Genomic DNA, 59,338 nt, shown 5'->3' with positions numbered 1-59,338 from the left:
CATTGATACTCCGCGATAGCACACCGTGAACCGCGCGAATGCGATAGCGCCATGATTAGTATTAAAGATGTTACTACCATGATCTGAATGATCATCATTCAGATAAGTATTTGATAATTGCGAAAAATAAATAAAACAAAGTGTGATGTGGTAAGGATCCTGCCATCTCAATTCTATGAGTTGCAAAATTCTATCACATGCAATACTTGAAACATCACCCCTACAACCAGAAACACACATCCTATCCCTCCATTGGCTGAACACTTTTTCTTCGAAAATGCCAATGTTTGGTTTGGCTGTTGTAACTGTAACTTCAGCACAATAGCCCTACTAACACAACTGTGTTGATCTTGCATCTGATGCGGCAAAGGAAAACAACCTGCCCACAGTCAACGTAATATTCACATCACCTGTGTCGATGACGGGTTTGACAGGTCTAATTATTATTTTTTCATTTTTATAATTATATAGCAATATATACAGTATTGTTTATCTTTATACACATATGATAGCACCTAAGGATAAAAATCTGCAACTACAGGCACTGCTGATCAATACGGAAGACATACCACTAATTTATTACATGCAGAAGATCAACTTAATTTACTTGATTATAGTCGGTGGATAGATGACTTTGGAATATCCTTTACACTATACTTATAAAGGTTAGGACGCAAATATAGAATTGTGCGAAGAATTCGGATTAAGGTTAAGTTTGGATCAGACCTAGACGAAAAAATATCACATATTGCAAAATTTGACTGAAAGATTTTGCATCAGCATTTACGATTTTTTGATATGTTACGTTGTACACATGTAACCAACAGCAAATGTGTGATAATTAAAGTTAATTTTTTATTATTTCTGTGTACGCGCTGTTGATTGGTGCTGTTGTCAAGACCGTTGATCAGCCAATCAGTGTGATTGTTTATCACTTCTGCATTTACTCTTGTGGACGCACTGCGCATGGTACAGACCACAGAAATTATAAAAAAATCTTAAATCTTAAACAGATTCTTGTGACATATATATTGATGAGAATCTTAATTCTTATCACTGCTTTACATATGTGACCCGATTTAGTCCACTTGGGCTAATGTCAGCATACGAAACTGATAATAAACTGAAATATAGCCAGAAATAGGTAAAGGTTATGATTATATAAACATGGACTGATAGAAAGGGAATATTTTAACTTCATATTAACCTGATAAATATGATTTTAGCCTGAGTGGACTGGATCATGTCGCCTATGTCCTCAATGTTTACACCATAGAAACATTGGTATGGAAATGGAAATGTCAATAAATAGAGATTTAAAAATATTCTATTGTATTACCTCCACTATACAATATTCAAAATTGTGCATCGTGAATTGTCCAAATGCGTCACATGAGTCAATCCACGAGCATTTATATTTAAGAGTCTGGACGTATGTGAAAATCACAGAAATGCAGTAAATAGTAATTTGTATATAATGCTGATTACAGAAAGCCTGTTTGCAACTGCTAAAAGTATAGGTTTAAAGCAATTTATTTTACTGTAACATACACACACACACAACAAACATGTGTGAGCACTTACGGTGTACAGTATTCAAAGGATTTACCTTCCCTGCAAGATTTTGATAACAACTTTGGTGGAACTAGCATAGAAACTAACTTAAAACTTCAACAAGTACAATAGCCCATAAAAAAGAAGGAGCAAACAGGGAGCGGCTAAAATGGGACCCAGTTCTGATCATGGAGCTTCATACTAGTATATAGCTCCATGGTTCTGACTCAATTAAACCAGTGCATAATCCTGTACTGTACTATCCCATATTTAAGGGATGGGATAGCAACATTTGCAGGGTATTTTTGGGGGGGACATGAGAGAACATCAGACACATCACATTGCATTCTGAATACAAGGAATGTCCTTCAATTCAATACTCATTTTTGTTCAAATTTTCAGTTGGTTTCATGATATTTGGCACATGTAAAGTTTGTTTCACAATCACTAATATATTGATTACTTGAGTTATCGTCAACATACAGTGCTCTAGGAGCACTATAACAACGTTGTTGGGGTAAGGGTTACAATTACATTTAGAGCTCCAGGAACACTTTGTGTTGACACTAATTCAATTTTGCCTGATGCAGCTGAAAATGTTATCTAGGCATTCTTTCTAGCTACATAGTGAACACTTTCCAGTTTTTATGAGAACAGACTCCCTTATGAGAACTGATTACTTGTTCTCACAAAGAATGAGAACTTATTCTCACCGACTCAGCTGCCATTTACAGTAAAAGTGGACATTTTCATGGTACATTTATTTTCACATTTGAGGCAGCTACCAAGAAAACAACAACACACAAAAATATTCCTTTTGTGTATAGTTCAATGTATGGAAACTTAAAGGCCCATTCAGTGATTTGCTCATCCGCACGATTATAAAAATCATCGAAATTCAGATTTTGGTACTTATGTCATTATCATAGATGTGCTAACATAGTCTGCTAGTGGTTCTGCCGAAAGCTGTGTATTTAAGACAAAATAAGGCATTTACATGAATCTGTAATTTATATACTGAAAGTATATAAATTAGTTACATGTATTTGAATGGGGCTTCAACTTCCTCAATACTGCTGTTTTCTTCGTTTTTTGCCAAATTTTTCATTTCAAAATACCAAATGACAATTTGATTGACTTATACTTCACTTTAAAGCAACTTATAAACAATTTGTGACATGATCTGGTCCATGGGGGTCAAAGGAGGCATTTTTGAAAATTGAGTTACTATAATTATTACATTATACATTATACATATAATACGCTATCATTTACTGAAAACACCAAAGGTCTAGCATAATTGGTTCTAAAGTTATGAAGATTTTTGATGTTTATTTTCTTATGTATTTTATTGTTTTTTTACTCCACACATTTTTACCTTTATCTCAGTTTTAAATTTGTCGCCTTTGGCCCTCATGGACCAGATCGTGTCACATTTTAATTTTTTTACACTTGCGCTGGGATCACTGAATGGGACTTTAAGAATCACAAATTTAAAAACGAGTTCAAGTGCGAAAAATTACATAGACAAAAATGTCCACTTTTACGGTACTTTATAAAATATACTTTGATACCTTGCGGCTTAAATAGATACTCATTAAAGAGGAAGCCCCGTAATGGTAGTTCTTTTGGAGTGAACCAAACCTGCCTGGTTATCAAATTAATCAGTGACAAGGTTATCTCTGAATATGACAGGTGCTAATTGATGTTTTAATCTTATTCCATTAATTAGCACCTGTCAAATTTAGAGGTAACCTTGTCACTGATTAATTTGATAACCAGGCAGGTTTGGTTCACCCCAGAAGAACTGCTCGGTCAGGGCTTTCTCTTTAAGTTGAAACAGTGCTTCAAGCAGTGCTTCATATTTTCTCCATATTTACAGGTTAGAAACAAATAATCTTTTCAACCTTTGGTGCACCCATCCAGGCTTAAAATCCTTTAGGGTTCATCGCTTGCCATCGCCATAAATCTTCACCTGAAGAAAGAAAGAAATGGGGAGGAGTATGTGAGTGTGTAGCAGGGAATATGATGAGATTTCACTAGGTTTACATTTTCAAACACTCTGGACATATCTGCCTGTGCAGGGGCGGATTTAGAGGGGGCGCACCCGGCGCGCGCCCCCTCTAATTTTTGCAGAGCAGCGCTTGACTTAATGTATTTTTGCAGAGCGGCGCCTGGCTTTATGTCGCGCTCGGCGCCCTCTCTATTGAAAATTCCTGGATCCGCCCTTGCTGTGCAGGAAGTTGAACCCCAGACCTCTCTTGAGTAAAGGACAATTTACTCAAACACTTGGCTTGATTGCATCACACTTATATTAACCCCATGAGAACTACCTGCCGATTGGCCAAAAAGAAGTTTTCATTGGACCAATCAGCAACATTGTTAGAATAATTTCACCATGCAAAAAAATTGGGGTGAATTATTTGCAAAGCTCCATTCTGATTGGTGGTTAAAGTAAAGATACCATGTCATTGACCAATCAGAGGCAATGTTAGATCGGCAGGTAGTGCCATTTTCAACTTACACATTTCCTCAAGGCCTCGGTGGGCTTTCCAATTGAGTTCCTTTTCAGCTAACGACGCATCTCCATATACGGTGGCTACATCTCCTTCACGGCGAGGCTCAATACTATAAGGCACCTAGAAACAAGAAAAAGCATAACGTATGTAAAGAATCTGATCTAGTTAAGCCAGGGAAATTTGACAAATTGATTCCAGTAAACATGCATGCTATTGCTGAAATTCTTACATCCTTTGTCTACTTGATTATAAAAACTATATGTTTTGAATGTCAAATTTCTGATGTGATAAATCTACAATATCTGCGGCATAGAATTATTGATTCAATACACACAAGAAAATAACAGCTTAGATGATCCCAACAGTGTTCTTTTCAAAAAAACTACTTCTGCAATGTTTAACCATTGTTAACATGAAGCCTCTGAAACAAAAAATCATGACTTGCTGTGATAATTTACTTTTTGTCACAACTGAAATTCAATACTTAGAAGCAAAGCTTGAAAATTGGTAATTGTGATATTTTTAACCTATTTTTTCATGTCAACTTGTAGTATTTAGCCAAATATTTTACTTTTATGATCACTTGTGTTGTTAACTGAAGCCTCCGAAACACAAATCGCTTGAATTGCCAATTCTAAAAAAGAACTCCAATTTCTATGAAACTTGGCTGGGAGGTTCCTTTTATCAAGTAGTATTTGAACATGAAGTTAGACATTCAAATTATTTCATGAACCCAATTTTAAACTTTAAATGTGTTTAAGGTTGGGAAATTTCCATTGTAAATTACACTTGATGTTAAAGATTTTCAAAACTGCAATTACAAACATAGCAAAACATGGTATAAAATTAAAACTTATATCTGTTGACTTACTTTGGAATGGAATTTCACATGTATTCCAGCTTTCATTTTATAATTTTCTGAGCTTATGTAAAATACATTTTTTCTTAGATTTTAACCAAAATGTTATGGAAATGTCAATTTTTTTATTATAAATCAAAAGGTTTAAGCCTTGAAACATTATTTTACTGGAATTTAAGTTGCTTCTATGCACGATTTCAGTAAACAGAAACATATTTAAGGGATCTGGAATGAGAGCGTTTTGAGCATTTCGACAGTATTTTTGTGAGACATGAGAGCACATCAGACATATCGAATTGCATTCTGAATACGAAGAATGTCTTTCTGATATTAAATAATTATTATTTTTTGAAATTCACGATATAATACAAATTTTTACGACACTTTATTAAAATTTGATATTTTTCACATTTTTGATATATAACAGTCCTCGAAGTAAATTTTATAAATCTAATGATGTATTCTTAAAGTGTATGTAGCTGGGAGGAAAAGCCGACGATCAATTGAAAATTTTGACCTTTCATATTGAAGATATGGATTTTTTCCCAAAAAGACCTACTTTTTTTGTGTGTTTGGGGGAAAAAAATCCACATTTTCAATACGAAAGGTCAAATTTTAATCATATGCCATAAAATGTGTATTACATTGCGAATTTCAAAAAATCAAAATTATTTGATATCCGAAGGACATTCTTTGTATTCAGAATGCAATTCGATATGTCTGATGTGCTCTAATGTCCCACAATAAATACTGTCCAAACGTTCATACCCCATCCCTTAAGTGGTTTGAAATTCTGACCCTAAAAATCAAAAGTTACACCCTTTACTGTGAAAATGACCATATATGTAAAAAAAAAAGATGGTATGCGATCTGGTTTGGCAACAAACATAAATACACATACAAAGCAAACAAACACTGATCACCTAATTTGCACTTACTTTTTTCCCTGAAGCTTTCTCCAATGCATTCACCATATCTAGCACAGAATTCCCTTTGCCTGTACCTAAATTGTAGATTTTGAGACCTGCATTTTCAGATAACTTCTTAAGGGCTGCTAGATGACCTAATGCTAGATCCACAACATGAATGTAATCACGCACACCTAAACACAGGAACAAACAAAATAATTTTAGCATAACAACATAATGATGGCTGAGCGGCACAAAGACATAAGTCCATTAGCTGCTGTGAATAATAGCCAGCTCACTAGTTCACTCAATGTAAAGTACATGTCCTGCATAAGAGTGCAGAACTCCAGCTTATCTACATATAGCAGCTAATGGACATACATCTGTTTTTGATGTGACATTCTACATTCTCTATTGTCTCGGTCCCAGCTGGTTTGTGTTCCTCTGTCACTAAACAAACCATCTGGTGACAACCCGTGAAATGACGATCACTGATTGGTTAATGAATTTCCAAATAAAACTGTTTTCAATTGGCTAGGACGTGACTTGTGTGAGTGACACTAAACAACATAGGCCCCCTACTATTTGTAGATACCGCATAAACGCATAAAATATACGCTAGCTTAGCGCCACTGAGGCGCCAATCATCTGATATCGCCTTTCGTGTCAGCGACTCAAGCGCATACTCACGCACGTTGTGCGGATTTCTGTAACCACATAGCTGTCTATCAACCGCTGCATGCGCTGAAGCCCATCGCTGATTGACAGCAATTTCTCAGTCTTAACATTTTATGACGACAATGATTGGCCAATCAGAAAAGACACACTATCAGGTGGTCGCCAGACGCTTTGTTTAGTGACGAAGTGAGCACAAATCGGCTGGGACCAAGACTACCTTCTCTAGAGCATATAGCATTGACACAACACTAACACAATGACTGGAAAGTAGCTTTAGCATGCGCCTTGTTGGGCATTGAAAAGAGAGAACTGACACAGTACTTACTACTTACCAGTGTAATGTGGTTTGGTTTTTATCAACATTGGGAATTATTAACTCCCAACAACGTATCATAGTCATTGCTGTAGACTTTGAGAGAAATGACACAGTACTTACCAGTGCCATCAGGCGTATCATAGTCATTGCCGTAGACTTTGAGTTCTTTCCTTCTACCCACTGCTACCTGTGCTACAAAAGGCATGAGGTTATTAGGTGGTCCCTGTGGATCTTCTCCTATCTGACCTGATTTATGCGCTCCTACTGGGTTGAAGTAGCGTAGAATGATTATGTTCCATTGCTAGATTTGGTAAGGAAAGCAAGGATACAAATGAAAATTGTGAACAATCAATTGATCGATCAATCAATCAATCGATCCACCGATCGATAAATCAATAAATAATCAATCAAACCCATAGCAAATCTGTCACCAAATCACACACGAAACCATTTGCTATTCCAGTCAAAATCCATACACCCCCTATGGAAGACATAACCATAATCTCCCACACAGGGTAGTGTGAATTCCAAATGGGGTTACCTGAATAGGGACTCCATTTGAAATCTACACCCCTTCTGTGGGAGATTAAGGTCATGTCTTCCACAGAGGTGCATGGATTTCAACTGGGATAGCTAATTCTCTCACGCCCACCATTTTACTCACCCATCTGCACACCTACTCACACACCCATCAGTCGCTTGCATGAAAACTCACTCCCTAACTTAATCACTCACTCATTTGCTAACTCACTCATTTCCAACTACAATTAAATTATCTATCACCATGATAGTGTATCATATTTTACTGCCCAAAAATGAGTCCATATCATTTTTCACCTGGCTCAGTCATTTACATCAAGGAGTTGAGACGGCTGTTTCACCCCCAAGTCAATGCGGCATCTTTGAAAGTGCATGTGTGTATGACAGAACTTTTGAGTGAATGGCTGAATGCTCATGATTTGCAGCTGTGTGCAGTGAAACTCCCTTTGATGTGACTGACAAGAGCAGGTGAAAAATGGCATGGTATAAAATTTGATTCAAACAAAAAGTTTGATCTATGACTCTCTGCAATAACTGTAATATAAAAAAGTTTTTATAATATTTTACAAATTAAACGTACTGCTAACCATTCAGCGTGTATTATTTTCCACAAGGTGCTATGCACACACTTGACGTTGTGTGTGTTCATATGTATATGCAATGGTTAACACATAAAATGAACCTTGCCACAGATTATACCCAAGTTATTTCCAACTCTCCCCCTCCACACATGTACAACTTACAGGTTCAGCCTTGCACAGGTCCTTCATAATTTCTTCATTAAAGTATTTGGTCCTGCCATATGGATTGGTAATGCCTACTCCTGTAGCATGTTTCTCATCTATAGGTAGATACTGTGGTGTGCCATATACTGTAGCAGAACTTGAGAATACTATGTTGTACACTTTATATTCTCTCATAACCTACATGAAAAAGGAATAGGAAATAATTAAAGTAATAATAATGTGTGATTTGCATTTAGAATAGATTCCTAATAAATGTTAGTTTTCACTCATCACATTGTTCCTTTTAATTTCGAGCCAATCAAATGAGGTAAAATGAATAAAATTGCTATACTAGCACCCATAATGATTGTATTAGCTCACTGATGAGCTGACATTCACAAGACGTGTTAGCAAGCACTCGATCGGCGAACTCTGAATAAAACCGGAGATCTCTGGATTTAATATAAAAACTTAAATTTGGTAAAGCACTTCAGGCAAAGTCTTTCACATGATATTTTAGTACACCACTGGGAATTACAATCATGTACAAAGTAGAAAAAATGAGGGCGTCACTCTAGAGCAAATCACACATTATGACTTAAAGGGTAGACAAGGTATTGTTGGTCAAAGCAAAAAAAAAAAAAAAATAAAAAAAAATAAAATCAATTTTCATTATCTAAATCTAATTGTACCAACATCGCAGACCCAGCTCATGAGGGGTCAACGACTCAGCTGTATATTCCCACTTCAAGTTTACTAAACATACGTTTGAGAACAAGGTTTTAGTGCTCGACAAAGATCACAAGTGGTTTGAGCGAGGGGTCATGGAGGCCATATATGTCCGCCGTGAGGAGTCTTCACTCAACCGGGGAGGGGACTACGCCAGCACGCCACAACCTGTCAAGGGCCTACGATGCAGCCCTCAAAGCGGGTTCCTCAATGACTCTCCCGTGCCGTCACTCCAACCTAGTCACAGTTCAACACTTCAGCGTCAATGTCAATCAGCATTCATATCATGTTAAAGAGTGCATGAGTTTGTTCATTTCTTTGCAGGGTTAGAACTTTTGTTGAATAAGTTCATCAGGTTTGTTGATTAAATAAATGGAAAGACATTTTAGCTTGACAAAACCAAGTGAATTTTTACTCACTACAACATTTCGTCCTTCACATCGGAGGACTTCTTCAGGTTTGACTGATATGGTCATCTGATCCACTTTCCCGGGAAATGGGTTTCCGGTGATGTTTAGACTCATTTCCAGAAAATGAGTCTAAACATCACCGGAAACCCATCTGAGCGAGTTTAGACTCATTTCCAGAGTCTAAACAGTCTCAAAAGACTGCAAATGAGTCTAAACATCACCGGAAACCCATCTCCTGGGAAAGTGGATCAGATGACCATATCAGTCATACCTGATGAAGTCCTCCGATGTGAAGGAAAATATTGTAGTGAGTCAAAATTCACTTGGTTTTGTCAAGCTAAAATGTCTTTCCGTTTTGTTAGAACTTTAGGCTCGAATCTACAATGAGAATCTGAAGTGAATGAATACACTGAGCCAATTTAGATGTGCACATATTTATATGCACCCAGTAAGCTTCAGGTAACCTCTCTGTGGGCACATTGTCATGAATGAGTGGCAGCCGCCTGTGTTCATTCACATGACATTCTCACTGTAGCATAAATCAGAAGAGATTCTTATAAACTTTCCGTTTTAACATTCATTAGGCCAAATAAAACCTGGGTGTATTGAACATCCAGGTTATGTTTTGCTGACTTAGTACCTACTTATATTTTACTACTTACCTCAAGTAGATTAAGTGTTCCAACTGTATTGACTCTGTAGTAACTCAATGGTATTTGGATGGATTCCCCTACAGCTTTCAGGGCAGCAAAATGGATCACAGCTCTGATTTTGTACTGGATAAAAATAGAAGAGAGAAATAATTAGAGATGTGTAGCCCTCCATACCTGAGAGGTCCCTGGTTCAAAACCGGACTGGAGAAAACAAGTTTTCTCTTCATCTTCCTTCTTTCCTTGTCAAAAATCTTCCATGGTATTAGGGTTATGAATTGAACAAGTCACTAAAAGCCAATGGGAAGGTATGACATACTCGTTTGTGAAGAACTACAGTTTTTGTCAGAGAAGAACGGCTGTTGTTTACATTTTGAGAGTGCGCAGAGAGTAAATACAGAAGTGGGGTTCTGATTGGCTGAATCAATCGTCTGACAATCATAGCAACAGACTGATAATCTGATTTGTCGATTATGCGTCCAAGCGTTGGTCGGCGCAGATCAAGCGCCCTTGAAGGACACACAAAGCTCGCGTATGTCGCTCATTAACAGGGCGCCGCGTCCAATCTGAGCAAGGGACTGCCGTTCTTCTCTGAAACCCAGTGTAGCAACTCACCCATAGTGCAAACATAATATTTTACATGGCGAAGTCTAATCACTACATGTACTGATAGAGAAATGTGCAGTTATGCACTCCAGGATGCACTGAAAAGTATGACCACCCAAATTGCCCATACGTACCTGACTAAATAGTTGTCTAATTGCACCAATATCTTGTACATCAACCTCTTGGAAGATCACATCTCTGTTGGTGATGCTTTGAATCCGTCGTATACTCTCTGGTATCCCTGAATCACCTGTGAGCAGAGCAGAAAATTTTGGGGAAAATGGCATCAAAAAGTTATAACTGTGTATCCTCAAAAGGCAAAATTATACAATTTCAATATTGATCTGGTCCATGGGGGCCAAATGCGGCAAATTTGAAACTGAGAAAAAGGTAAAAATATGGAGTAAAAAAACAATAAAAAACATAAGAAAATAGACGTCAAAAAACTTCATAACTTTAGAACCAAGTATCCTAGACCTTTGGTGTTTTCAGTAAATGATAGCTTATTGTATGTATAATGAAGTAATTACAGTAACTCAATTTCAAAAATGCCTCCTTTGGCCCCCATGGACCAGATCGTGTCACAAATTCACAATTCACTTCTGCATCTATTGAAGAAATGGTAGGAATGTAAATCAAATGTAATGCTAACATCTCAATATATGAGCTGGAGTTTTACCGGTTTTCATTTTTTGAACACACAAAGTTTGTTGTTTTGTTTTCAAGACAAATCAAGGTGCAGTTTTCCCAAGGCCTACAACTTTAATGCAGTTAAAGCTATATATTGTAACATTCGCTGAGGAGGACGCCCTCAATGTATTTCAAAATTCAGTTTTTTACATTGATTAAATTAACATACCCAGCCAAATTCAAGACTTTAGGTGCTGTAGTTCTGTCAAAATCCTAGATTTTGAATAAAAGACAGGAAGCATCGGTTTTTTTTTATTACCATGGAACCATTAGTCGAACACGTATGTGATGTTCATAACGCAGTACGTAGTTACGTACATGTCGAGCGGGACGATCACACACTTCAAAGGGCCGTACTGTAGCATGACCGAGGGAGTAACACGCATTGGTGACATCGACGCTGGTTGCAAATGGCAATTTTATTTGCTTTAGCTCAGTTGTTCGGCTCAAAATTAAAAGGGGACATATCTGACAGTAAAAGCTAATATTTTAATAGTTAATACTAATCTATTTTTATGGAAATGTTTCAATATGGCTTTAAGAGTCAGTATACCTACCAGCCAGTGATAAAAATATGGAAGTTCAGCCATGTTGCTATGGTAACCACACATCGATCAATAATTAACCAGATTTTATAGCAGCTGTTCTTTGCCATTAAATGCTAACTAATAATTTTATGTGTCATTTTGCACATCATAAGTGGCAACAGATTGCAAATGTGTTTTGTTCAAACATATTTTCACATATTAAATTACATAATTTTTTGTGGGCTTGCATCATTTATTTTCCGATCCTCGCATATATTAATTGGGTCTTTGTTTTATGCCAGGCTAGAAGCATACATGTATAAGCCACCTTGTTTCTTCTTTTATAAAGTAATCCATACAACTGTTTTGTGTCCTCAATAGAGCATACACATCAATGTAGGCCTACTCTTTGCAGTGTTGCATCTGCTGAAAATATGGCCAATCCTCAACAAGACTTTAGACTGCAGACGACATGTTCCAAATTCAAAGTTCCCAGTTTAAAAAATGTCAGAATTTTATATTTTGATCACCATATTTGGAAACAGTATTCATGAAAAATGTATTAAAATGAGCACAAACAAGCCCGATATTGGTTCAGTGATTCTTGTGATAGCTCATTGAATTTTGAGAAAATATCTCAAAACTTGGCCTTTTTATTTTATGTTGATACAACTGCTGTGTAAACAGTAACAACCAAAGAGATTAAAACCAAGGAGAAAACACTCCACCATGTTTGTGTGTCAAAACCAATATGGTGGATTTACATTAAGAGTTACGTATGAGGCAATTCTGAGTTGATTCTCTTTTTGTATAATCTCTTTGATGACAACTCACCTTTGATAGCATTTGCATAGTTATCTGTGACGATGACATTGAATCCATCTGTCAGCATAGATATTAGACCCAAGGAGAACAGACTCTGCCAATATGTTGGATTTACATTACGCATGTGGCAATTCTGAGTTGATTCTCTTTTGGTATAATCTCTTTGATGACAACTCACCTTTGATAGCATTTGCATAGTTATCTGTGACGATGACATCGAATCCACCTGTCAGCATAGATATTAGACCCAAGGAGAACAGACTCTGCCAATATGTTGGATTTACATTACGCATGTGGCAATTCTGAGTTGATTCTCTTTTGGTATAATCTCTTTGATGACAACTTACCTTTGATAGCATTTGCATAGTTATCTGTGATGATGACATTGAATCCACCTGTCAGCAAAGATATTAAACCCAAGGAGAACAGACTCTGCCAATATGTTGGATTTACATTACGCATGTGGCAATTCTGAGTTGATTCTCTTTTGGTATAATCTCTTTGATGACAACTTACCTTTGATAGCATTTGCATCTTATCTGTGACGATGACATTGAATCCACCTGTCAGCAAAGATATTAACCTACAAGGAGAACAGACTCTGCCAATATGTTGGATTTACATTACGCATGTGGCAATTCTGAGTTGATTCTCTTTTGGTATAATCTCTTTGATGACAACTTACCTTCGACAGCATTTGCATAGTTATCTGTGACGATGACATTGAATCCACCTGTCAGCATAGATATAAGACCCAAGGAGAACAAACTCTGCCAATATGTTGGATTTACATTACGCATGTGGCAATTCTGAGTTGATTCTCTTTTGGTATAATCTCTTTGATGACAACTTACCTTTGATAGCATTTGCATAGTTATCTGTGATGATGACATTGAATCCACCTGTCAGCATAGATACAAGACCCAAGGACGACAGTCTCTGCCAATATGTTAGATTTACATTACGCATGTGGCAATTCTGAGTTGATTCTCTTTTGGTATAATCTCTTTGATGACAACTTACCTTTGATAGCATTTGCATAGTTATCTGTGACGATGACATCGAATCCTCCTGTCAGCATTTCTAATACTGTGTGACTTCCGATATAGCCAGCACCGCCAGTTACTAAAATGTATTCCTTATCAGCAGTTCCATTCATTGTGATAAGATATTATGGTTTCACACACTGGAATCAACAACAAAACAACAGTGTATACATACTGAAAACTAATGTAGTTAGTATTAAGATTATTATTCTTTTGAACTGCAATTTTAGCAATTTTTCTGGTGCGATCAACCAACATGATCTGCTGTTTACTTCCGAACTTCCATTTCTTTGCAAGACGTCTTATAATAAGACATTTATGATTAAAATATGAGTAGAACGCATATCCACAAATTCATGGTAATTGCTAATGCTTGAAAAATTCCCCCAAAGCCATCAAAATTGAATGATTTCTGGCGATGTTGTGTTTTGCAAAATACAAATTTCTTTCACAAATTTCCTCATGAAGCTGAACTTATACTCCCATCGCTGAGCGACGAGTGATTGGTTATTGACCAATGAGGTAGCGTGCTCTTCCCAATTTAACAAAAAGCACTCTACCTCATTGGCAAAAACCAATCGCTATCACTCAGTGATATAGTATAACTTCAGCTTAAGAATGGGCCCGTCACTTCATTAATATTAATAGTCTGCTCTACGTTGTGCCGAAAGTTCTTGCAGTACTTGAATAAAACGTTAGGCCTACAGAAAGTGCTTTTTACGAGAAAAACAATCAAGTGGAATTTCAACTACAGTGTATGGAATCCGTAAAGGCACATAGTATTGAGTATATAAATAACACATTTTATGGGCCAATGGAAGTTGCCAAATGAAACCTTCAATTAAAAATAATATCTACTAGCGTTGCATGCCAACTTGATCGACAAATCTATCTTACGATCCATGACGACCGATGGTTACTGTGCGGATCGTAAGATAGACAGGGGAACCAATATGGCCTCAGTCAGACACCCGTCGTCAATTTTCAAATGCATAAAACAAATTATTTTGACAATGCGTGAGATTTTACTCATTTTTCAGCTTTTTGCGTGAGATTTACTATCTAATTTCCAACGTTTGAGGACTTGTTCTCAAGTTGTAGCAAGTGCCATAGTGTTAATTGTTTTCATTATAAATGTGGCAAAATATTAATATTGACAATAATTAACAACCTGTTTGACCTCTCCATATCATACATTGCTCACCTGTGTTTTCATATCATATTTTCATATGTGTAATTTGAACTCATTTTTGGAGCAACAATTTCTTCGTACCGACGCCGCGGCTAAGTGTGTACCGGGTATGTGAATGCACATGATTAAACACATGCACACAGCACCTGTTGGAACTCCCGGTCGGAGCCGGTTTCAATTATTGGAACTGGTCTCATGCTGGTCTGCTGGCAGGTACATTGTACATGTAGGCTAATAGCATGTACATTATCATGATTATCATATAAAATCAGATTTATATTCATCATGTTTATCATGGCATGCATTTGCATGACATCACATGCATGCATGACGTCATGATCATGTCATTCATCATGATGATCATGATCTAGGTATGCTAGGTAAATTCAAATTTGCCATCAAACTGCACCATTTTACATATCAAATTAAAGCCCTTGAGTTAGTCCCAGTAACTGAGAACGTGACGACATTTACTTTTACATTGGGTATTATCTGATATGTCTGATATATCTGATTATCTGATATAGAACAGGCTCATTTTAACGTCCATATGCTAATGTCTGTGTTCGGTCTTCCTAGTTACTAGGACTACCCTTGAGTACACATGTAAAGAAAGCCAAAACTGAAAACATTTTTGTCATAGCACTTTCCGTAACAAAGTTACATCTTGTCAAAGATTGACTTTCATCAAAAAGATCTATAGCAAAATTCCCCAAAACGGCATTTAGGGGTGTTTCTAGATCTCAGTCTCATGGCGATAGCAGCTATTTTTAATGGAACTGCTATCAAAATCCCTCTAAAATTCCATGTGCAACTTGATTATCACCATAAAAAATCATATATTTGGGTCAAGTGAAGTATAGAAAACATATTTATGTAGGTTTCCTTCACCAACCTATTCTCGAAAAAAATTCAAATTTCTATGCAAATGCATATATATTGCATTGTGTTTGGGTCCCGGTCTCGGCGAATTTTGCTGACTAGCAAATGTGTTAACTAAGGTTTGCCTGGGATACCTACATGATCATGATGATGAATGATTATGATATTCTCAGTGGCGGCGCCGCGGGGGCAGTCTGAACTCTTGCCATGCCCCCCCTGTTGCCCCCCCCCAGAAAAAAACCCAAAATTACGAAAATTTCCACTTTTTACAGTAATTTGGCGCAAACTTTGTTGATTTTGCCCCCCCTGAAATTCACTTTGCCCCCCTAATGCCCCCCCGAAAAAAATTTCCTGGCGCCGCCGCCGCCACTGCTGGATATTCTGGACATATCATCATGTAGTCCGAGGTGCTCTGACGATAACACTCCGATCGCCAGGCAATCTACGTTATTAACGTTGGTAAGTTTGTTCGAAATGTTCTAACTTTCGTATGAACAACCGATAGCTTGTGATACGAAAGTTAGAACTTGCAAGGATGTTATTGTATGTAACGTACTTGTTTACATGTGCGTGTGATACATGTACGCAGTTGCCATACAGAGTACAATTTCATGCATATGAATAAAACTTCTTCCTCAAGTTAGTTGTTGTCTCCAAAATATCATGAAATAGTTCGTGACATATTACCGACACACTGTACTATAATATTTTCTTAAATTTTCATACATGTACTTACGAAAAACGTCAATATTCGTTCTCCGAACGGCTTCGATCAACGCCCTGTTTCTGCTGTATATGCACCCACTGACCTCCAGCAGTGTTGCCAAAAATGTTAGCCCAAATCGCGAGTCAAATAAATTAAAAGTCGATCGATTGTTTTTAAAATTCATACATTGGTATCTATGGGATAGCAAAATACCATAAATTGCCTACGCCAGATTTGAAAAGTTGCTCAATTACTTTCTTAACCATCAATTGGTGTCTATTGGACAGGAAACTGTAGTGTGGAAAATCTTCAAAAGTCATCCTTTTGGGCTACTAAGTCGCTGCTTTGCCAATCCTGAACTCCGCACGTGCTTATTCCACCAGCCGTCTACACTGCGCATGTACTGTGACCACTGATCAGTGACTGTGACTGATTATGACCCGGATGTACCCAATTGAAAAAGGTCGTTTCTAGCGTGTACAACGGTGACAGTAAATCGGCCATGATCATTGCTCGGAGCATCGCACTGCTGTGACCTAAAACATCTCCAGAATGTACTTCAAAGATGTTTTTTTTCTCTAAAAGTAAGCAACCTTGAATCCGAAGATACATTATGTTAGTCCAGGAAAATTGTAGCCAAAAGTGACATTCGGAAGAATGTTTTTTACTTTCGTTATAAAAAGTATCAACGCTATGCAGACGCGTTTTCAAATAGCCGTAAGTTCTATCTTATGCACACATAACTCTCGTGTCGTCGTGCATAAAAGATAGATTTTTCGATCAATGGTAAGTAGGCCAGTGGGACAACGAAACCGCTACGTGAACGAGCTAATCATCATGGGTATCTAGATCTTACCTTTAATTATTATAACAAGACTTTCAAACGTGTTCTCTGAAGCAAATTAATTGTACAGTTCAAGAATCAAACAGAATTCCCTCGTCCTCGATCAACAGGCAGCGGAGAATACCAGAATTCCACACCGGTCATGCCGGTACAAACGAACGAACGTCAACGTGGACAAAAAATGGTCAGGAACTGTTTGCTTTAGTACTTACTTTAGACCGGTGAGTTGACGCATCAAGCTATAATTATTGGACTGATATTATATCATTATAGGCTTTTATTATTTTGTCAATAACTAAAAATAGTTAAAATTTAATAATTTAAATAATTTTGCGTATTACTAAAGGTAATTTTTTAAATATTTGATACTTGTACTGTAAGTAAAATAATATTTACACTTGCTTACGTTTAAACTAAATTTCATTAACAGTACGTACAAATAGTCATTACCCGGTAACGAAAGCTCGTAGGCAATTTAAGGGAAACGTGAAAAATCTGATCTGGATGGGATGGATGGAGAATCAACTTCTACCAATTACATTTTGCAATCATGTTATAGATGATGATCTAAGAATAAATAGCGAAATAAATGAGAATAAGCTTGTACGCGTATACTTGCTGCTTTTGCAAAAATATTAAAAAGGAGGCAAAAATTAGTTAAGCTTACCTACATGTACTAATACACGTACATGCGTAGGCCCTACTACGTACCGTACTTGACTTTAATTTTAAATCAGATGTTCATCAAGTTGTGATCCGATTCACGCTCATATTTAGTTCCTGACTAGAAGTAGAAATGGCATCCTCAAGTGTATCCATGGCTAAGCATTTGATGCAATTTCTTGCAAAAACCAAGACATTTGACAGGCTTACGCAAAAGGTGAGGAAAGATAGAGGTTGATTATGATATATTTCTGGTTCTGGTTTGGTACATTTCAACACTCCAAGTGGGGAAAAGTGAACTGGTTGCGGTGTGTGTGCTTTTTATAGATTTTTTGCTTGAACAGCTGCTGTAGCTGAGCTTTGAATGCCATTGGTCAGATATACATGTAGTTATTGTTGCTTGAGAAGTCCAGCCAAGAATTTGCTCACCGATAGCGGGACCGATAGCTTCACATTCTAGGCTAGAGACCATTGCATTCAAAATCTAGTCGGATTCGCTGAAGCATGACCAGGCATGTAAAGCAATGGAATATTGTGCAATATTTTGGGTTCGGGAGTTATTTATTTATTTATTTATTTGGTTCTGTTGCCTGATCTGCTTGTTTCCCCATTTTTTTTTCTTTAAGGACCCCAATGGAAATAAGCCTCAATTTTATTGAGGCTTTTTGGGCTATCCTTGGTACTAAATCTGGTGTTTACTCCATAATCCATATATTTCGTTGCTATATCTGGTATTTCATGCAATTGACCACATCTTGTATACGTATTTATAATGTATATTTTTTTATCATATGTGCTGTAATATTTTTTATGTGAGTACTGAATAAATATGAATGAATGAATGAATGAAGTGAAGTAGTAAACACAGCCGATCACGACAGGCAATCGCATCAAAAATGTTGTTAAAATTACACTTCAGTAAAATTTTAGACTGTCCAAAGTATACAAATTTTGCTCAAAAGATTGACTCATCGAAAGAACTTTCATTGAAATTTCAACATCAACAGAATGAATAACCTCCGGTGCAAAAAACTGCACCGCTGTCCGACCGAAAAACAATAGCAACGCGCTCTAGCATCGAATGCGTAACTATTGTGTGCAAATTCGAAGCTAGAGTTCTCGAGTAAAGTTATTGCGTCTTCTGGTAGTGAGTTGCTTGAGAAGTCTAGCCAAGAATTTGCTCACCGATAGCTTCACATTCTAGGCTAGAGACCATTGCATTCAAAATTTAGTCGGATTTGCTGAAGCATGACACCGTGTAAAGCAATGGACGTTCAGAAGTAAACACAGCCGATCACGACAGGCGATCGCATCAAAAATGTTGCTAAAATTACACTTCAGCAAAATTTGAGACTGTCCAAAATAGGCAAATCTTGCTCAAAAGATACAGTTGACTCATCGAAATAACTTTCATCCAAATTTCAACATTAACAGAATAACCTCCGGTGCAAAAAATTACACCGCTGTCTAACCGAAAAATAATAGCAACGTACTCTAGCATTGAATGCGTAACTATCGTATGCAAATTCGAAGCTAGAGTTTTCGAGTAAGTAGCGAGTTCCACTCCGTAACGGATTGTGGTATGAAGGAATATTTGTAGCAGTCCTTGGATGGTTGTGGTTGAATAAATGACTTGATGTGTGAATTGCGGGTGAAGCACGTTACCGGGAGCAGCAGGGTTCGAACTGGGACGACTAGGTGACCTTCGTGTGCTTTTGGAATAGACTTAGATTGGCTTATTCCTCTAGTAGAGGGGTAGCCAAGGGGGGGGGGGGCAGCTGATATGTTATCATTGCTTAAAAACAAGTGTACAAGAAGAGTCCAAAACAGACATGCTTCTTTATCAATACGCAGGGGGTGTCTGAAATAAAGGCCTAATTAAAACCATTTTGTGGACCATTTTGAAACTATTGTACAATTGTTTCTTTATCCATATGCAGGGGGTGACCGAGGAGGGATGTGCCCCCTCAGTATTTGGAAAAAATCCATTTCATGGACCATTTTGAAACTATTGTATGGTACTGTTCGCGTTCTTTATCATTACTTTTAAACAATAAATCTTGTTATCCATATGCAGGGGTGTGTGAGAGGGGATGTGCCCCCTCACTATAAAAGAAAAAAAAGTATATAACTTTTTTTTTTTTTTGACAGCCATGGTGTTACTGTCTATGGTTTATTCCTGTACTTGAGTCCGGTGGGGAAGAAAACATACAAAATAACCACCGGACCCTTCACAAAACTTTCCTAACAGCAAATACTATAATTGTCATATATTATTTATATATTTATACATATAGGCCTACTATAATTATTACACATATTTTACTTAAATAATTAACAAAAAAGATTAACAAAGGATTTTTATTTAACCAATTAACCAGTGCAGAGACTTTGCCATAGTTGCCATTTTTTGAAAACTTGTTAAGCTCTAAATTACATGCTGCTTGATATTTCAGGATATTATAATAATGTTTAATTTCTTGTTTAAAAGCTTTTAAATCTGGGTATTGTTCCATCATCTTTGCTCTATAGATATGGAATTTTGCCATTGTCATTGTAAGGGTTAAAGTCAAATCAAATTTAGAACCAAATAGAATTGTCAAAGTAGACATTTCCAATTCCACATTAGTTTGTTCTTTTATCCATAATTTAATGGTATTCCAAAATATTTGGGAGACCTGACAATTTACAAAAAGATGCTTAATTGTTTCCGGATTACTCTTACAAAATGTACATAAATCATCCTCCCTTACATTAAATTTCAGCAACAGACTATTTGTTCCTAAAATCCTTTGGTTAATTCTATCTTGGAACCATCTATACTTCGAATCAACAGAAAACTTGAAATTTAAAAGACATAATTGTTTCCACTCCTCATTTTCTATACCAACATCTATTTTCCACTTATTACCCGATTGTTTCATTCTCTTAGCCCCTACAAAGACATCATAGAATAACTTACAACCTTTACGATATTTGAACAATAAGTCCATATTACTAGATCTAAAAGGTGAAACTAATTTTGTCCTTTTAACTTGCTAATATTGAAATTTGTCTGAATTGCTCTTATAATACCATTGTATTCAAGGAAGTTTGTTTTCACCTTATACATTTCTTCAAAATCATCTTTTGACATAAAAGTCCCATTTTCTGACAGTAAATCATTTATAAAGAGAACCCCCTTTTCCTTCCAATGAACATAATGAATTGAATTACCCCCATTTCATGGACCATTTTGAAACTATTGTATGGTACTGTTCGCGTTCTTTATCATTACTTTTAAACAATAAATCTTGTTATCCATATGCAGGGGTGTGTGAGAGGGGATGTGCCCCCTCACTATAAAAGAAAAAAAAGTATATAACTTGGCATAAAAAGTGAAGAGTACTTTTGCTATCATAACTTATTACAGCTGACATATGTTTCAGATCTATAAAAGTTATGTTCTCACCTTGCTCATATCATAGTCACATGTCCTCCCATTCTATTATAAATTATAATTCCTGCTCCTTGCCCTTTTATAGGTTTGTGTTGTTGATGGCAGACCAGGTCATGTCAAGTGTGAAATGATGGTGGAAGAAGAACATTGCAACCAGCAAGGGACACTACATGGAGGCATGACAGCTACATTGGTAGATAATATTACCACATTGGCAATAATGTCATCAAATGAAGATGGATCAGTGGAACTCCCAGGGGTCAGTGTGGATCTAAACATGAGGTAGGCGTAGGGTAATATAACTAATGAACATTAAAATTATGTAGTTACATGGTAATTGTTGTGTGTTAAGAATTTGTTAGGCAAATTAAAAAAATTATGTTTCTGCTTATATTATTTTTAATAAAAAGAATGTTATTCAGATTACTTGTTTGTATCAGGGTTTTCTTTACGCTTAAAAGTGGGTTTTTGCCCCTTCAGCTACCCACTTTACCCCCTCAAATGCTCTTTATGTATATGATGAACATCATGAAAGGGTAAAAATTTTTAGATTTGGGTTTCTTTACCCCTTCAGGAAAAAGCTTAGAGAAAACCCTGGTTTGTATTCTTCTGCAAATGAAAAATTGGTAGTTAATTGAATTAAAACCTGTATGTAAAAAAACCCAAATCATTGAAGCACAATCAAGATCACATATACTGTTACTTCAGTGTAAACTGAAATTGTGCATTATAGCTACATTATAGTCATTATAGTTACCCAACTGTTTGAATAAGGCAAAAAAAACAAGTTTGTTTCCTGTAGCGCGCGCATTTCGTTTTTGACGGCTTATGTGCGCATTTGAATTTTTTTTTCACTTACAAAGAAAAGAAAAAGAAGAGAAACCCGGAAAAATCACAAAAAAATAATATGAAACACTACTGGAGTAAACATTTACACATTACATAACAAATAAACAATATAAATATTCTTGAATATGAAGAAATATGGGGTTTTTTTTGTGTCGGAGAAACCCACTGTAAATTCCCATTCCAATTTGCAGCGAAAAGGGTATTTTTTCCATTTCAAGACATGGATTAAAAAACAAGGAAAAACAAAAAATGCATTTTGCATTTGACTTTTTGGACCTGCTACAGGAAACAAACATGTTTTTTGTTGGCCTAATTAGGCAAACTTTTGCCTGGTAGCTAAGACATATATATTTGGTATTTGAAACATACTTATAATTGTTTGTTTATTTACACAGTTATCTCAAGGCTGCACCAATGGGCCAAACCATTACAATAACAGCAGATATTCTCAGGAAAGGCAAAACTCTGGTATTCACAACGGCTCAAGTGTCAAATTCAAAAGGGGATATATTGGCTGTAGGACATCATGTAAAGCATATGGGTGGCAAACCAAAAGTTGAGATTCTTCACAGGGTCATGTTATGTTACTCAGCAAACAAAATGAATGTTTTTAATCACATTTAAATGTTGTGTTCACCAAACTGTTTTAAAACATTTTGAATCAAAAACCGTTTTCAAGAAAACGGTTTGTAAACGATTTATAATTAATAACAATTGCAAACATTTTGTTGCAACATTTGAAAATAGAAATACTGTATTCATTCCAATAAGCGCCAACAAAGTCATTTTGGGTGGGCGCTTATTTTTTACATCATTTTAGTTATCAATCACCGTCTGAAAGTATTTAGTTACTCACAGTTAGTGCGCCCTCACAAAAATATGTCTATATATTATATTGACACAATTTTTTTGAGGGCGCACTAACTGTGAATAAAGATGGCGACCGCCTGCAAAAAATACAAATTTGATTTTGAGACAGAATTACCTCAAACTTGACCTTTTAAATGCATTTGCCGGTGGTTATTGTGAAGTATTTTTAATATCTATACATCTGCCCACTATGAAATAGCGTCATAATTTAATTTTGGTGCACATTTTGGATAGTTTTGATGCTCAATTTCCCACATGCATGCATGTAAAGTCACTCGACAGGTAAGCTTACTGGAAGTATTTTGACAACATTGGATGGGCGGTTAATAATTTCATATTGTGTTTGTTGCAAAGTCGCTGGGTGGGCACTTATAGGGGCATGGGCGGTTATTGGAACGAATACGGTAGTCTTAAATGTTTAAAAATCCTTATCACCCAACATTAAATGTTTCCTATATGCACTCATTTGAAAACATTTTGTGTTTGCTGGGTACAGGAGTGTAATTTATAACCTGCCTGTGATTTTTAAACTTTAAATCCTCTTGAAGTGAGAGATAAATCAACTAAAGTTAATTTTTTATTTCTTCTGTGGTCTGGGCACACGATGGTGATCGGCGTAGAAGTGGTGAGGTCTCCTCCCCTTGTAGGCTCCAGCGACCAATGGATCACCCATCTTGTTGTCAAGGTTGTTGATCAGCCGATCAGCATGATTGTTTATCACTTCTGTGTTTACGCTTGTGTACGTTTGGCGCACAACCCAGACCACGGAAGAAATAAAAAGTTAACTTTAATTGTTAGTGTGAATTTTGATCAAATGCCCTCCGCCCTACCTCATTGATGATGTACAATATGCATGGTGCTGCTTGACATTTTAAAAATAAGAAAAGTGAAGTGCTTGTTACATGGAATCAGCAATGAATTTAAGGTTGTACTACACCCCTTGATAAATTTGTGACTATTTTTGCATTTTTCTCAAAAAATTATAACACAGGTAACAAATTAAGTATATTATAGGGCAAGAAATCCAGTTACTACACTGGAATTTCAGTGACTCAAGACAATGCACGTTATTTATGATAAGAAAAGAGGTACCGCTAGAACGTACCTCATTTCTTAACATATATAATGAACCACTTGTCTTGAAACACTGAAATTTCAGTGAAGTAATTGGATTCCTTGCCCCTATAATATGCATATTTTTTGTTACCAGTGTGTAGTTATTTTTTGAGGAAAATGCAAAAATTAGTCACAACATTTATCAGGGGGTGAAGTACCACTTTAAGGATGTTTATATTAGTGTAAAATCAATGACAGTTTAGCAAAAACTGTGCTGAGTGAAGTTTTTCATTTTTCATGTTAATTATCAAAGTAGTATTTAATGTGTTTTGGGCCCCAAAATGATACATGTAAAGAAATTAAAATAAGGTATTAGTGCAAAATGATTTATGCCTCGTACTCAAATATATTAAGGCCCCAGAAACAAATATGTTCGATCTTTGGATCGACCGTTGATGCTGCTTCGATGCTTGTTATGAATGAACTATCAACTAATTAATCGGAATTAACGCTAAATTCATATTGGTCAATATCGCTACAAGCACAAATTACTATTTTATTACAATTAGCAATAGTAAATTAATTAATTTCATAAATAATAAGGATTGACCAAACATCGATGGTTGATCGAAAGATCGAACTAATTTGTTTCTATTGCCTAAGTGATCAAAGTTGCCAGGGAGGTTGCCATGTTTAAGGGGTGGGGTATGAGCATTTGGACAGTATTTATTGTGGGACATTAGAGCACATCAGACATATCGAATTGCATTCTGAATACGAAGAATGTCCTTCTGATATCAAATATTTTTTATTTTTGGAAATTCGCAATGTAATACACATTTTATGGCAAATGATTGAAAATTGATATTTTTGATATTTAACAGTTCTCGAAGTAAACTTTATAAATCTGATGATATGTACTTACAATGTAAATTGATGTGGGTGGGATGAAAAGCCGATGATCAATTGAAAATTTTGACCTTTCGTTTTGAAGATATGGATTTTTCCCCCAAAACACCAAAATAAAAAGGTCTTTTTGGAAAAACATCCATATCTTCAATATGAAAGGTCAAAATTTTCAATTGATCGTCGGCTTTTCCTCCCAGCTACATACACTTTAAGAATATATCATTAGATTTATAAAATTTACTTCGAGGATTGTTATATATCAAAAATTTGAAAAATATCAAATTTTTATAATTTGTCATAAAATTTGTGTTATATCGTGAATTTCAAAAAATGAAAATTATTTGATATCAGAAAGACATTCTTCGTATTCAGAATGCAATTCGATATGTCAGATGTGCTGTCCAAACGTTCATACCCCTTCCCTTAAGGCGACAAAAAAATACCATTCTACATGCCCAACCAACCCAGATTTTACATTTGGGGATTTTTTTCATAGGGGTATGAAATTAAAAACAGCCATATTTTGTTGCCAAAGTGGATTGTCATAAAATTTTCAAAATAAGTTTGCAAACAAGTTTCACATTTTACAAGCTGTCGGTTTTCTTTTTGGTTTTTTTTTTGGTTTTTTAGCCGGGTCTTTTAGCCTCTTTCAGGAAAAAAAAACCCATCTTGACTGACCAACCCTTGTGAGTCCTTGTCAAGTCCATCCATCAGTAGAACAGGTGTTTTTGTCGCCTAAGGGCGACTTACTTTTTGTGGCAATTATTGAATTCTAATCTTAAATAACAACAAGATGCTTGAATAATGCTGTTTTATGAATTCAAGCAGTGATATTACCTACTCAACATAAATAATATTTATTTGAATTACTTGCAAAATACAAAAGAACACAAATAACAGCACACTTGTGACATTCTTTAATATACATGACAAAAGCAGGTAATTCAGGATGAGAGAATGGGCTTTAAGTCCAAACACAGAAGTGGCCATTCATCCTGCATATATGAATGCATATTTAAATAAAAACTATATTGTAGCTCAAATTTCTCTTTCCAAAAATTGTCATTTAAAGAATTATTTCATGATTCTATCATCCTCTTTTGTGTTCAATTTGCTGTAGAAGTGACGTAATTAATCGGATTAACTACCATATCAATCGATGAATACAATCACCCTGCACTACACGTTCACGAGGTACCTATGCATTGAATCATAGATGTCAAAGAAAGGCTGATCACTCGCACCTGTAAGATTAGTGTTTTTGAAAAGAGCGGTATTGTATTCAATCTATGTTTGCAGACATATAGCCTACAGGTGATTAGTGCAATCTGCTTGTAGTGCAGGGCTATCTATTAAAAAATTGTATTCATCTATTGCTATGATAGTTAATCCGATTATTATGTCACTTCTACGGTGAATACATATCCACAAAAAAAGGTGCTCACTACCAAAATTTCATTTGATTCACACATTTTTTACATGCATTGCATTGACCCATTGGCCACTGCTGTAATTTCTGTCTGTCAAGACAGAAATACAAATTTAACGATGTCTTTGTGAAACAACCATGCAAGAAAGGTTATGCACACCAACATTATGTATTCCTTGGTTTTCTGATGGGTATAAATATCTCAACTTTTTGGGAGTAAGTGAGGGGATGAGGCTGTGGATCATGAAATGCCCCTTTAAGACTAGTTTTGACTCTTCCAGTCAATAGGTAAATCTCAATGTTCTTTAAAAAGAGGAAGCCCTGCCAGAGCAGTTCTTCTGGGTGAACCAAACCTGCCTGGTACTGCCTGGTAATCAAATTAATCAGTAACAAGGTTATCTCTGATTTGACAGGTGCTAATTGATGTTTTAGTATTATTGCATCAATTAGAACCAGTCAAATTCTGAGGTAAGCTTGTCCCTGATTAATTTGATAACCAGACAGGTTTGGTTCACCCTAGAAGAAGCGCTCTGACGGGGCATTCTGTTTAAAAATGCACAAAAAGAATGTCTTGGTACAATATACAAAAATCTTACACAAATTTACACATGTTAAAGCCATATTATAACATTTCTTTAAAAATAGATTCGTATTTATTTTCCATAAAATGTTAGCTTTTTTGTCAGTTAATTTTGAGCCGAACAAGTGAGAAGCAAAGAAAATTGGAATTTACTAATAGCGCCAATGAATGTTACTCCGGCGGTTGTAATACAGTACGATCCTCTGGCGTGTGTGTATGTCCCGCACGCCGTGTACGTAGTACTGTGTTATGAACAACGCATACGCGTTCGACACATATTTCTATCGTAATAATATAACACCGGTTCCATCGGTTTATTCAAAATCACAGATTTTGACAAAATTACAGCACCTAAAGTCTTGATTTTTGCCGAGAATTGTTTACTAAAGTACATTACAATCGTGTAAAAACCTGAATAAATTTTTTTAAGGGCGTTCTTCTCAGCAAATGTTATAATATGGCTTTAACCTGTTATAGTAGTGCTTCATCACAGTGGTATTTCATCACAGTGTTATAGTAGTACATGTACTTCATTACATACAAGTACAGTAGGTCATCATTAACAAAAAAATGTCAGGGCCTTGGATTTTAGTTTGTGTTAATAGGGTTTTGTGTTGCAGACTTGCAGCTCTATGGAGTTTCTACTGTACTATGTTTCAATCATTTAAATTAATTAAAAAAGAAATGGTATTGTATATATTGGGCTATTCCATTTAAAATCCACATTCCCCCTGTGGAAGATTTGGGAAATACTTTCTACAGTGGGAGTATGAATTTCAAATGGAAGTAGCACATTAGGCAGCTCTGTTTGAATTTTCATACACCCTCTAAGAAAGGGGCTGCCTAATGTGTTAATTCCATTTGAAATTCATACTCCCCCTGTTGAAGCTATTTCCAAAATCTTCAACAGGGGGAGTGTGGATTTTAAATGGAATAGCCCATTGATGATTTGTGAAAATAATTTTGATTTAAAATAATGAAAATGATGATAAAATGATGTAAATCTCTAAGTGCTGTAAACATATATTACTTGATGTGTGTATGAAATTACAATATAAAAAATAAAATGGTATAATTGTTTTCCAATTTCATCTGATTGTGTCATTTACATTCCCATTATAACTTAACTTCCTACTATCTACAGTAAGCAGCTGAGTCTTGAATGCTCTGTAGCTCTTGTTGCTATCTGCTGTTGTGCTATATAGTATATAGCATATATACAACACCAAGATTTGCTTTGACATAGTTCATATTTCCAGTAATTAACACACAACAAAATCAACAGTCCAAGAGGCAACGCATGTGCAAGTCACAGTGGCGTGCGCAGCACATTGAAAGTGGGGGGGTTGCTCAGTTCCCCCGAATGGAGTCTGATTAGGAGCAAATTTTGATGTTTTTAACATTTTCCCCCCGAATCCCCCTTTGCGCATGCCACTGGCAAATCACACGAGAAACTAATAATACTAATAATACTAATAATGGCTAGCATGGGTCATCACATTGGGGGCAACCGACCATAATGGGGCACAAGCCGTTTTGGGGCAATTTTCCTATGTGATTTTTTTAAAATTTGAGATCGATGGGGGCACATGTTTTCTGAGCCCCAATGACGCTATACGCCACTGATCATGCGTGCCACCTTAATCTTGTTGCTATCTACAGTAGATAGCATCTTGTTGCTATCTACAGTAGATAACATCTTGTTGCTATCTACAGTAGATAACATCTTGTTGCTATCTACAGTAGATAGCATCTGTGTTGCTATCTACAGTAGATAACATCTTGTTGCTATCTACAGTAGATAGCATCTTGTTGCTATCTACAGTAGATAACATCTTGTTGCTATCTAGAGTAGATAACATCTTGTTGCTATCTAGAGTAGATAACATCTTGTTGCTCTCTACAGTAGATAGCATGTTGTTGCTATCTACAGTGGATAACATCTTGATGCTCTCTACAGTAGATAGCATCTTGTTGCTATCTACAGTAGACAACATATTGGTGCTATCTACAGTAGACAACATTGGTGCTATCTACAGTAGATAGCATCTTGTTGCTATCTACAGTAGATAACATCTTGTTGCTATATACAGTAGATAACATCTTGTTGCTATCTACAGTAGACAGCATCTTGTTGCTATCTACAGTAGACAACATATTGGTGCTATATACAGTAGATAGCATCTTGTTGCTATCTACAGTAGATAACATCTTGTTGCTATCTACAGTAGATAACATCTTGTTGCTATCTACAGTAGACAGCATCTTGTTGCTATCTACAGTAGACAACATATTGGTGCTATCTACAGTAGATAGCATCTTGTTGCTATCTACAGTAGACAGCATCTTGTTGCTATCTACAGTAGATAACATCTTGCTGCTATCTACAGTAGATAGCATCTTGTTGCTATCTACAGTAGATATCATCTTGTTGCTATCTACAGTAGATATCATCTTGTTGCTATCTACCGTAGATAGCATCTTGCTGCTCTCTACAGTAGATAACATCTTGTTGCTATCTATAGTAGATAACATCTTGTTGTTATCTACAGTAGATAACATCTTGTTGCTATCTACAGTAGATAGCATCTTGTTGCTATCTCCAGTAGCATCTTGTTGCTATCTACAGTAGATACCATCTTGTTGCTATCTCCAGTAGATACCATCTTGTTGCTATCTACAGTAGATAGCACCTTGTTGCTATCTACAGTAGATAGCATCTTGTTGCTATCTACAGTAGATAACATCTTGTTGCTATCTACAGTAGATATCTACAGTAGACAGCATCTTGTTGCTATCTACAGTAGATACCATCTTGTTGTTATCTACAGTAGATAGCGTCTTGCTATCTACAGTAGATAGCATCTTGTTGTTATCTACAGTAGATAGCATCTTGTTGTTATCTACAGTAGATAGCATCTTGTTGTTATCTACAGTAGATAACCTCTTGCTGCTATCTACAGTAGATAACATCTTGCTGCTCTCTACAGTAGATAACATGTTGCTATCTACAGTAGATAACATCTTGTTGCTATCTACAGTAGATAACATCTTGTTGCTATCTACAGTAGATAACATCTTGTTGCTATCTACAGTAGATAGCATCTTGTTGCTATCTACAGTAGATAACATCTTGTTGCTATCTACTGTAGATAGCATCTTGATGTTATCTACTGTAGATAGCAAATATCACGTTGTTGCTATCTACAGTAGATAGCATCTTGGTGCTATCTACAGTAGATAGCACATTGCTGCTACAGTAGATAGCATCTTGGTGCTATCTACAGTAGATAGCACATTGCTGCTATCTACAGTAGATACATCTTGTTGCTATCTACAGTAGATAACATCTTTGCTATCTACAGTAGATAGCATCTTGTTGCTATCTACAGTAGATAGCAGCTTGATGCTATATCTACTGTAGATAGCAACAAGATGCTATCTACTGTAGATAACAACAAGATGCTATCTACTGTAGATAGCACCAAGATGCTATCTACTGTAGATAGCAACAACATGTTGTCTACTGTAGATAGCAACAACATGTTGTCTACTGTAGATAGCAGATACCTACTGTAGATAACAACAATATGTTATCTACTAGATAACAGTAGATAACATATTGTTGTTATCTACAGTAGATAGCATCTTGTTGCTATCTACAGTAGATAGCACGTTGTTGCTATCTACAGTAGATAGCATCTTGTTGCTATCTCCAGTAGATAGCATCTACAGTAGACAACATCTTGTTGCTATCTACAGTAGATAGCATCTTGGTGCTATCTACAGTAGATAGCATCTTGTTGCTATCTACAGTAGATAGCATCTTGTTGCTATCTACAGTAGATAGCACGTGGATAATATCTACAGTAGATAGCATCTTGCTGCTCTCTACAGTAGATGCCATCTTACTGCTATCTACAGTAGATAACATCTTGTTGCTATCTACAGTAGATAGCATCTTGTTGCTATCTACAGTAGATAACATCTTGTTGCTATCTACAGTAGATAACATCTTGTTGTTATCTCCAGTAGATAACCCTTGTTGCTCTCTACAGTAGATACCATCTTGTTGCTATCTCCAGTAGATAGCATCTTGTTGCTATCTACAGTAGACAGCATCTTGTTGCTATCTACAGTAGATAACATCTTGTTGCTATCTACAGAAGATAACATCTTGTTGCTATCTACAGTAGATAGCATCTTGTTGCTATCTGAAGTAGATATCATGTTGTTAATATCTACAGTACAGTAGATAACATATTGTTGCTATCTACAGTATATAGCATCTTGTTGCTATCTACAGTAGGTAGCACGTTGTTGCTATCTACAGTAGATAGCATCTTGTTGCTATCTACAGTAGATAGCATCTTGTTGCTCTCTACAGTAGACAACATCTTGTTGCTATCTACAGTAGATAGCATATTGGTGCTATCTACAGTAGATAGCACGTTGTTGCTATCTACAGTAGATAATATCTTGTTGCTATCTACAGTAGATACCATCTTGGTGCTATCCACAGTAGATAACATCTTGTTGCTATCTACAGTAGATATCACGTTGTTGCTATCTACAGTAGATAGCATCTTGGTGCTATCTACAGTAGATAGCACATTGCTGCTATCTACAGTAGATAACATCTTGTTGCTATCTACAGTAGATAACATCTTGGTGCTATCTACAGTAGATAGCATCTTGTTGCTATCTACTGTAGATAACATCTTGTTGCTATCTACAGTAGGTAACATCTTGCTGCTCTCTACAGTAGATAACATCTTGTTGCTATCTATAGTAGATAACATCTTGCTGCTCTCTACAGTAGATAGCATCTTGTTGCTATCTGAAGTAGATAGCATGTTGTTAATATCTACAGTACAGTAGATAACATATTGTTGTTATCTACAGTAGATAGCATCTTGTTGCTATCTCCAGTAGATAGCATCTTCTTGTTATCTCCAGTAGATAGCATATTCCTGCTATCTACAGTAGACAACATGTTGTTGCTATCTACAGTAGACAACATCCTGTTGCTACCTACAGTAGATAGCATCTTGGTGCTATCTACAGTAGATAGCATCTTGTTGTTATCTACAGTAGATAGCATCTTGTTGCTATCTACAGTAGATAGCATGTGGTTAATATCTACAGTAGATAGCATCTTGTTGCTATCTACAGTAGATAGCACGTTGTTAATATCTACAGTAGATAACATATTGTTGTTATCTACAGTAGATACCATCTTGTTACTATATACAGTAGATAGCATCTCGTTGCTATCTACAGTAGATAGCATGTTGCTGCTATCTACAGTAGATAGCATCTTGTTGCTATCTACAGTAGATAGCACGTTGTTAATATCTACAGTAGATAAAATATTGTTGTTATCTACAGTAGACACCATCTTGTTACTATATACAGTAGATAGCATTTTGTTGCTATCTACAGAAGAAAGCATCCATATCTACAGTAGATAGCATGTTGCTGCTATCTACAGTAGATAGCATCTTGTTGCTATATACAGTAGATAGCACGTTGTTAATATCTACAGTAGATAACATATTGTTGTTATCTACAGTAGATACCATCTTGTTACTATATATAGTAGATAGCATTTTGTTGCTATCTACAGAAGGAAGCATCCTGCTGCTATCTACAGTAGATAACATCTTGTTGCTATCTACAGTAGATAACATCTTGTTGCTATCTACAATAGATAGCATCTTGTTGCTATATACAGTAGATAACATATTGTTGCTATCTACAGTAGATAACATCTTGCTGCTATCTACAGTAGATGACATCTTGTTGCTATCTACAGTAGACAGCATCTTGTTGCTATCTACAGTAGACACCATATTGTTGCTATCTACAGTAGACAGCATCTTGTTGCTATCTACAGTAGACAGCATCTTGTTGCTATCTACAGTAGATAACATCTTGCTGCTATCTACAGTAGATAACATCTTGTTGCTATCTACAGTAGACAGCATCTTGTTGCTATCTACAGTAGATAACATCTTGTTGCTATTTACAGTAGATAGCAAGTGGTTGCTGTCAGCAGTAGATAGCATCTTATTGTTATCTATATACAGTAGATAGCATCTTGTTGTTGTGTGCAGTTGATAGCATCTTGTTGCTATCTACAGTAGATAGCACCTTGTTGTTATCTACAGTAGGGGAGAGTGGGGTAATCCCGAACACCTTTTCGTTTAAGCCTACAACGTAAGATAAAATAAACCATAGCAATATTAATAGTGGGTAATATTTTAATTATTATCACGTTCTCATTAACTCAACCTTGATTAGTTAGTAGATATGATGAAACAAAGAAAATATAGGGGAACGCCGGATAATCCCGAACGCGGGGTAATCCCGAACGGAAAAGCTCATTGAAGAATCAATTTAGAGTGTTAAAATGAATTGAAGTTTTGATTATAACTTTTAATTTATTTCTAGAACCTTGGTGAAAAATTATTTCATATCCAGCTCATGATACATAACACTGTAGATCAATGCAGATAAAAAACATCACAATCATGACGATTACCCCGCACCCATGGTATCATGACTGTTTTCTATAGCCGTTCGGGATTATCCCACCACTCATGTATTACTTTTTCTTAATTGTACTGATAAGCTATTTATGTCAACACGATAATATGGTCACGTCATATCTTTAAGCAATCGTCCTCATGTCTATTTAATTGTACAATTCACCCTCTTCATCACTACAATATTTCCTACGCATCCGAAAACCGACCTGACGACAAAAAGTCAAAAGTGTCTAATTTCGTTTTTCATATTTGGTGAGAAGACCCCCAACTTCTTGACCCAAATGTGCCTTGTGTGAATGTATCTTTGTAGTAGCTTTTACTGCAGAATAGTGTGATAGCGTCACCTTTCTCAAGTTAGCTATAACAGCACCGTTCGGGATTACCCCGCGTTCGGGATTACCCGCCGTTCCCTATATAAGCTAGATAACATGTTATTGCTTTCTACAGTCTAGATATCATCTTGTTGATATCCAATGTTCCCAAATTTATGTTCCCCAAATTAAAATAATTGAGTGAAAATCTATCAATTGTGTACAAATTAATACAAAACAGAGTTTTGCACAATGGGTAAGTGGACTACGGAGAAGTCGACTGGATCACGCTTTCATGAGAACCACAATGGCGGTATCAATGCATGGAATTGTCAAGTTTTTAAATTACCAGTCATATTTAAGACCTGCAACCTCATGATTTCAGAAGGAAAACATTTTGCAAAAGCTTTCTCCATATTGATGGAGGAGAGGAAAAGGGGAGATGTGGTTGTTGATCGATCCATTCTCCTGTATTTAAAAACATTACCTTTTTTTACAGTCCAGAGGCATAATTTTCTGGCGGCTCCATAATTATAAAACCCTTATCGCCTCAGTAGCTTTCTTAGTCGTCGCACCGAAAATGCGTTGAATTTATTACACCAGGCTATATAAAAGTAAAACATGATTTATACAGCAGTTGACCTTTCTGTAAGCATTTCTAGAACGGCGTGAACATCGCGTCCTAAAATAGATGTTTCTGTTTGGGGGATTTCCCGCGTCACGTTATACAAATTATCATATTGAGATGACATTCAGCTACTTCAGTATTTCTATCAACATTCATCAGAGGACCTTATAACTTCGTACGAATCCAACGAGCCAAGTCATGGTCAGGATTTGGTCGGCCATCTTTGGGTAGCCGCTAGCACCAACCTGGGGTTTTGAGCGTTCAATTGTGCAAATAAAAGCCGCCTAACACCTACAGAAGATGCAAGGACGAGGGGGGGGGGGGCGGTTAATATAATAATATATACAATATAGATAATTCCGCAGGTAATCCCGTCGCATCTATTCATACATACTCCTTTTGTTCGCAAGTACATCAATGCATAGATACCGCGTGTAGTTAATCCGATTATTATATCACTTCAACAGATAATATGTGTGACAAAGGGAGCTGTATTGTGTTGTAAATTCAGTAATCATTCTTTTGTCCACCTGTGTTTTCGCGGAAGGTGTAAAACGGGTGATGGAATGCAGTTTAAAATTTCCGCCAAGGCCGAATCATTTCACATTTTGGGTGCATTGTAGCCGACGGCTACCCAACTAAAGGCTGCTAGTCAGGTGTAGGAATGCGTGGATTTGGATTCCTCTATAGGCCTATTATAACTTATAATGCATTCCAGGATCAATTAGATTAGACCATACCAGTGACCAGACGACGGTGGCCAAGCACACACCCGGCCCGGGGGCACTGCTCCTCGCACCAAAATTCTGGCTACGCTAGGGACCGTTCACAGACACTTGTTAAGGGGGCCTGATGTAAAAAAAAATAGGGGGGACTGAAAATTTATCCCTATGAACGGGGGGGGCTTAATATTACCTTAATTTTTCTCATAGAATATGAGTTAACACTATTTTCTATGGGATTGACGTTCATTTTTCATGGCCAAAGGGGGGGGGGGTGCTGAAAATAATTTTACGCCTGAAAGGGGGCCCTGAAAAAATGTGTGAATTTTTCTTTTTGCATCAGACCCCCTGTTACAAGCGCTTGTGAACGGTCCCCTACTGCCACGGGAGAAGTAGCGTAGCCAGGATTTTTATGTGAGAGGGAGAAAGCAAAATTTTCGTCCCCATTTGTAAAAATTGATGTATTTGATGTGTATAGTGAAAGTGCTACTGCTATACGAAAGGAGTTGTGGAGTACGCCAAATGTGCGTATTTATCCCCACAATATTTATATTGGTCTTCTTCGACATGCTGAGCTCTGGTTAATAAGATTCTAGTCATGGCTCCGTCAAGTGATAGATTTGATTAATGATATAATTATACTGCGCCAAAAAAGCATACTTAAACTGAGTAAAAATTAAAATTTAACATTATTTGGGTAAATTTATTTGTTTAGTAGATGCACTATCTAATCCTGCACATTATAACATCCCATTGAATCCAATGTGACTTCAAGAAGCAAAGTACAGTGAAGAAAAAACTGAAATAAAAACTTACTGCTTTAAACAAAGCTTCATTGCGGAAATTGTGCTATCTCAATTGTTGCACTTGTTGGGAATCTTTTTGCCTTGTATATGTATAGGCCTGTTTGTCACTTTCAAACTGGACCTTCGTCTAATCAATACGCTGGGGTGTCATATTGTACAGGATTAGAAAGTGCATCTTTTTGAAAAAATACATTTACCTAAATATGGTTCAGTTTAAAAAAAAACAAATTCCAAATGTAAGTATACTTTTTTGGCCCAGTATGTTCTTCTGTTTCATGGAAAGTCGTGAATGGCGAAAGTCATACCATTTTGCGTGTCATCAGCCAGTTGTCTTTGAACTTCAATAGTGGACTTTGTCAAATACAAATTTGGAACTTTGTCAATTTTATTACTTTCTGTCCACAAATTTGATGCATGTAGCCCCTTTTAAATGATCTATTTCTGTAAAAAATTATTACAGGAAAAAAAAAATCAAAGTGCATCTTATAAAAGGTAAACGTCTAAAGAATCTTAGTTTAGTAATCGTTTTATTCTGAGCCAAAGGCAAACCTTTGTTACTAGTGTTTGAATTTTTTACTACATTCAAGATCCATGCCTTTTATTTTAAATTCACCTCATTTTGAAAAGCTCATTATCAACAGATTTCGCTAAAATTTTGGATACGGGTTGCTAACGCATAAGAGAAATAATGTTGAATATGTAAAATAGGAATAATTTGTTCCTGCTTTCTTTTATGACTTCATGAACTTGGTGATTTTCAGTGCTCCACACTTTTCACAAAACTAGTTAAAATATGCTTCTTTTTTAATGTTGAGCTATATTTTGTATTTTTAACTACCAACATTATTTCTCTGAAACACAAGCCATAGGTAAAAAGTTTCCACAACCAAGCTACAGTAATGTTTAAAAAAATTACATTTCTTGTCACCTATACCACCAGAGTAGGTCACTGCATGTTATGTCATAAGTTTCTGGTAGATGTACAGTTTTGTCTATCGTAAATTCTATAAAATAAATTTCTCTTGCTCCCTGCCACAGATTGACAAAACAAAGAAGCGTTTTGCTTCGCCATAAAATACCCGTACTTAAATGTTCTTTTACCTTTCTTTGCAATGGTCGCATTTTTATCACTGCATTCATTGAAGATATTTTGATTAAGCTCACGAAAGTGTTTTAAATCATCTTCAAAATTTGGCCCGTATTCTTTAATTCGTCGCCACAACGTTTGATTGAAATGGCGGTACAATAAAACGTCAGCATGGTTCCATGCTCGTATTTTCTGACGCAGTTCATCTGATAGATTCCGTCTTGCATCACGAAAATTTTTGGGCACATACACAATATCCTCATAGCTCCAACAGAGTTCTTTTTTCAAAAGCAAAAGTGATTCATCAAAATATTCCATTATTAGCATTAAGTCAAATTCTTTACTTAAAGAATCAATTGTCTTATTTATTAGAGTCTCATTTTTAAATGAGTGGGCTTCTAAACCCAAGTCATATGACTGACTGTTTTGTGAATAATGCCATCTTCTGCCCATTACTTTTTCATATTCCATCTTACGTAATTTATTGCGATAATAATCGGGCTTTTTAAAGAAATGTTCAATCCACTGTTTTTTAGGTATGTTCGAAATATTCGTGATAGCCTCTTGAAACAGAAACTGATCAAAGGCGGATTCCCATTGTGTACTTGGTTCCCGCAGAATAGAAATATACTTTGTACTAGTCTTCATGAATCTGTCCATTGCAGTTCTGTTGTAGCGTACATGGATAGTCAACATGTCGTAGTTGGTATACTTGTCGTAATCACCGTCAGACACATTTATAGGCGGTAGAAAGAACTTTTGTGGACTCTCTTCCGCATTCACAGGGAGAAAATAGAAGTGACCGTTTCGGGAAGAATTTCTGTTGAACACGAAGGAGGAGTTATGAAAGAAACCGAATGTGTGGATGATTGTCTGCAGAGTTGAGCCTCCTGTCTTGTGTGTTTTGATGAATGCAACTTGTTCAGATGGAGCACATCTGGCCTGAATGGGCTGAGCATACTGAAGGTGTTGCTGTTCTAACCAGTCTGTCGTGAAGAAATGAGAAAAATTGGACAAAGTGGTATGCAAAATGAAGGGGCAAATCTTCCCGTCATATTGGTGGCATCGGTATCAATGTAGGTTACATGCTTTTAAAGGTAGCAGCTAAAAAGTGGTACATCAGGCAACCTTCACAAATAGTGAATTTCGGGGGGGGCAAAATCGACGAATTTTGCGAAAAATTGACGCAACAAGTGGTAATTTACGTAATTTTGCCTCAAAAGTGGGGGTGGGGGTGGGGGCAAACTGGGGCTAAGAAGAATATTTTTTTTTTTGGGGGGCCCAGTACCGCCGCCACTGAACAGGGTCCTATGGCTTATACGTAGAAATTTGCATCGTTGTCCCAAGTCCATCAAACAAGAAAATGTACATTGTTCTTGCTCGTCCTTATTTAAAGCCATATTATAACATTTTCATACAAAATAGATTAGCATTTCTTTGCCATAAAATGTTAGTTTTTACTGTCAGATATATCCCCTTTTATTTTTGAGCCGAACAACTACGACAGAGCAAAGAAAATTGGAAATTACTACCAGCGCATATGTCGCCAATACGTACCACTCCTTCGGTCATGTTATGGTACGGCCCTTTGTTGTGTAGATCACCGTTGCGCACGCCGTGTACGTACTGTGTGTTATGAACATCGTGTATGCGTTCGACTAATAATTCCATCGTAATAATAAAACGATGATTCCGGCGTTTTATTCAAAATCTCGGATTTTGACAAAACTACAGCACCTAGAGTCTTGATTTTTTCAGGGTATATTGGGTTAATAAAGTACAATATAATCGTGTAAAAAATTAATTTTAAAAAATCAGTGAGGGCGTCCTCCCCTCAGCAAATGATATAATATGGCTTTAAAATTTGCCTGCGCTGTACATGTATGGGATACACAACATCCGATAAAAAAAAGAAGAAATGGTGCAGCGCAGAGCAGCAAATAACTGTAAGAGAACCTAAGTTACCGTAAGTAGCATTCTAAATGATTTAAATTGGTCCACATTACAAGAACGCCGAAAAATATCCGTCTTGCAATTATGTATAAAATTCATTTAGAAGATATAGCAATTAAAATTCCTGAAATATATTCAATCACAAGCAAACCATCACAAGCACTAGACAATATCATCCTCTGAAGCTCCGGTCCATGAAAGTATCATCAAATGTGTAAAAAAATACAGTTTCTTTCCAAATACCATAAGCTACCATATCACAGTGGAATAACCTCCCATCATCTGTTCTAGAGACTTGTATAGCATTCAAAAATGCCCCAGATGTAATAATTATGCACTGTAACTTAACCCTAACAGGACGGTATACTACAAAATACTGTTTGATATGTGCGCTGTTCGTGCATGCATCCCACGTGGTGCGATGACGCAATCGCCCTAAGTGATATATAGGCACGGTTTCGCTGGCCAGCGAAGCCCAAGACCCGTGGCAAAGTGTCGCCGACCCAGTGCCTGGCATGCGAGGGGTCTCGGGTGCGAATCCCACCCAGAGCAAACAACTTCTTTCGTTCTTTTCTCTCTTTATTCCTTCCTTCTTTCCCTTCCCGTCGCCAAAAATTAGTATTATGATAACTGACGGGAAGGGTTGCTGTCCATTTTAGGTTGAAATAACAAGGTAAAGTGAAAGAAACCCCACTGGTTATTTGGCCATTTAACACGCAGTTCTATGGGAAGACATATTATCATAATTTTTAAATCATGATAATATGTCGAACTTTGATCTGTTGACCTACAAACTACAAATTTGGCCGATTCCATTTAGGTGCAAGTTGGGACATGTGTAAACAGTACAAATATGCAAAAAAATCCATTTTGAAAAAAATTAACCAATTTCATATTACAGACTTGACATTTAATATGGAATATTTTTGCAAAGTTCCAAGACTGGTCTCGACGGAGTCTGCATAGAACGCACGGGCTAAATGGGAGATGGTGTAAAATAATTGTTTGATAGAAAATGTGCTTTCGATATGTTTACATTATGGTGTTCATAATGTAGCGAATTTGCCTAAAATGGCGGATTTAGGGAGGCTGAATTTAAGCTTTGTGGGGACACAATTTCGGACTTTATGAAACATTGTTCCGTTATTATCAATTTTTAGGGGGTTGAAGTGATATTTCTTAAACTTCGTCATCAACTGGCATTCATCACAGCTGAAATACACTTGCAATGTACCAAGTTTTTGAACAGGGGAGGAGCTTAAAAAATAGGGCTCTTAAAAGCTGTACGTACTCAGAAAGTTTGAATGGCCCCCTGGGGTCAACAGGTATAAACTTACGGTACAAAAACAACTGTGCGGATCCTTGGTTGTACAATGAACTCTCAATGTTTCTTTGCGTAAAGTAAGTTTATAACATATGGCCCCAGGGGACAATTCAAATTTTGTGAGTGCATACCACTTAATAGAGCTATATTTTTAAAAGCTCCTCCCACTTTCAAAACTGGTAGATCACAGGTGCCATTCAGTTCTGACGAACACTTATTGGTATTTAGGTTCAATAAAATTGCCTCAAACCTCAATAAATTTGATAATATCAGAATAATGTTGCTCAAATTCAGAAATTGTACCCCCACAAAATTCAAATTCAGTCTCCTTAAATCCGCCATTTTAGGCTAATTAACTACATTATGAGCGCCATAATGTAAACTAATGGAAAGCACATTTTCTGTCAAGCAATTATTTTACACCATCTCCCGACACACCCCAATTAAGATTTAGCCAGTGTCGTTTATGCAGACCTCAACCAGACCAGTCTTGGAATTTTGCGAAAAAGTATTCCATATTAAATGTCAAGTCTGTATAAGATCGTACATTATGGCTTTAAGATTTCGCTTTTGCGATTTTATGGAGTAATTGTTTAGATTTAAATTTAGAAACGCTTCCATCTCTATTATTACGTAAGAGTACGCTTTCATTCAAGACTCAATGGTTCGTATGCCCTGTTAGTTTGATAAGGGCATAGAGAACCAAACGTTGGATTTTGGGGGTATGAAAGATGAAAGAAATGTGTGGAACCGCCTTATTTGAACATTAAAAAGATGCAAACGAAAGCAAAAATCAAGTTTTTATTCAGAACGCATGTGCCCCGGGGGGGGGGGGAGGCACTCCCTATCTGAAATGGCAGGGATGTGCCTCGGCCATGTTAAAAGCAGGGGGCATTCAGGTCAAATGTACAATTACAAAAATATGGGGTCATTCAGTACACAAACTGAATAAAAATGGGGTCATTCGGTATGAAACTTTGAAAAAAGGATGGTCATTGGGGTAACAAAAAGTAAAATGGGAGTCATTGAGTACAGGATTGCCAAAAGAGTATCATTAAGTACACATAAATAAGTGCCAAACTGCGTAAAAACACCTTGGCCACCTTGGAAATGTGAAAAATCTCATTATTTCTGGAGGAGAACACAAATACCACCTAAATTTGGGAATTAAAAGGGGGGTCATTGGGTATAGCAGGAAATAGAAAAAAGGGGGTCATTGAGTACATGAAGTTTTTTAAAGGGGGTCATTGGGTAATAGGTAGGACCATAACACAAAAAAGGGGGTCATTGGGTACAAGCCGGTTTGAAAAAGGGGGTCTATCCCGAGGCACATGATGCATATCTGTCATGGAAGTGCCCCCCGGGCATGTGCCTCGTGGACAAATATTGAAAGAGGGCATATTAAGCTGGGTGTTGCAGTAACAGTACTAATAAAAATAAAATGGTAGAGCTGGTTAATTTCGTTTTTTCACATCAGAAAGTTTAAACATTTGAAAAATTCAATTTTGTTTTAAAACAAAATGGCTTCTTTGCCTTATTGGACTTTTTTTACCCACCCTGTATTATGAGCGAATATTATATATACTTACGGAATACGCATACGTTGAATATCAGCATTGAGAAAATATGCGTACATTATACAGGATATGAGCAATGTCATTAGAAATCCATTCTTGATAATTTTCTGAAAATTAATAAAAATAGAGCAAATAGAATAAATATAGGCGTAGATCCGGGGATGGGGAGGATAACCCCAATATTTTTGACAGGAGGGTGGTCAATACAATCATCCCCAATATTGGCTCCTGTATGTGGGATTCTGACCAAATTGACCCCATATTTGGCCATTTTAGCCCCAAAGTGACAATTTCAAAACATATTAAGGATAGGTGTATCTTAGGGGAATATGCGGGTGCAGGGTGTCAGTCCGAAACGTCCTTAGTCCGAAACGTCTTCAGTCCGAAACGTCGTCAGTCCGAAGTGCAAATTTACTATATCTGGGGGTTCGTCAGTCCGAAAGTCATTTTGGGTTCGTCAGTCCGAAAAAAAGCTTCGCTAGTCCGAAAATACAAAACACGTCATTAGTCCGACACTTCATCAGTCCGAAGTCTTCAGTCCGAAACGTCTTTAGTCCGAATCTGAAAAGCACGTCTTTAGTCCGAATCTGAAAAGCACGTCTTTAGTCCGAATCTGAAAAGCACGCGTCTTTAGTCCGAATCTGAAAAGCACGTCGTCAGTCCGAATCTGAAAAGCACGTCGTCAGTCCGAATCTGAAAAGCACAGCATCAGTCCGAATTTGACAACCACGTCAATAAAATAAAATGAAATAAAATAAATAGACACATAACATGCACATAGCCGTGGCATTTCAGTGTCATTTAACCCACTCTTTGCACTCTGTGAGGGGTATTTAGGCCTACTAGCAAAAATTCCGGGCCGCACTCCCCTCCCCCCCACACACACACACAAACACTTTTTAGATTCTTGAGCGTCATGGCAAAAAAGGGGGTCAACAATTCATTGTGTTTGAGACACACATTTTATTTGCTTATGGTGTACTTCGAAATCCAAGATGGCGTCCAAAATGATCTCCAGTTTCACCGGCGTGACCTCTATTGTTAGTAACAAAATGGTGAAAATAAGCTTTTGGAAAACAAAGTTGAATACGAAAGTCATTTCTCGCTTAAATTTTGTATTGAGTTCATAGATAAGATATGAAACATGAGCCTAACCCTAACGCGAACCTTAACCATGCCCCTAATCCTTACCCTATAAAGCTAACCCTAAGCCTAAACTAACCCTAAGCATATCCCTAAGCCTAAACTAACCCTAATCCGAAGCCTAACCCTAACCCTATGCATTATCTAACCCTAGCTTCTTAGGAGTTGTTCCGGCGTCTAACCCTAACCCTGACCCGAACCCGACCCCTAACCTTAGACCTACCCCTAACCCTAATCCTGAACTTAAGCCTAAACCTACCCCTAACCTTAACTCTAACCCTAAGCCTAAACTAACCCTAAGCCTAAGCCTAAGCCTAAGTCTTTCCCTAACCCTGGGTTCTTAAAAGTTATTTCGGCGTCTAACCGTAACCGAACCCTAACCCTAATCCTAAACTTATGCCTAACCATAACCATAACCAGGGTACACCCGTCAGTCCGAAACACCGTCAGTCCGAACCACCATCAGTACTAATTTTAGGATTACTAACTAACACTAACCCTAAAAATTCGGACTGCCGGTGGTTCGGACTGACGGTGTTTCGGACTGACAAGGATACTCACATAACCGATAACCCTAAGCGTAACCCTAACCCTGAGCCTTACCCTAACCCTAAGCCTTGTTCCGGCGTCTAACCCGAACCCTCACCCAAACTTTAACCATAACCCTAATCCTAACCCTAACTTTAACCCTAACCCGAACCCTCACCCAAACTTTAACCATAACCCTAACTTTAATCCTAAACTTAAGCCTAACCCTAACAATAACCATAACACTACGCTTAATCCTAAGCCGAACCATAACCCTAACCCTAACAGTAAGCCTAACCCTAACCCTGACCCGAACCTTAACCTTAACCTTAATCCTAACCCTTACCCTAATCCTAAACTTAAGCCTAACCCTAACAATAACCCTAACCCATACCCTAACCCTAACCCAAGCCTATGTAGGCACCATCGGGTATAATTGTGCCTATAGCACCTCTGATTATAAGGTAATCAGTATTACGGTCAAGTTTTGAGAACAGGTAATTTTTCCGGCGTCAAACCCGAACCCCTGCCCTAACCATGACCATAACCAGGGGCGTAGCAAGAGCCTCGGGGGCCCATGGACAAGGAGCAATACGGGGCCCTTTTAACATCTCCTTTATAATCTTTATCCCTAAGGGAACAACTCGAGAGTTCGATGAAGTCCTATAAACGAACGTTCTTTCGTTAGAAGGCTGAACCCCTCCCCTCCCGCTAAACGTAAATGTGAAATATCGAAAATTCCAGTATTTCTAGGCAAAAATGAAAACCAAGTAGCCCAAAATTATATGGTTTACTTAGCAATAAATTGGCAAAAATAATGGCCATTTGCGACTCACTTTTCTATAGATATTTAATCTTTAAGGTGGTACTACACCCCTGATAAATTTTGTGACTAATTTTGCATTTTTCTCAAAAAATTACTACACACTGCTAACAAAAGTTATGTATATTAATAGTATGGTCGTTGGACATTTTGACCCAGAAAAAACTGGTAAAAATCTGATTTTTGCACCAGACAAGCAGAATACATCATAGAACATCATATTCAAAATCCGAAGAAATCCTTCTTGGGGAATTTGTTTTATCCAACACAACGTATAATTAGCTGTATCTTAGCTTCTAAAGCAGATATGGTGATGATTTTAGTGTCTTTGAATAGGTTTAAGAGGTCAGAGAATTCAAATTTGTACAAATCTAACACACTGATGTCTTTAATTACACTGAAATCCAAGATGGCCGCCAAAATGCCCACCACCACATATGATTAGATATATCTCCGCTTCTGAAGCAGATATGATGATGATTTTAGTGTCCTTGAATATATTTCAGAGGTCAAAGAATTCAAATTTGTACGTATCTAAAACACTGAAGTCTTCATTCACACTGGAATCCAAGATGGCCGCCAAAATGGCCACCACCACATGTTATATTTAGGTATATTTTGGCTTATGAAGCAGATATGATAATGATTTTAGTGTCTTTGAATAGGTTTTAGGTGACACAGAAGTCAATTTTGTATTTATCTTCATAAGTGTATGTCTTCACTGACACTGTAATCCAACATGGCCCTCAATATTGCTAAAATCAAACATGATTAACTAAATATCTCAGCTTCTGAAGCCAATATAATGGTGATTTTAATCTTTGAATAGGCTTTTAAGAGAATGTAGGTTTTAAGGGTCAGAGAATTGTTGTAATTACTTAAAACCCGGGCTTACAACACTGAAGTACAAGTCGCAATAGAATCCCAAAAAGCTGCCACCACATGTGAATATATATCTCAGCTTCTGAAGCAAAAGTAGCTCTCTTCGTTCTCATCTAAAAGTATAATCGCCTCAGCGTTTTGGCAATGTTCTCCTGTGTAATCTTCACAAGCTGTGACACATTTAAGTCCATTTTTGTGACAGGATCATCCGTTATTTTGTACAAATTGCGACAGGACCATCCGTTATTTTGTACAAATTTGAATTCTCTGACCTCTTACACCTATTCAAAGACACTAAAATCATCATCATACCTGCTTTAGAAGCTACGATACAGCTAATTATATGTTGTGGTGGCCATTTTGGCGGCCATCTTGGATAAAACGAATTCTCCAAGGAGGATTTTTTCGGATTTTGGATATAATGTTCTATGATATATTCTGCTTGTCTGGTGCAAAAATCAGCTTTTTACCAATTTTTTACCAATTAATTATAATTTGTATATATATTTTCCTCTTCAACGACCATACTATAATAGGGGCAACTAATCCAATTACTTCACTGAATTTTTTTAGTGATTCAAGACGAGTGCTTCATTATAGGCCTATATGTTAAGAAATGAGTTAGATTGTAGCGGTACCTCTTTTCTTTTCATAAATAACGTACCGCGTGTCTTGAGTCACTGAAATTCCAGTGCAGTAACTGGATTCCTTGCCCTATATATATACATAACTTTTATAGTCCAGGAGCAAGATCTCACAGGGGCCCTAAATAAGGAGTTGGTTCATCCCCCACTACATACAAGGTTTGACACCATAGGTAGTTAGTATAGACCCTCTAGATCACTGCTAGGTAGGTAGTGGTCTCAAATTGTGGTATCACCTTTTTTTACAGGTCATTTTATATATGGACATGTAATCATATAAAATCACAAAAAATAGGACACAATTAAGGGGTAGGGGAGATATACTATTCCCAGAACTCAACTTTTACTCATAATGAATTTATTTTGGTATGAATATGTAGCTAATTGATGGTTCTAACTTCCTAGTATTATTTGAAAGCAAACCTAGGTTTCATTAGATCATGATTGGAAGTGGCCAGTCCATACACTAGTGAAAAATCAGATTTTTCACAACAATGCGCAGGATGTGTGTTTTTGTGACATTGGCTTCAAATTTTACTGTTGTGCCAATTTCTATTTTAAAAATTAATTAAGTTTCCATTTTTTAATTTTGTTTTTAATATCAAGCATATCTAGGCAAACTTTGATGTTCTGGTTCAAATATTTATGTATGTGCATGTTTGCTCGCGTGTTGTGTGGGTTTGGGGTAGGTGGGGGTGGGTATGTGGGGGGTGGGTGTGGGGTGTGTATAGGGTTCAGGGATGGGGTGTTTTACGTGTCTTAATATGTCACTTGGCTGAACTATATAAGTTCTATTAACAACATTTGTTTGGTAAGTTGCCATTCATGTAATATTTTGAATATTTATATGTGCGGGGTGAGATCAACCGCTGTTTGTCGGGAAAATAGACTGAAAATGTAAAACAATAGTTACTTTTCCACATGTAGTAGCAGCAGGGGAAATATAAACCATCATAACTCAACTTCAACTCATGATAATGAATTCATTTTGGAATTAATATGTAGCTAATTGATTGTTCAAACGTTTTAGTATTATTATAAAGCAAAGCTAACATTACTTGTCAGGTAGATAGACATAAATGTGAGAAAAGGTTACTTTTCCATGTATAACCATGTCAAATATGGCATTATTCAGGGGTAGGGGAAATAAAAACCACCATAACTCAACCTTTACTCATAATAATGAATTCATTTTGGTATCAACATGTAGCTAATTGATTGTTCTAACTATCCAGTATTATTTTTAACAGAAAAACCATAAGATAGGCATAAAATATGATAAAAATGTTAATTTTCTAATGTGTAACAGCGTAAAATATGACAATATTAAAGGTTAGGGGACGTACAAACCAACGTAACTCGGCTTTTATTTATTATAATTCATTCATTTTGGCATCAATATATAGCTATTTGGTTGTTGTAATCTTTTAAAGCAAAATAACCATTAATTCTTAGCTGGATAGACATAAAATGTTTTAAAAATGTTAATTTTTCATGTGTAGTACCGTAAAATATGACAATATTAAGGTGTAGGGGACATTCAAATCACCAAAACTCAAGTTTTACTGATGAAAATTAATTCATTTTGGTATCAATATGTAGTTAATTGATAGTTCCAACTTTCTAGTATTATTTTAAAAGCAATTAAACCATTAGTTGTCAGGTAGATAGACATAAAATGTACAAACATGTTAATATTCCATGTCTAACAGCGTAAAATATGACAATATTAAGGCGTAGGGGGCATACAAATCACCAAAACACAAGCTTTACTGATGAAAATGAATTCATTTTGTTATCAATATGTAGCTAATTGATAGTTCTAACTTTCTAGTATTATTTTAAAAGCAATTAAGCCATTAGTTGTCCGGTAGATAGACATAAAATGTTTGAAAATGTTAATATTCAATGTCCAACAGCATAAAATATGACAATATTAAGGGGTAAGGGGACATACAAACCACCAAAACACAAGTTTCACTGACGAAAAATGAATTCCATTTTGGTATCAATATGTAGCTATTTGATTGTTCTCATTTTCTGACATTATTTTAAAGGCAATTAAACCATTAGTTGTCAGGTAGTTAAACATAACATATGAGAAAAATGTTAATACCCCATGTCTTACAGCGTAAAATATGACAATATTAAGGGGTAGGGGACATACAAATCACCAAAACACAAGTTTCACTGACGAAAATGAATTCAATTTGGTATCAATATGTAGCTATTTGATTGTTCTCATTTTCTGGTATTATTTTAAAAGCAATTAAACCATTAGTTGTCAGGTAGTTAAACATACAATATGAGAAAAATGTTAATACCCCATGACTTACAGCGTAAAATATGACAATGTTAAGGGGTAAGGGGACATACAAATCACCAAAACACAAGTTTCACTGACGAAAATGAATTCAATTTGGTATCAATATGTAGCTATTTGATTGTTCTCATTTTTTCTGGCATTATTTTAAAATCAATTAAACCATTAGTTGTCAGGTAGTTAAACATACAATATGAGAAAAATGTTAATATCCCATGTCTAACAGCGTAACATATGAAAATATTAACGGGTAAGGGGACATACAAATCACCAAAACACAAGTTTCACTGACGAAAATGAATTCAATTTGGTATCAATATGTAGCTATTTGACTGTTCTCATTTTCTGGTATTATTTTAAAAGCAATTAAACCATTAGTTGTCAGGTAGTTAAACATACAATATGAGAAAAATGTTAATATCCCATGTCTAACAGCGTAACATATGAAAATATTAACGGGTAGGGGACATACAAATCACCAAAACACAAGTTTTACTGATGAAAATGAATTCATTTGGGTATCAATGTAGCTATTTGATTGTTCTCATTTTCTGGTATTATTTTAAAAGCAATTAAACCATTAGTTGTCAGGTAGTTAAACATACAATATGAGAAAAATGTTAATACCCCATGTCTAACAGCGTAAAATATGACAATATTAACGGGTAAGGGGACATACAAATCACCAAAACACAAGTTTTACTGATGAAAATGAATTCATTTGGGTATCAATGTAGCTATTTGATTGTTCTCATTTTCTGGTATTATTTTAAAAGCAATTAAACCATTAGTTGTCAGGTAGTTAAACATACAATATGAGAAAAATGTTAATACCCCATGTCTAACAGCGTAAAATATGACAATATTAACGGGTAAGGGGACATACAAATCACCAAAACACAAGTTTCACTGACGAAAATGAATTCAATTTGGTATCAATATGTATAGCTATTTGATTGTTCTCATTTTCTGGCATTATTTTAAAAGCAATTAAACCATTAGTTGTCAGGTTAAACATACAATATGAGAAAAATGTTAATATTCCATGTCTAACAGCGTAAAATATGACAATATTAAGGGGTAGGGGACATACAAATCACCAAAACTCAAGTTTTACTGATGAAAATGAATTCATTTTGGTATCAATTTTTTTCTCACATTTCCTTCAGTATCTACATAACAACTAATGATACTAGAACGTTAGATGAATTCATTATCACGAGTAAAATAGTCCAGGAGCAAGATCCCACAGGGGCCTAAATAAGGACTTGGTTCATCCCCCACTACATACAAGGTTTGACACCATAGGTAGTTAGTATGGACCCTCTAGATCACTGCTAGGTAGGTAGTGGACTCAAATTGTGGTATCACTTTTTTTTACAGGTCATTTTATGTATGGACGTATAATCGCATAAAATCACCAAAAATAGGACAAAATTAAGGGGTAGGGGAACTATAAACTCCAAGAACTCAACTTTTACTCATAATAATGAATGTATTTTGGTATGAATATGTAGCTAATTGATTGTTCTAACTGCCTAGTATTATTTGAAAGCAAACCTAGGTTTCATTTGATCATGATTTGGAGTGGCCAGTCCATACACTAGTGAAAAATCAGATTTTTCACAACAATGCGTAGGGTGGGTGTTTCTGTGACATTGGCTTCAAATTTTAGTATTGTGCCAATTTCTATTTTCAAAATTAATTAAGTTTCCATTTTTTAATTTTGTTTTTAATATCAAGCATATCTAGGCAAACTTTGATGTTCTGGTTCAAATATGTATGTGCATGTTTGCTTGCATGTTGGTTTGTGTTGTGTGGGTTTGGGGTAGGTGGGGTGGGTATGTGGGGGTGGGTGCGGGGTGTGTATAGGGTTCAGGGTTGGGGTGTTTAACATGTCTTAATATGTCACTCGGCTGAACTATATAAGTTCTATTAACAAAATTTGTTTGGTAAGTTGCCATTCATGTAATATTTTGAATATTTATATGTGTGGGGTGAGATCAACCGCTGTTTGTCAGGAAAATAGGCTGAAAATGTAAAAAAAATAGTTACTTTTCCACATGTAGCAGCGTGTGTAACAATATTAAGGGGTAGGGGAAATATAAACCATCATAACTCAACTTCAACTCATGATAATGAATTCATTTTGGAATTAATATGTAGCTAATTGATTGTTCAAACATGTTAGTATTATTTTAAAGCAAAGCAAACATTAATTGTCAGGTAGATAGCCATAAAATGTGAGAAAAGGTTACTTTTATATGTATAACCATGTCAAATATGGCATTATTAAGGGTAGGGGAAATAAAAACCACCATAACTCAACCTTTACTCATAATAATGAATTCATTTTGGTATCACCATGTAGCCAATTGATTGCTCTAACATTCCAGTATTATTTTTAACAGAAAAACCATAAGATAGACATAAAATATGATAAAATGTTAATTTTCCAATGTGTAACAGCGTAAAATTTGACAATATTAAAGGTTAGGGGACGTACAAACCAACGTAACTCGACATTTATTCATTATAATTCATTCATTTTGGCATTAATATATAGCTATTTGGTTGTTGTAATCTTTTAAAGCAAAATAACCATTAATTGTTAGCTGGAAAGACATAAAATGTTTAAAAATGTCAATTTTTCATGTGTAGTACCGTAAAATATGACAATATTAAGGTGTAGGGGACATTCAAATCACCAAAACTGAGGTTTTACTGATGAAAATTAATTCATTTTGGTAACAATATGTAGTTAATTGATAGTTCTAACTTTCTGGTATTATCTAAAAGCAATTAAATCATTAGTTGTGAGGTAGATAGACATAAAATGTACGAACATGTTAATATTCCATGTCTAACAGCGTAAAATATGACAATATTAAGGGGTAGGGGACATACAAATCACCAAAAACAAGTTTTACGGATGAAAATGAATTCCATTTTGGTATCAATATGTAGCTATTTGATTGTTCTCATTTTCTGGCATTATTTTAAAAGCAATTAAACCATTAGTTATCAGGTAGTTAAACATACAATATGAGAAAAATGTTGATATTCCATGTCTAACAGCGTAAAATATGACAATGTTAAGGGGTAGGGGACATACAAATCACCAAACTCAAGTTTTACTTATGAAAATGAATTCATTTTGGTATCAATATGTAGCTATTTGATAGTTCTAACTTTCTAGTATTATTTTAAAAGCAATTAAGCCACTAGTTGCCCGGTAGATAGACATACAATGTATGAAAATGTTAATATTCAATGTCTAACAGCATAAAATATGACAATATTAAGGGGTAAGGGGACATACAAATCACCAAAACATAGGTTTCACTGACGAAAATGAATTCCATTTTGATATCAATATGTAGCTATTTGATTGTTCTCATTTTCAGGCATTATTTTAAAAGCAATTAAACCATTAGTTGTCAGGTAGTTAAACATACAATATGAGAAAAATGTTGATATTCCATGTCTAACAGAGTGAAAATATGACAATATTAAGGGGTAAGGGACATACAAACCACCCAAACTCAAGTTTTACTGATGAAAATTAATTCATTTTGGTATCAATATGTAGCTATTTGATTGTTCTCATTTTCTGGCATTATTTTAAAAGCAATTAAACCATTAGTTGTCAGGTAGTTAAACATACAATATGAGAAAAATGTTGATATTCCATGTCTAACAGCGTAAAATATGGACAATATTAAGGGGTAAGGGGACATACAAATCACCCAAACTCAAGTTTTACTGATGAAAATGAATTCATTTTGGTATCAATATGTAGCTATTTGATTGTTCTAATTTTCTGGCATTCTTTTAAAAGCAATTAAACCATTAGTTATCAGGTAGTTAAACATACAATATGAGAAAAATGTTGATATTCCATGTCTAACAGCGTAAAATATGACAATGTTAAGGGGTAGGGGACATACAAATCACCAAACTCAAGTTTTACTGATGAAAATGAATTCATTTTGGTATCAATATGTAGCTATTTGATAGTTCTAACTTTCTAGTATTATTTTAAAAGCAATTAAGCCACTAGTTGCCCGGTAGATAGACATAAAATGTATGAAAATGTTAATATTCAATGTCTAACAGCATAAAATATGACAATATTAAGGGTAAGGGACATACAAATCACCAAAACATAGGTTTCACTGACGAAAATGAATTCCATTTTGATATCAATATGTAGCTATTTGATTGTTCTCATTTTCAGGCATTATTTTAAAAGCAATTAAACCATTAGTTGTCAGGTAGTTAAACATACAATATGAGAAAAATGTTGATATTCCATGTCTAACAGCGTAAAATATGACAATATTAAGGGGTAAGGGACATACAAACCACCCAAACTCAAGTTTTACTGATGAAAATTAATTCATTTTGGTATCAATATGTAGCTATTTGATTGTTCTCATTTTCTGGCATTATTTTAAAAGCAATTAAACCATTAGTTGTCAGGTAGTTAAACATACAATATGAGAAAAATGTTGATATTCCATGTCTAACAGCGTAAACTATGACAATATTAAGGGGTAGGGGACATACAAATCACCAAAACTCAAGTTTTACTGATGAAAATGAATTCATTTTGGTATCAATGTGTAGCTATTTGATAGTTATAACCTTCTAGTATTATTTTAGAAGCAATTAAGCCATTAGTTGTCCGGTAGTTAGACATAAAATGTATGGAAATGTTAATATTCAATGTCTAACACAGTAAAATATGGCAATATTAAGGGGTAAGGGGACATACAAATCACCCAAACTCAAGTTTTACTGATGAAAATGAATTCATTTTGGTATCAATATGTAGCTATTTGATTGTTCTCATTTTCTGGCATTCTTTTAAAAGCAATTAAACCATTAGTTGTCAGGTAGTTAAACATACAATATGAGAAAAATGTTGATATTCCATGTCTAACAGCTAGCGTAAACTATGACAATATTAAAAGGGGTAGGGGACATACAAATCACCAAAACTCAAGTTTTACTGATGAAAATGAATTCATTTTGGTATCAATATGTAGCTATTTGATAGTTCTAACCTTCTAGTATTATTTTAAAAGCAATTAAGCCATTAGTTGTCCGGTAGATAGACAAAAATGTATGGAAATGTTAATATTCAATGTCTAACACAGTAAAATATGACAATATTAAGGGGCAAGGGGACATACAAATCACCCAAACTCAAGTTTTACTGATGAAAATGAATTCATTTTGGTATCAATATGTAGCTATTTGATAGTTCTAACTTTCTAGTATTATTTTAAAAGCAATTAAGTCATTAGTTGTCTGGTAGATAGACATAAAATGTATTATTCAATGTCTAACAGCGTAAAATATGGCAATATTAAGGGGTAAGGGGACATACAAATCACCAAAACACAAGTTTCACTGACGAAAATGAATTCCATTTTGGTATCAATATGTAGCTATTTGATTGTTCTCATTTTTTTTAAAGCAATTAAGTTTCCCACGAGGGGTTGAAGGTCATAATGGGGCCAATACTAAAAAATGATCCTATCATGTTGTAATGTTGTAATCTCAAATTGTTCCTCTCATCGCTAAGAATTTAAAAGAAGACAATTGTCATAGTTCTACGAAGCTTAGTTCAGGGGTTATAACGTCGAATATATCAAAAATATCATAAAGGTCAAATTTTAAAAATGGTCCAATTGCACCAATTAACGTAAGAAACCTCAATCGTATACTACATTCAAATTTTGGTGCAACGATTTGTATTCCTGTGTTCCTTCACAGTTAATGCAGCCAAAGTTGAGTTATGGTAATATTTCCCCTACCCTTAATATTACCATATTTGACACTGTTACACATGGAAGTTTTTTCTCACATTTCCTTTGTATCTACATAACAACTAATGATACTAGAACGTTAGATGAATTCGTTATCACGAGTAAAGTTGAGTTATGGGAGTTTATATTTCCCCTACCCCTTGATATTGTCATATTTAGGGACCGTTCACAAACACTTGTAAGGGGGCTGATGCAAAAAGGGGTCTGAAAATGTTGGCCCTCCTAAGGGGGGGGCTGAATAAAATGACCAAAAATTTTCCTGGAAAAATTGAGTTTATATGATTTTCTATGGGGTTGACCCATAATTTTCATGTCAAAAAAGGGGGCCCTAAAATTTTTGAGGTCTGTAAAGGGGGGCCGAAAATTTTGCGATGAAATTTTTTGCATCAGGCCCCTCCCCTTACAAGTGTTTGTGAACGGTCCTTCTGACAGTTTCTGTGTATCTACCTAACTAATGATCGCTTTGTTTATAGAAAGTTAGAACAGCCAATCAGATACATTCTGATACCAAGATGAATTCATTTTCATGAGTAAAAGTTGAGTTATGGCAGTTATAAATTTCCCTACCCCTTAATATTGTCATTTTACGCTGTTAGACATAGAAAATTTACCTTATCCTCCCAGTTTCTGTATATCTGCCTGACAAATAATGGTCGCTTTGCTTTAAAATAATACTAGAAAGCTAGACCAATAACTTGGATATATTTTGATTTCGGATTTCCGGAGCTTGGATGGACAGAAACAGTCTGGATATCCGAACTCCTCTATAGGTCGAGCGCGGCCCTATCGAGGGAAAATGTTTGAAAAGTCCGGATTTCCGGAGCTTGGATGGACAGAAAAGTCTGGATATCCGAACTCCTCTGTTTGAAAAGTCCGGATATCCGGAGCTTGGATGGATAGAAAAAGTCTGGATATCCGAACTCCTCTATAGGGGGTGTGCGCTTATTTTCTGGAATAGCCCATTTTGATACCAAGATGAATTCATTTTCATGAGTAAAAGTTGAGTTGTGGCAGTTTATATTTCCCCTACCCCTTAATATTGTCATATTTATGTATGCTGTTAGACATAGAATAGTTACCTTTTCCTCACAAATACTGTGTATCTACCTGACAAATAATGGTCGCTTTGCTTTAAAATAATACTAGAAAGTTAGAACAATCACTTAGATACATTTTGATACCAAGATGAATTCATTTTCATGAATAAAAGTTGAGTTATGGCAGTTACAAATTTCCCCTACCCCTTAATATTGTAATTTTACGCTGTTAGACATAGAAAATTTACCTTTTCCTCACAGTTTCTGTATATCTGCCTGACAAATAATGGTCGCTTTGCTTAAAAATAATACTAGAAAGCTAGACCAATAACTTGGATATATTTTGATACCAAGATGAATTCAATTTCATGAGTGAAAGTTGAGTTATGACAGTTTACATTTCCCCTACCCCGTAATATTGTCATCTTCACGCTATTGTTAGACATAGAAAAGTTACCTTTTCCTCACAGTTTCTGTATATCTGTCTGACAACTAATGGTTGCTTTGCTTTTAAAATGATACTAGAAAGTTAGAACAATCACCTAGATACATTTTGATACCAAGATGAATTCATTTTCATGAGTAATAGTTGAGTTATGGCAGTTTATATATATTTCCCTACCCCTTAATATTGTCATATTTACGCTGTTAGATATAGAAAACGTACCCTTTTCTCACAGTTTCTGTGTATCTACCTGACAACTAATGGTCGCTTTGCTTTAAGATAATACTAAAAAGTTAGAACAATCAATTAGATATACATATTGAATTGAATTAAATAGAATTAATACCAAGATGAAGTCAATATCATGAGTAAAATATTGAGTTCTGATGATTTATTTTCCCCTACCCCTTAATATTTTTCTATGTTATGCTGATATACGAGGGAAATCAACATCAGTTTTTGTTGGGTTTTTTGGTTTTTTTAAACATTTTTTGTCTTTTTCCCAGTGGTTACTCACGTCCTACACATAAATATTCAAAATATTACATCAATGGAAACTTAACGGATTTTGTAAATGGAAGTTGGTGCAGTGTAGTGACATATTAAGACATGTACACACACATTCATCCCCTCCCCACACATATACCCTATGTACACCCAGCACCCCACACACACCTCGTCCCACAGACACCCCAACGAACTCATACATATTATAATGATTGGAACTGTTACAATAATGTTTCCCTTGATATGCTTAACATTAAAAACAAAATAAAACATTAAAATTTAAATTTAAAATTAAAAATGGAAACTGAATCAATTTTGAAAATATAAAGTGCTATAGTTGTGAGATTTGAGGCCAATGTCAAACTTTACACATATGGTTTAAAAAAATCAGATTACCACTCATTTATGGACTATATACTTCCAAATATGCTCAAATGAAACCTGTTTTTGTTTAAAAATAATAATAGAAAGTTAGAAAAATCATTTAGCTACATATTGATACCAAAATGAATTCAAAATCATGAGTAAAAGTTGAGTTCTTGGAGTTTATATCTCCCCTACCCCTTAATTTTGTCCTATTTTTTGTGATTTTATGCGATTATACGTCCATACATAAAATGACCTGTAAAAAAAAGTGATACCACAATTTGAGTCCACTACCTACCTAGCAGTGATCTAGAGGGTCCATACTAACTACCTATGGTGTCAAACCTTGTATGTAGTGGGGGATGAACGAAGTCATTTTTTTGAGGTTGCTGCTCCTGTACTAAAAGTTGAGTTATGGGAGTTTATATTTCCCCAACCCCTAAATATTGTCATATTTACGCTGCTAGATATAGAAAATGACTTCTTCTGACAGTTTTTGTGTAACGACCTGACAACTAATGATCTCTTTGTTTATAATAATACTAGAAAGTAAGAACAGCCGATTAGATACATTTTGATACCAAGATGAACACATTTTCATGAGTTAAAGTTGAATTATGGCAGTTATAAATTTCCCTACCCTGAATATTGTCATTTTACGCTGTTAGACATAGAAAATTTACCTTTTCCTCACAGTTTCTGTATATCTACCTGACAACTAATGGTCGCTTTGCTTTAAAATAATACTAAAAAGTTAGAACAATCCATTAGATACATATTTATATAATATTGGATGGCATTGAGAGTTGTATGAGAATATACTGCACGCGCCATGAATGATATTCAACGAGCCGGTAGGGCGAGTTGAATATCATTCATGGCAAGTGCAGTATATTCTCATACAACCCGAAATAAAGCCATCCAATATTATTATTATTATATAATATGAAGCTGACTGAAACTCATAAATGAAAACATTCATATGCATCAGAAACACAAGGCTGTTCATAGACATAGGCCTAGGCATACACATAGGCTAGGCATAGTCAAGGCAGGCTAGCGACACTCCGGCACTTTTTGGAAGACATGAAGTACAGCAGACAGTTACATGTACAATGTGATTTTCTCATTTATAATTAGGATTACGTCATTGCCAGAATGCCAGAGCTTGTTTCATTTGTTCATTAGAATGATTGACAGCGGTGGGCGGAGCAAATACTCTAAAAATGTGATTCTCTAATAAATTATAGGTCACTAGGTCAATTCGGACCGTCTCTTCCTCAGATCTCTATGTAGGACTCTATGGTATCTTCTCATTACACGTTCGTAGTAAGACTTGGCCGGCGATGACGCCTGTCTTCAACCGCTGTATAGCACGGTATAGGCAGTTTGCAGAGAGTGTCGCTTCTCTACCTTTATTTTCTCTGGTCAAGGCTAGGCTGGCCTTGTTATTGTGTTGATTGAATGCACACGCACGTACCACGCAGACAATTGAGTAAGCTTACCGTGAAAATGTTGTAGGCCTAACTACTGCAATACCGCCGCACCGGTGTTCATTTCGCGAAATAGCGGCAGCGAGGTTAGACGCGCTTGCCAGGCTGGCAGTCGTTTCTTAATACGCGCTAGCACGCACATGCTGGATTTTGCATAGCGTTACACGTAAATAGCGCCAATTATTATATATTCGGGCCGTTATTGTTTCAAAAATTTCAAAGCCGCTCGTATTTTCTGGATAAAGCTATGTTAATTCTCATAAATTATAGACATAGTAGTTTCATATTTTGGGACATTTATCCTGGTATCCTAAAATTTGTTAAAGTTATGGTTGGTTTAAAACCCGGGTGTAAAACGTGAATTCAACCTGTTTGATATACGATGCGAAGCCAGGGGATAGTTGTGCAACTTACAAGAAGATCCGGCCAGAAGAAATATTACATGCACCTTAAAGTTTGCATTTGTTTGTTTGTTTGTTTATTTGTTTGTTTGTTTGTTTGTTTGTTTGTTTATTTATTTATATTTATTTATTTGGATGACCTATTCGTGCATTGTTTAGTGACAAACTTCAGTCAAAATCACGTTTTCTTCGATTGATAGGCCCTAATTGTTTTCTTCTTGTCCTCTAATTTTGCCCTCCGATGGCCTTCTGTTTTTAAACTATCTATTAGGCCTATGTCTTCAAAAGTTTCTTTCTTGTTTTCTCTGTAAATTTCTTTTCCAAAGAAAAAAAGGCGGAAAAGAAATTAGAAAGGTTGATTTGATTTGATTTGTTTAAATTTCCTTTCATTATAAATACCCCGGTACACCACAATTAGGCCTTGGTTCTATAAAGTTTTGATGACTATGGTTTTAATAGGCTAACTTTGTTTTAGGGCCTAATGATGCACCGGGCGATCGAATTACTGCCGTGTGTCAGGATTTATCAGAAAACAGGCCTAAGCCTACTCTCATTAAATTCCAAATGTTATTGTCAAATTAGTTGCAAAGTATAGGGCTATATATCAATGTGAAAAAATGACTTTGATACTAGGCCTAGGCCTATATGATTTCCAATCTCACTTTCATCAACTTTAAAGAAAAACATTTTAAACATTTTTTTCGGGCAATGTTTGCACGAAAATAACAGTATCTTCTGTATTTTTTAATACAAAAATGAAATGGAAAAACCAAAAAAAAATATTATTTTCGTCCTGCAGGAATTGGTGTTTGTCATAAGCCTATTACATTAGGCCTAAACTGGGACGGAAAACCCTTGCTCTCTTGATACGGGCGGACGTTTGTATTAATGTGTTTGTTTTTTTGTTTTTGTGCAATGACATAAAACGCCTTTAAAATAGCAA

The 59,338-nt window shown here is 35.9% G+C and overlaps 2 protein-coding genes across 2 annotated transcripts; one reads left to right on the top strand and one right to left on the bottom strand.

Annotated features, from left to right (window-relative positions):
* Positions 1–3,341: 3,341 nt before the first annotated feature.
* Positions 3,342–17,327, bottom strand: LOC140148298 (UDP-glucose 4-epimerase-like). Its single transcript, XM_072170195.1, has 9 exons — positions 17,219–17,327; positions 13,560–13,722; positions 10,629–10,744; positions 9,901–10,014; positions 8,118–8,297; positions 6,955–7,135; positions 5,871–6,034; positions 4,079–4,193; positions 3,342–3,529 (listed from the first exon to the last, which is right to left on the bottom strand). The coding sequence occupies exons 2-9, from the start codon at positions 13,693–13,695 to the stop codon at positions 3,483–3,485; spliced, it is 1,053 nt and encodes a 350-aa protein (XP_072026296.1). The 5' UTR covers positions 13,696–13,722; positions 17,219–17,327; the 3' UTR covers positions 3,342–3,482.
* A 335-nt stretch (positions 17,328–17,662) lies between these two features.
* Positions 17,663–24,013, top strand: LOC140148297 (acyl-coenzyme A thioesterase 13-like). Its single transcript, XM_072170194.1, has 3 exons — positions 17,663–18,086; positions 21,394–21,590; positions 22,553–24,013. The coding sequence occupies exons 1-3, from the start codon at positions 18,003–18,005 to the stop codon at positions 22,779–22,781; spliced, it is 510 nt and encodes a 169-aa protein (XP_072026295.1). The 5' UTR covers positions 17,663–18,002; the 3' UTR covers positions 22,782–24,013.
* Positions 24,014–59,338: the final 35,325 nt, after the last annotated feature.

This window comes from Amphiura filiformis, chromosome 3 (genome assembly GCF_039555335.1).
Source record: "Amphiura filiformis chromosome 3, Afil_fr2py, whole genome shotgun sequence".
Taxonomy (NCBI): Eukaryota; Metazoa; Echinodermata; class Ophiuroidea; order Amphilepidida; family Amphiuridae; genus Amphiura; species Amphiura filiformis.
The sequence above is the reverse complement of the archived record's forward strand: the minus strand, read 5'-3'. Positions and strand labels throughout refer to the sequence as shown.

Coding starts and splice junctions, on each gene's coding strand:
- LOC140148298 (XM_072170195.1), bottom strand. CDS start 13,695: ATGAATGGAACTGCTGATAAGGAATACATTTTAGTAACTGGCGGTGCT. Junction 10,015..10,628: donor TTAGACAACTATTTAGTCAG/GTACGTATGGGC, acceptor ATTTTTATCCAG/TACAAAATCAGAGCTGTGAT. Junction 6,035..6,954: donor TGATACGCCTGATGGCACTG/GTAAGTACTGTG, acceptor TCCTGTGTTTAG/GTGTGCGTGATTACATTCAT.
- LOC140148297 (XM_072170194.1), top strand. CDS start 18,003: ATGGCATCCTCAAGTGTATCCATGGCTAAGCATTTGATGCAATTTCTT. Junction 18,087..21,393: donor TTGACAGGCTTACGCAAAAG/GTGAGGAAAGAT, acceptor GCCCTTTTATAG/GTTTGTGTTGTTGATGGCAG. Junction 21,591..22,552: donor AGTGTGGATCTAAACATGAG/GTAGGCGTAGGG, acceptor TTATTTACACAG/TTATCTCAAGGCTGCACCAA.